The sequence below is a fragment of the Gopherus evgoodei genome, chromosome 9, assembly GCF_007399415.2.
Source record: "Gopherus evgoodei ecotype Sinaloan lineage chromosome 9, rGopEvg1_v1.p, whole genome shotgun sequence".
In the NCBI taxonomy this organism is placed as follows: Eukaryota; Metazoa; Chordata; order Testudines; family Testudinidae; genus Gopherus; species Gopherus evgoodei.
In genome coordinates, this window is record NC_044330.1 from 67,160,092 (window position 1) to 67,230,708 (window position 70,617).

Genomic DNA, 70,617 nt, shown 5'->3' on the forward strand with positions numbered 1-70,617 from the left:
TCTGAATTTAAATAATGGAATTATGATATTTTCTATCTTACTATCTATCCCTGCTAGCTTTATTGACTTCTGTTGCATATTGTGGATAGTTTTCTGAAAACATCTGCTCCATGACTCCAAGATCTCTTTCTTGAGTGGTAACAGCTAATTTAGACCCCATCATTTTGCATGTATCGTTTGGATTATGTTTTTCAATGTGCATTCCTTTGCATTTATCAACACTGAATTTCATCTGTGATTTGGTTGCCCAGTCACCCAGTTTTGTGGACCAACACAGCTGCAGGGGAATGAGCTGGGGTCAGGCGTGGCCTATGTATTTATATAGAATCCAATCACTATGCCAAGTGCTAGGTAGTTGAATAGCTGGAATTGTTATGCTGATCTTTGGAAAGCACTAGCCACTTGGGAAAACAGATCAGAAGAGAGGGGACGGGAATTATTCCCTCCCCAAATCAGTGTAGTTTTACATCCCTGCCAAACCTCCCCAATCAGCATGCAGTTTGAACTGTGTTCAAATTGGTTCATGGTTTTAGCTGCACAATAGCTAGTGCCTCAAGTTGAACAGAGCTGGCCAGAGCCACCTCCTGGGCTCACCTGCCTCTCCCTGCTCATTTTTGTTTTTCCTTTGCCTTCCCTGCAGCTTAAGATCTTTGAGGATGACTTCAGGAAGGAGCGGTCGGACAAGCAGCTGCTTCAGCGCCTCCTGAAGAGCAAGGCCAGCCCCAAGGAGCCCATCCTTGTTCATCGCTGCAACAGCCAAGAGAGGCCAGTGGTACCCACCTCACCTGCACACTCCACTTCCTCCACATCCAAGCGAGGCAACTGCAGCAAGCACTGTGAGAAGCACAGCCACAAGCAGGGGGAGTGTGCTAAGCACCACTCACGGGATGCTAAGGTGCACGCATCCCCATTCAGCAGAGACTACTAGAAAGGAGAGACATACATCTTCCAGGCAGCACTTCTTAAGCTAACACACATGGTCTCTCCAGCAGCCATCTGCTGCTGAGTGCATGTCTCCAGCCACAGGAACCAGCACTGCTCTTCTGCAGAGGCCATCAGGAGATGCTTTCAACACCATAGATGCTTTCAGCAGCCACGCCTTCCATTGGTTATAGCTCAGACCAATCGGGGCTTGAGGTTTCAGCAGCCCCGTAGAGCAGAAGCCTAAATTAATTTACTTGCTTCATCCCTATTTTTCTCCAAGCTACTGAAATAAGAATGGAAGGTTTGTACCTGGATTGGAGCTCATCTCTTAGAGCCATCCAAGCAGCTTCACCTTGCTCCCGGGCACCACCTGCTTAAATCGACCTTGCAAGTAATTCTGGGGCAGGGAAAGCTTGACAAGAAGTATGTGTGTTGCCCCCCACATCAAGAAGAGTGTTGAGAACAAAAGGCCCTTGGACACTGTAGGGGTGATGCTAGTGTCTAAAAAGGGCTCACCCCACCCCACCTTGAGTCCTTAGCTGTAAGTCATCCTATATTCTAGCAGTGTCTCCCAGTGTAGCTGCTGCTCCAGCAAAGTTTCTCAGTGCTTTATTCAATTTCTCACGGGATTGCAGCAGCTCCCCACTGCAGCCTTAAACTCAGCCAGCAAGGACTGGGGACAACTGTTACCTTTATTTATTTTAACCAGTCTCCTAGATCCCATAGAGTTGGTGCTTTATATAAGTGATTTAAAATAAATACAAATGCCTTCATTTCTTCTGCTTTCTATGTGCTTGTAAGATACAAGAGCAAAGACATGTTCTTCCCTTCATTAACAAACAGTTGTGGATTTAGGAACCAGCTCCACAGCACTGGAGATAGATGCTATTTACCTACAATGGAAGCAAAGCATGGTCAGCAGCAGGGCAAACTTCCCCAAGCCTGCCCCAAACAGTACCCTGCTAGGGGAGAATTCTGGCTGCATGGCCTCTCTCTGCCTCCTAAAGAAGTGGTCAGCAGGCAGCTAGTTGTGGCCACACTAGTCTGTTTGTGAGGTAGACTGTTGTCCATTAGGAACTGGACTGAGAACAACTAGTTACAGACTCAGGTTGGCTAGATCCAGACCACAGGCCTATGGCTAAAAGCCCCAAATTCCACTAAGGGATTTAAAATCCTGTTTAAGGGAGATCAGGCTCTCATGATCCTAAGTACTGCTAACGGCTGAACCAGTTAACTTTGAGGGTACGTCTTCACTACCGGCTGTATCAGCGGCTAGCAATAGATTTCTCGGGGATTGATATATCGCGTCTCATCTAGACGTGATATATCGATCCCCAAACGCACTCCTGTCGACTCCGGAACTCCACCAATGCGAATGGTGGCAGCGGAATCGACAGGGGAGCTGCGGACATCGCTCCTGTGCCATGAGGACGGTAGGTAACTTGATCTAAGATACGCAACTTCAGCTACATGAACAACATAGCTGAAGTCGAAGTATCTTAGATTGATTCCCCTCCCCTAGTGTAGACCAGCCCTGAGTGGCAGCCACTGACTGGGCCAGGTTACCTGCTTTCCAAAGCAACGCCAGGAGGATTTTATTCAATGTTATTTGTGACACACAAGATATGCATGTGCTTACAAGATGAATGGACATCTCTGCTCAGATACCACAGTGATAAAGGTAGTATAACTAGTTAGAGTGCAGATAACCAGGTCACAGCCATCAGATCAGGGAAACAAGCACTTGAAAAAATCCAGCCTGTGCTTCAAGAAGTTCTAGCTGTGTGGAAAACATCCAAATAGCGATGTCTGGGTCATCCTGGTTCAGCAAAGGGGGACGGTCCTATGAGCAAACCTTTGGGCTCGTGTAGGGAAGTTACCAAATAACAAAGCATCATTGCCCTTGGTGTCAAGTGTGAATCTCAACCTTGAGTTGCATCATAGCCCAGCACCTCCCATTAACGGTTGGAAAGGTTCAGTTTTCCTGAATGCCATCTTCCTGTGCTAGTCAGCAACATAAGAACGGCCATACTGGGTCAGACCAATGGTCCATCTAGCCCAGTATCCTGTTTCCCAACAGTGGCCAATGCCAGGTGCCCCAGAGCGAATGAACAGAACAGGTAATCATCAAACAATCCATCCTGTCACCCATTCCCAGCTTCTGGCAACAGAGACTAGGGACACTTCAGAGCATGGTTTTACATCCCTGCCAATCCTGGCTATTAGCCATTGATAGACCTAGCACCACTAAACTGGGCTGAGCTTGATTATTTTTTTTTTGTCCCAGAGCAGAGCCATCTATTCTCCAATGCCTGTTTCTGCAGAGCATACATCATTTTGCATTGATACTTCAATACTCTGCCCATCTGCCTTGGCAGTACAAAGGCAGTGTCAGCGTGGCTGCTTCCTAAGGCATTGGGTTTTTTAAAAATAATTAGATGAGTCTTTTCTAAATGATTTTTTGCCCCTGAACTTGTATCTTTGCAGTTGAATACCAGCATGACAAGTATCTCAGTATTGCTTATTAAGTAGAAACGCTTTACTAAGTAGAAAAGCATGAGTCCCCTTCTTCCCAGTCGTCACCCTGCCTCTTGGCATAACTCCTGTAGTATTTTAGAAAGATGCATTTTCCCAGATAAGTTTGTTCAAATGCCACACATGGTGGCAACACAAACCCAAAAGATTCAGTTACACAACTAAGCCTCTCCTTCAATGGCCATCTCAACCCATTTCCCTCACTCCATTTTATGCTAAACCCAACAACACTTTGTGATCCTCCTGCAGAAGGACGTAGAGGAGGGCAGAGTCCTTCACAGAAATTCATTCACACTCACAAAACCGCTGGGAGAAAGCTGTCCTTATCTGATGTTACAGATGGGGGAACTGAGGCATAAAGAGACAGTGTGACCCACCCAAGGTCACACAGAGAGGCAGCGTCCGAGCTGGGAATGGAACTCAGGTCTCCCAACTCCTAAACCAAAATGTCCAACTTTTACAACTGTGCTCCAGTGGACAAACTCCTTCCAGCAGCTCAGTCCTGACCACACACACCATTGCTGGGGAAAAGAGTGCATGGTTATATGAGGTAGTAACACTGGGTGGGTATTAAGAGTCCAGGCTGAAAAGACAGTGAAGGCACCATTGTGACCCTTTACAGTACACAGGCCAGAGAATTTCCACTAGTATTTGCTGCAGTGGAGAGCATTATTCCTCTTTGCTGTGTTAAGTGAATACAATCAAGTCACCCCACAATGGGTACACCAGCTTAATGGCTGCTCCCGTGGCACAGAGCTTCAGATTTACTAGGGCCAAACCTCCCTCATTACCTGCAGCCCTCACTGATCTAATCTCCCCCAGTCAAGTTAGTTCTAGCCTCGTGCATTTGCCATGCCTCCAGTTTCAACATCAACCACAGATCTGGTCATTACTGAACATACAGCAAAGGACAACGCAGCAAACCACGACACAGATCGCAGCAGGAGACCAGGCAAGGACCAGATGTGGGAGGGTAGGCACATTAGCCATAAATTACTCTTCCCTCCACACCACCACCAACCTCTGGATTGAAGTTGTGATTTGGCCACCACTTTTGGCCATTTGAATCTCAGTTTATGATACAGCCACTCAGCCGCTCCAACTGGATCATTCTGCAGGTCAGAGACCCTTCCAGCCCAGCCAAATGCAGCACGTTGCTAATAACTCTTGGTGTGCTGAGCATGTATGCAAGTCGTAAAATCAGCACAAATACAGTCTTCCTGATAACACTACTTACATGCCACCCTTCAGTTCTGTTGGAGACAGCACCCCACTATTTGCATAACCATCCCAGGTACAAAAGTCGCAGCCATATGCTCACTAGGATGCCCCACCTCCTGCCCTATTGTACTGAAAGCCTCTTACTTTCCTATGGGGTGGTTCCCTACATGAAAAACCTGATTTGACTATCAAGAAGTTTGTAAATTTCCTCCTTACACTAATTATACAAGATCTTTCAATCAAATGTGCTTCACAAACTTCATACATAGACAGAAATTCAGCCACCTCTGGGATAGAGCACTGTAACCCATCAATACAGAGCACACTGTACAACAGAGGGACACGGGAGGAATTTGGGGCAAGGATACTGCAGCAAACTGCCACAGAACCATGTGGAATAGATGAGTCCTTGATTAAAGTCACAAACCACGTAAAGCATGGAACTTCAGGAAGACAAAGGGCTGAATCAACACTGATGGCAGAATGATAAGGTGGTTCTTTATGTAGAGTACTTGCAGGTTCTTTGAGTCCTAGAATTTTCTACATCAAACATGTAAATAGTTCATTTGCCCTTCCACAGCATCACTGAATAGTAGCTTGTTCTTTTCTATACACCCAGAGTCTACTGCTTGTAATGCACTGAAATAAGATGTCTAACCAGGTACTAGTTTAGGCCTAACAGTTGCTGGTGAAAGCCTGAATGTGGTTTATTGTTATAATAGTGACCATTTGATAGTTCAGCAGAGAGCGTGTCCTGGGCCAGTAAGTCTTTGGATGCCCCACATCCACTCATCCAAAATGAGCAGCAAACTCGATGCCAGTTCTAATGGCACAGTGAGAGGCCAACCTATACAGGACTTGCTAATCTTCAAGTACACAGTGGGGAAGAGGAGGAGATACCAACTGTTCAATAAGACCATGGTAAGAGTGGCTTATATTAGGAAACAAGGCACTATCACCCAACCAGAGATGCTGCTTTCAGTATTTTGTACTTCTGATCATCACAGGAGGTAGGGAACAAGAACCAAGCTAGAATTTTAAGCACTCTACCTACTAATGAGAAAAAAATTGCAAACTATGTTTGCTGCATTTCAAGGACAATGACCAGCCTCTGACATCCATTAAATGCCCACAGCCTCATGCTACACAGGGACGAGGGGCTGCAGGAGCAGTTTTATAAAATAAAAGGGGTTTTCTGAGAACCACCATACACACCTTTGTGATCATCAGATCAGTTGATCTTGCAAAATTTTTATAGGAAGTGAAGACTCATTTTTATAAAGCCACATTTAAAGAAGGGTAAGAGTTCTACTTTGGATAATAAAAGTCTTCTCCTCAATGCTGTAGCCTAATTCAGAGTGCAGGGGGAAACAAGTGTTTACAGAACACAAAAAGTGATAGCTCTAAGACTTGTACCAAAAGACTATTATAACCTGTATTTTTAATTTAGAAGGGAACAGTGAGCCTACGATACTTGCCCCAGCCTCAGCCCTGGCAAAACAGTCTAGATTAAAGACAGGTTGCACAGGAGCATAGAACTGAGATAACGTGGGAAGAAAGGGTCAGGAGGAGCAGCTGAGAAGGAAAAAGTTATTAGCTATCCAGGTACATTGGGTTTTACAGCGAGGATTAAGAGTGTTTTTATATAGCCAGTATCTGAGTGGTTAATCCAATGCAGCATGGTATCTATCTTTAACCTGTTCCCTTAGCATGCAGGCATCACAGAGTAATGTTAAATCCTGCATATGCCTGAGACACAAAGGCAGCAGAGAGTAGGATGACCAGATAGCAAGGCTGAAAAATCAGGACAGGGAGTGGGGGAGTAGTAGGCACCTATATAAGACAAAGCCCCAAATATCGGGACTGACCCTATAAAATCGAGACATCTGGTCACCCTAGCAGAGAGCCCTGTAAAATTTAGTTCCTGCAACATGAGTTGCATTTACATCTTTCACCAAGACTTCTGTTCCATCCATGAGGTGGAGTCAGGCTAGCCACAGAGGTACTGAAATGGTGATTTAAATGCTGTTAGAACAGCTGTGTGAGAGGAGCTGATCTGGGTCTGCGAAACACTGCTTCTGTAACAGCTGCTGTTTTGGAATTTCAGCCATCATGTGGCAGGGCCTCACAGATGCCAAAGCTAAACACTGCCCCCTGCCAGCAGCACTCTAGCTCTGACTAAGAGTGCCAACAGATTTTAAACTAATGGCTGCTATTGGACTAAATGCAGAAATAAATACCATCCAACGTACTGACAGAGTAATCCAGTAGCAATTCAGCCTTTGGAGCCGCTGGGGGCTCCAAGAAAAGTAAGGAAAAACCAACACAGTTTAATCCACTTTCATCACAGTTTAGTGTGCAATTCGCACCTGTTAAACTGACATAAAAACCCTTCCAGCTGAAGGATCCATGTCCAGATGCTGCTGCTTTGGCATACTAGCATGAAAAGTGCATGTGTCAGTAGCCTGGCAGCCACAGAATAGCAGCCTGTTTGAAAGGCCCCTTACTAAGCACAAGTGCACCTCACATGACTTACAGTGCCCAGTTAACACCATGGTGAGTTTCTATCGTAACACCTGCCCTGAGGAGTTTACAGTGTGCAAAGCTGAGCACTGGACTTCATTTCAGGCTCACACTGATCTGTACAGTAAACACAGGTATGTGGAATGAGGAACAGAACTTATATCACAGGACCACTTTCAGGGTAGATAACATTTTCAGTATTGTTCTGCTTTCACATGCTAGCCACAGCCTCATTAAGCTTTCCTGCATGGGAACCAGAGATACATAGTTTTCAAACTCAGAACTACTTTTCCATTTTTTAGCATTCATTTTAGTAATCATGGAAAAGTAACTGTGGAACTTTCGACTCCCGCCACCATCTCATAATATTTCATCCTTAGAAGTCCAGCATTCAAACATTTTCCCCAACACACAGCTCCAACCTGCTCGAACCAGAAGAAAGTAATGTTTAGCTGCATCAGGGGATGGTGAGATTAAATCTAAGTCAGAATGACAGATGCCTCAGCCTTCAGAGGAGAATGTTCAGAATTTGTAGCTACAGGCCATTTTCTGCTTCCTCAGCAATGTTTGAAGTTTGCAGAAGGAAGGCTGTCAAGTACAGGGTCAGACTCCATCTTGCTAATTGTTTGGAGGTTTCATTAGTTGAAGTTCCCTGAACTAAGCCAGCATGTTAGCATAGCAAATAAGCACTGAGTCCATCTGCTTTATCAGAAGAGCACTGAGGATAGTTCTTGGGTGGGGGGAAAAAAAAAAAAAATCAGGAAGAACTCCATTGATTGAATTTATAACAGAGATAGTAGTCAATAAAGTGGAGGGAGGCATGGCAATTTCACTGCTTGCTGCTAGAAGTAGGGGCCAGATTGAGTTTGTAGTGGCTGGTATATGCCACACCAACACTTCACATTCCTCGTCCTGCCACTGTCCTCCATATCCCTCTTCCTAGAAGCATTACAGACAACTAAGAACCTTATTGTACTTTCATGTCCAGTCATAAGTCTCCCAGGTACTCAACTGCCTGACTCTTCAACATACACATGGGTAATACACAATTCCACTCTTGCTGGGATGCTGGCTTGACAGCTCTTTGGATTGAAGATAGCGCTAGTCACACAGGATCTCTATATAAACATGCCTGTTGAGTAGGCTGTTTGGGGCACTAGTATAAAATAATGCAAAGATTTAGAGATGATAAAAATTTTGTGGCATCCTATTAGCTTGTCTTAAGCGAAGATACGCACTTCACATTTTAGTGCTCACATAAAAAACTTACCATCTACTAGCTTGACTTTGAGGCAACATGATAGAGTGAGGGATTCTACAAAACAAGTGCTACACCTCTTTTAGACTCAATACGTCCTCTTTTTCCTAGAGTAACATCACTGTGCATGCAAAAATAATTGCTCAAAGGAACATCAGCCCATTCAACAACTCTTAGAGGTTATAGATTTTCCCAGATGACAGTGCTTCTGTTTTCCTATGTTTAATGGAGAATCAAGCACAAGTCCAGTAAAACAAATTAGACCATAATGTAGAGTCACAATAGCGTCTAATATTGTCAGACTGCCTTTGAGATCACGGATGACTAAGTGCAACATTTTCAGCAAGGATAATGAGATCCGTTATCTCATCTGACTTCTATACACTTGTCCCTTGCCCTTCTCAGCATCTCCCTGCTCAGGAGGAGGAAGATCTGAATGCAAGGATTATGATCTTGTTAAGTGGGAGTATTACTTTCAGCTACTTCCATATAATAAGGATGATCTTCATTCTCGCAAGCCTAAAATCATAGAGAAAAAAAAAAAAAGGATTAAGATGACTAATGAACGGTCATTCTCACTATGACTCTTCTGGATTAAATGAATTTGTACACAGCAGAAACTCTCTCTCAAATGAGTATCTGGTTAAAAAAGGCCCAGGTAATAAGAAAGGAGAAATGCAGCTATGTACCTGTTTGCCTGTTCAATGGCAAAGCTTCACAACACTTTAAAAGGAAAAAATAACCACTTCCAGAGCTCTGGGAATCAAAAGTCCCTGGTAGAAAAAATTTATTTTCATGACCGAAGACAAGGAGAAATTTATAAATGTATCCTAGCAACTTGCTGATAAAATAGTAATATTCCATCCGTGTGATTTATATTGATCATCTGGAATACAGGAAAACATCCACAAAGGCTTCAGTGTGCGTGACTATGGCAACTAGGCTTATCAGGCCAAGTGCAAATCACCTGCCCTTGCATCTTCCCCAACCCCTAGTGTGCCAGGAAGTCTCTCTTAAAGGTCCACTGTGTATCCAGACATCATCCCAGTGACTAGTGTCCAATGTTAAAAGGAGAAAAAAAATAAAGAAGATTGCGGTGGTAAGCAGCACACTCATTTTAAAGCCCACAAAGACACCCACATTGTTAGATTCTCCTAAAAAAACTGCAGTTCCAACTTTTCTCCCCCAAAGACCATGTGGTTTGGCCAGTGTTCAACGCATGAGCAGACTGTGCTTTGGTCCATCCACTCTCTCCAGCTTCTCAAAGTGTTTCCTAGCGTTGCGGATGTTGATCAATGTAGCTGCAGAAGCTAGTGGGAAGAAGGGGCAAGAGAGGAAAAAACAAAGGATGTGAGTAATTAGATCACCAGGAGTTAAAAGCTGCCTGGAAAGGTTCCCTGTAATGTAAAACGCAGGAGTTTTGGTTCACAGCAACAGGACTGAAGCCACAAAGCTCTCTGTGGTTTTGGTTCGCGTTTCTCCTAAAGCTCCACAGCTATAGGTTTCACCAGGAGTGAAACAAACAAGGCAAGTTGTCACCTTGTTTAGCACTGACAAGGGAATATTTTACATTGACCAATGTCAGATTTCACTGATCAAATTCTAGAAAGGAAAATATATGAAAACAGGGACCTTTCTTCCTAAAGGGTCTAGTGCTTATGAAAAAGTACCACCACTCTAAACAGTGAGCTACTCCCAGGCCACTGAGGATGTAATGTAAGGGGCACAGCTGGCAAGATTGGGTTGCTGTGCTGGATGATCCCAGAGTGGTGCTGTCTGAGACCCAAAGGGAGGTATACTGTACCGATGAAAGGTTTGTTAACAGGAATTGTGATTATGGAAGGAAGTTGCTTTAGCTTTTTCTTAGCTTCCCATCTGTGGGCTTCCAAAAGGATGTCATAGCTGGTAGCAAGCCCCTAGTCTGGTAGGATTGAACGCATGAGGCTAACCAAATACAGAAAAGTAGTTTTTAAAAGGTATTTTCTGCTCAGGGAAACCATGTGCCATATGGCTGTCTCACTTAAAATCCTCAAATAGTGTAATACAAAAAGCAGTTTCATAGCGAGCAAGAGGAAAACATGTTACCAAAGAAGATACAAGGGCCTGCACTCTTCAGCTGTAAGCAATGTAATTTTACCCATAAATTGCTTCTTGAATTAAAAAGGAAAATGCAGCCATAATTGGAGAACTAACAAAGCATAACAATCCACCTAGAAAATGCTCAAATTCAAAATTTAGGCCCAAAACTCACAGCCCAGCTGCCAGATTAGATCTGGCAAAGAATATTTACTGTGTTCAGCTCCACTAGAATAGACATGTTAACTGACATTGCCTGAAAAAACTCCCATCCGTACTAATTATCATGTTGAGAAACAGCAGAGAAGAACTTGATTTGCAAAGTCTGGTGCTGTTTGCACTACATGATCAAACCATCTTTTAACCCGTGTTCCCAAACCATAGTGCAGCACAGTTAACGTGTTAGTCCTATCCACAATTCCAGAATTAAACTGTTTCAACTGTCCTGGGGGCTTAGCTGATTATACAGTGTAGATGGGTGCTCATTTATTGTATCAAGAACCAAATGCAAGTTTAACTAGCTCTTGGTCCCCGTCAAAGCGACACAATAGATGCCTATGCTCTATTAAACTTACGTATGGAAGGATCAGACATGACCACCATCACATATGTATTTGATGTGAAGATGTCAATGAAAGCAGCAAAGTTAGAGTTCCTGACTTCCATGCTCTGGAAAGAAGCAGCCAGCTTACTGTAAGGAGGAAAGAAAAGTCAATTAACTCCTGTTATGTGACTATTTCAAAAGCAAGTGCTTTATTTACAAAGAACCTCATATCTAGAGATCACTTTAGTCACATCATGTGTACATAACTGCACAGCTTTGTTTGTAAAATAAGAACTAAGCCAGTATGTGACACTAAGTTGTTTGTTTTTGACAGATACAAAAATCTGTGGCTTTATTTTTGATTTACTTCATGGTTACAAAACTTAAATACACTTCAGGCAAGGCCCTCTGTTCAGTACTGACTAGCCATGGTAGGGTTAGTGTTCTCTTTTTACATTTAACTCAATTAAAAAGAAAAAAAAAGCTTTTTCACCTCACAATAGCGACTGCCACCTGTTTGTTTGAGTTTGCTACACCCTAACAGTCAGTGTCTCCTTACCAGTGCACACTGGAACCATTCAGCACAGACAAAGTCAACAGTAGCAGAATGACTCTGGGGACCAGCAACAGAAGAGAGTAGTAAACTGAAGACTCTGGAAACAGCCTACTAAAGCATGCATCTAGCTGTTCAGCTGCTCCTACCCTACAAGTGTTCTAAATCTTTTAAAGTCTTAGGGATGGAAGGGCAACAGCGGAGCAGTTGGGGGGGGGGGGGGAAGAAACTATTTCAAAGTTTAACTTTGTCTTAAGTCTTCTGCCTTCCTTTTGTGACTGTTGCTAAATTTGTTTGAGCAAGTCCTTCCTCTCTCAAACCAGCTTTTTGGTTCTCGTGCCCAAAACTAAGTGTTTATCTTAGATTTGCAGTGCCACAAAGTGTTGTCATTAACTGCCAGTAGGTCACAAGCTCAGTACTATAACTTCTCTGCAGAACTCAAAAGAAAACGGATAGGAGGAAAAATGTTTCAGAACAAACCTCTTCCAATGAACACCAGGGGAAAAAAAAAAAAAAAAAATAGATGAAGAAAGGCATGAAATACCGAGTCATGATTAAACAGGATATATTCTAATACCTCTTTGAATAAGAGAACTTCTCTGGTGGCCTATTGTCCATAGAACCATTACTCACTTCAAGGCCAGGATGCACTACAGAGAATTTACAAGGCATGTCTGGTTGACAGAGTTATTTATGTCTAGCCAGCGTAGATGGACATCAACACAGACAAGTCGGGCTGATGGCATTCATCCACAGTCTAAAGATTTCTATTTCTTAGTAACGTGACTACACAGATAATCCATCTCACCTGCAGCTCAGCTTGAACTGTTTAATAATATTGCTGATTTTCTCAAATCTGTGGATATCACGCTGTTCTTTGCACTGATAATGGGAAATAACCTGCAAGGAAAATCACTATAACTCAGCAATCAAAGCAGAAGTTCCCACCTACCACCACATCTCGTAATGAGCCCCGAGGATCTCCTCTTCCTCGCGTTGCAATTGCCCATGCTTCAACATGCCCCCACAAGAATAGACAGAATGTTTTTAGAAAGTTGTCAAGAACGCAATTTAAATAGTTTAAATTATTAAATTTAAAAAAAATCTGATTGCATATTCAAACAAACATGCATGTATCTGGACTCAGCAAACCCTCACACTGTATGCATGTGCAGTATGATTGCACAATGATGTTTTTGAACAGTTTCTTCAAATATTTCAAAAGAATTTCTCCTTGAGGAGGACTAAGTCCACGGGGAAGTTATAAAGATATGAGTGCAGAAAAGAGAATCTAAAAATCCAGAAATTTATATTTTTTTGTAAAAATGTCACTTTTAAGCTGTGAGCATGAGAAGCTTCTGTCCCAAAAATAGCTGTTTTCAAGAGTCATGTGAAAATAGGGGCGTATTACAATGCTGTCAATCACGTCGATCATTAATGCCACACATTTACAAAACTCCTCAGAAACTAGTAGAGCATGTTGGAAGATGGGAAGTATTTACTAAGAAAATTTGAGACATATGTGGTTCCTTAAATTTTCCATTACAAACCCCCCCCAAAAACCCCACAACAACCCCCCTCCAAACAACAACTTTGTTTGTCGAAAAGTTTCAAACAAAACCTTTTGCTGACATCTTCCTTTAAAAGTAAGACATTGTGTCAAGAAGAAAGTTTTGAGGAAAGTTTTCACCCAGCTCTCAGGATTAGGCTTACATTGGATCAGGTACTCAGCAAGACAGGGACCCTGAATGGTTAAAGTACCACCTGGGAGGAAGTGAAAATCTGCAGATTTTTCAAACCAGAATAAGGTTTTACCCTTGCGTGGTACAGAAGGAAATTCTCTGAAAATTCCAAGAACGGACCAGGCATTGGGGATGTGAAACTTCCTTACAGACTGGAGGAGGTAAAGGTGAATCATGCATTTAACAATGCTCACAGCCTAATTGCTCTTAGAGGGTGTTTCAGGAATGTCACAGGAGTACCTGGTTCATGTCAAAAACAACAGAATTAGGCCCTGTCTACACAGGGAATTTGCCCTGAATAGCTATTCCACCGTAACTCTCCATGGGGACACAGGTTTCAGAGTGGTAGCTGTGATTGTTTTTGATGATACAAACTTTGTCCTTGTGGCACCTTAGAGACTGACAAATGTATTTAGGCATAAGCTTTTGTGGGCTAAAACATACTTCACCGTGGGTTTTAGCCCACAAAAGCTTTGGCCCAAATAAATTTGTTAGTCTCTAAGGTGTCACAAGGACGCCTCATTTTTTCACGTGGACACATTTATTCCACACTGAGTGCACCTTTGTTTGGTTTAGCTTAATCCACATAAATAGCTATTGTGCTTTAAATTCATATCCTACCTTATTTCAGAATAGCTTCCCTGTGTAAGCAAGCCCTCACTCCCTTTGTCATAAAGGCACTGAATGAAAAGTTCTGCAACCTGGAACTTCCACCTAGCATGCGTTATGGTCATCAACCCCTCCTGAATGCTTTGCACTCTACAGTGCTTTTCACACAAGGAACCCTAAGCAATTTAGAATCATGAATCTGCCCCCTTAAGGGACAGGGCAGAGGAGCAAATGGACCCAGCAAAGAGCAGGGATGGCAGTTCTCACCAGGAAAGTGGCTCTCTCAAACAGAAGAACTTCATCTGCTTCTATAATCTGAGCAAAGTTCCTCAGGTTCATTTCTAGTTGCTGGACATTAGGAATCAGCTGATAGACTATACTGGACCAAGCCTGTCAGAAAACAAAATGTACAGTTAGTGCTATGAAGATTGCATAAGGGCATCCCCATCCTCCCTCTCTTGTTATGCAAAGTGCTTGTAAGAGTCAGCAAATTCAGGCTACAGTCAATGAAAGCAGAGACATGAGTTATGCAAGCTTCTCCCATCTCTCTGTGCCCACACACTTCAATTATGGTTATGGCCCTCACTCGTGTTCCAGTCTCACACTTTTTCTTGAACACTCTACCAGCCATGTCAAATTATGACACGGGCAAAAATCTTGCCGAGACTAGTCTGATACCATCTAATTGCCAGGTGATCTCTCAGCTAAATTTGGACCCATGCTCCCAGCTAAAGACTCACAGTTTTCCATGTTCTTGCTTGTAAATAAGCAGATCTCTTCTGCTGTTACTTCTGTGGGTACACAGAAGACTCTGAACCACTGCCTTAACTCAGGGACTGATCCCAAGAGGTGCCAAGCACTCAATTACAGCTGGCTCCAGTTAAGTTCAGCACATCTCAGGATCAGGCCCTCAGTCTGTAGGGGCTTCACCTCACTGCCTATGCCAAGCACAGTATACAAATAGTGATTTGCTTGTGTATTAGAATTCCAACATACAAGCAAACTGGGCAAAACCAAAGCTTTCATACGTTTAATAGGCATTTCTCTGGTGCTCAAGGGAACAGTTGAGGTTTCACTTTGTCTGAAGGCAGAAGGGCCAAAATATTCATGGTCAATACAAGCTCTTATGGGACTATATCTAGAATGATGCAGTCCTGCCTCTGGGCATGTCAATATGAAGCATAAACAAGAGTATCCACAATGACTGACTGGCTGCAGGGATCCATTTAAGAAGAAAGGTTAGCCAATCTGTACCTAGTTGGCTTTCAAATGGGAAATGTGCTAACTGCCTACAGCATGGGACCAGTGTACACACTAAAGACACAGAAAAATTATTTTCAGGAGGGTGTAGCCTGGACCAGCTTCATTCAGGCTGAAGCCAAATACTGTATCCTGGGATATTCTCTGTACTCATGAAAAGATTTTAAAAGGTGCCCAGCTTCACCTCCCATTGAAGTCAAAGGGATTGCCAGAAAATCAATGCCTATGAATGTCAGTCTAACAAGAAGGCTAATGGGCTCTTGCCACCTTTGCCCATTGAGATGGTTGTGGCACATTTGTGACACTTAGAACCGCAATTTGCTCTCAGTTTGACCCATTTAACATCCATCACCCCAATATCTGGAGAGAGATCTTAATAGGTAACTGGGAGCCATGAAGGTAAGGAAAGTTTAGGCTAGATATCAAGACAAACTTCCAGAGTATGAAGTAGTCTCCCAGGCAGATGTGGAAGCCCAATCACTTGAGTCACTGAATACTTGACAATGTCCTAGAAAATATAACATGGAAACAATTCTGCACTTGGCTGAACACATTACTGTGGTAAGTGAGGTGGAGGTTCCTTCTAAATGAATTGGGCAGAGAGTGTGGGCAATGTTAACAGGAAGATATAGGACTATGAACCATAATATTGATGGAAGAAGCCAGCAATTTAACTGCCATCAGCACCAGCCCTTGAACAGCCAGAATGGAACCACCTGTTTCAGAAAACATTTTGAAGTTAAAGCTGTGGAACTCTGTAGCGACTGACAATGCAGTTTACACAACGGTAGAGCAGGAGGAAGACAAATGGAAATGCCATACATGAAGAAAAGCAACCATTCAAACCTTATAAAGTGTTTCATCCCAGATGGATGTTCTAAAGCACGCACACTCCAGGGGACGGGACAGTCGCCTCAGGTCTTCCTCCCTCTCTTTAAAAATCTGGAAGACAGAAGTTTGATATTTTTAGATCAACGATACTCAGACCTCAGTGGTTCAGGAGCCAAATCAGCGATTAACATTACCCAAAAGAGCAACAGTAGCGTGAATTCATTGTTTCATTTACTATTTTTATGTAAATAATTTTTTTCTTGGTTATTCTGACCAAGTATTATTTTATCAACAATTGGTTAACAACACAGAGAAAGCATCCTGGCTAGTTAATAGCTTAGATTGGTTAATCATTAAAATCACTCAGTGTTTTAATATCATGCGTTGCAAAGAGCCACAAGAGAGACATTGAAGAGCCACTTGCAGCTCCCGAATCTCAGTCTGAGTACCACTGTCCTAGATGAACACACGTTTCTGTTTTTGGTGAATGCTTCTGCTGTGGTTATTTTACCGCATTTATAGTAAGAATTTTGCATTTCAAAACAGAACAAGGGCACACAATGTTTTCCAATGCCAAAGCAGCTGAGGATGCTGCAGGCCAGGATGAAAGTGCACTAGCAGAGCTGCCTGAGGGACCCACTGCAAGAACAAGGGGCTGCAGATCAAGACAGAGTTACATCAGCAGACCTGGGTGAGATCTCAGGACTGAAATTGTGGGTGCTACAGGTTAGGAACCAGGTGAATTGGCAGGTCTGTGCAGGAGAAGTGTGCACAATTGCTGCTTGTACATGACTAATGATCATTGCCAGAGCCAGGCATGTTATATTTCATGAATTCTAAATACACTCTTAGGCCTGGTCTACACTACGAGTTTCTCGAATTTAGCAGCATTAAACCGAATTAACCCTGTACCCGTCCACACAACGAAGCCCTCTATTTCAATATAAAGGGCTCTTAATATTGATATCTTTACTCCTCCTCGACAAGGGGAGTAGCGCTCAAATCAGTATTGCCATTTCAAATTAGGGTTAGTGTGGCCGCAATTCAACAGTATTGGCCTCCAGAAGCTATCCCACAGTGCACCATTGTGACCGCTCTGGACAGCAATCTGAACTCGGATGCACTGGCCAGGTAGGCAGGAAAAGCCCTGCAAACTTTTGAATTTCATTTCCTGTTTGCCCAGCGTGGAGAGCTGATCAGCACGGGTGATCATGCAGTCCCAGATTAAAAAAAAAAAGCTCCAGCATGGACCGTATGGGAGTTACTGAATCTGTTCTATCAGAACTCCGTTCCAATAGACGAAATACCAAAACATTTGAAAAAATCTCCAAGGCCATAATGGACAGAAGCCACAACAGGGACTCAACACAGTGCTGCATGAAACTAAAGAGCTGAGACAAGCATACCAGAAAGCAAAGAATCAAATGGAGGAAGGGGTGACTGACGACTGTAGCTATCCCACAGTTCTCGCACTCTCTGTAAACCATTTGAATTCTTGGCTGAGCTCCCAAAGCCTGAAGGGTCAAAAACATTGTCGCAGGTGGTTCAGGGTATGTGTCATTGCCCCTTCCCCATCCCCCATGAAAGCAAAGGGAAAAAAATCCTCTCTCGCCTTTTTTCAACATCACCATATGTCTACTGGATGCTGCTGGCAGAAGCAGTGCTGCAGCGCTACACAGCAGCATCCCCTTCTCTTCCCTTGCCCTGTAGACGCAGATGGCACAGTAGGACTGATATCTGTCATTGCCGTCCTGTGAGCGCTCCTGGCTGGCCTCGGTAAGGTCAGCCGGGGGTGCCTGGGCAAAAATGGGAATGACTCCAAGTCATTCTCTTCTCTAAGTTTTGTCTAATGGAGATTCACTCCTGCCCAGAATATCATGGCAGCTGGAGGCTGCCCTCCCCCCACCTTTGATCTCTGCTTGCAGAAGCAATAAAGTCAGTGTTGTTTCTTATTCATGCACTCCTTATTACTTCACTACACAAATGGGGGGGAAACTGCCACGGTAGCCCATGAGGGGTGGGGGAGGACGGAAGCAACGGGTGGCGTTGTTGCAGGGACACCCCCTAGAATGGCATGCAGCTCATCATTCCTGTGGGATGTCTGGGGCTCTGACCCAGAACGGCCGTTTGCCTCTCTGGTTCTTTAGTAGCCTTACCTGATATTCTAGGCAGGACTGACTCTCCATTAGACAAAACTTAAAGAAGAGAATGACCTGGGGAGTCATTCCCATTTTTGTCCATGCGCCCTCGGCCGACCTCACCGAGGCCGGCCAGAAGCACCCATGCCAGCAGCAGTTGGTACAGCATGACTGGTAACCGTCATTGTCAACTTGCAAAGCAGCAGATGGTACAGTATGGCTGGTAACCATCTTTGCTAACTTGCAAAAGGCAAGGGGATGCTGCTGTGTAGCGCTGCAGTACCGCGTCTGTTAGCAACATCCAGCAGACATATGGTGATAGTGAAAAAAGGCTGAACAGGCTCCATGACTGCTGTCCTATGGCATCTGCCCGGGTAATCCAGGGAAAAAGGCGCAAAATGACTGTCTGCCATTGCTCTCACAGAGGGAGGATTGACTGATGACATTTACCCATAACCACCCGTGTCATAAACAGATAGTTAAGGGTTAATGTCTTTCTTACCTGTAAAGGATTAACAAACAGGGACCCAAACACCTGACCAGAGGACCAATCAGAAGACAAGATACTTTCAAATCTCATGGGAGGGAAGCCTTTGTTTGTGGGTTTTGGGTTTGGCTTTGTTCTCTCTGGGTCCTGGACGGGACTAGAGATGCAACAAGGTTTCTGCCAATCTCCCTGCTACAGTCTCTTATCTATTCAGAACTGTGAGTAAGAAAAGGCGGTCATAGTCTTTTAAGTTGTTTTTTTCTTTATTTACATATGTGTACTTGCTGGAAGTAGCTTAAATTGTGTTTCTGCTGGAGAAAGCTTCTTTCTATTGTTTATAAGTTGAAAGACCCTGTAACTGTTTACCATCTAAAGTGCAGACATAAACCTCTTACTTTTTCTTTCTTTCTTATTAAAAGTTTTGCTTTTAAGACCTGTTTAATTTTTTTTCTCCTACTTAAGGTTCAAGGGAATTGGTGGGGAGAAGGGAAGGATAAATTTTCTCTTTGTGTTATACTCACGCAGCTTATACTGCCTCTGGGTGAGGGGGAAGGTAACACTCCTCTCGGTGTGGTGACTCAAAAAGTTGAATCAGGCAATCTCCTAGTGTTCCCAGGGCAGGAAGGAGCTGGGAGGAAGAAGGGAGTGGGGAGGGAATGGCTTATTTCCCTTTGTTGTGAGACTCAAGGAATCTGGGTCTTGGGGTCCCCTGGGAAGGTTTTGGGGAGACCAGAGGGCATCAGGCCCTAAAAATTCCTGATTGGTGGTAGCCTATCAGATTTAAGCTGGTAATTAAGCTTAGGGGAATTCATGCTAGTACCCATATTTTGGACGCTAAGGTCCAGAATTGGGAATTATACTTGACAACCCGAGACAAATTTTTGACCCCATCAGGCATTGGGATCTCAACTCAGAATTCCAATGGGCAGGGGAGACTGCGGGAACTATGGGATAGCTACCCACAGTTCAACGCTCCCGAAGTCGACACTAGCCTTGGTACATGGACGCACACCGCTGAATTAGTGTGCTTAGTGTGGCTGCATGCACTCAACTTTATACAATCTGTTTCCAAAAATCGGTTTCTGTGAAATCGGAATAATCCTGTAGTGTAGACATACCCATAGATAGGGCCCTACCCTATTGTGAAAACACATCATGGACCATGAAATCTATGGTCCCTCGTGAAATCTGTTTTTTGTACACTTTTACACTATACTATATAGATTTCACAGGGGAAGACCGGCATTTCTCAAACTGAGGGTCCTGACCCAAAAAGGGGTCTCAAGCCTATCGTAGGAGGGTCACATAATTGCCACCCTTACTTCTTCACTGCTTTCAGAGCTGGGTGGCTGCAGGCTGGGCACCCAGCTCTGAAAGCAGATCCACTTTTTCCCTGTGGCTGGCAGCAGTGCTGCCTTCAGAGCTGGGCGCCCAGCCTGTAGCCACCACTCTACAGCCACCTAGCTCTGAAGGCAGCACAGAAGTAAGGGTGGCAATGCTGCGACCTCCCCACAAAAGCCATGCGACTCTTCCCCCCGCAACCCCTTTTTGGATCAGGCCCCCCAGTTTAAGAAATGCTGACTTAAGGACTTTATATATTTATCTTTTGCTGTTTTTAAATACATATTCATGCTTTGTTCCAACACTGAAATTTAAGATTTAAATATCTGAAACCGTGAAATTCAAGGTTTTTAAAATGCTATGATGGTGAAATTTGTGAAAATGGACCGTGAATTTGGAAAGGCCCTGCTCATAGACTTATCAATGTGAACAAGGACTTAATAGGCGTTCAGGTTAAAAGAGGATGAGAAAAAACCCTACAATCAGAGGCGGATTAATGATTTTGCCACCCCAGGCCCTGAAATAATTGCCGCCCTGCCCGCCCCTAGCCCCTCCCCGACTCCACCCTTTCCACACCCCCATTCCAACCCCTTCCCAAAGTCCCCGCCCCAACTCCGCCCCCTCCCTGCCCCTATTGGATTCCTTTCCCAAATTCCCGCCCTGGCCCCGTCTCTTCCCTCAGCGCATTGTGTTCCCCCTCCTCCCCGCCCCGTGAAACAGCAAGTGTTGGGAGGGAGGGGAGAGAAACAGGACGCAGAGGCGTGCTCGCGGAGGAGGCAGGAGCAAGCTGGAGTGGGGAGGCGGGGCAGGGAGGGGAGCTTCTCCATGGGTGCTCAAATTTGCCATCCCTTCAAATTTGCTGCCCTAGGCCTGGGCCTTGGCCTTGTTGGCCTAGGCGACAATACGCCGCTGCCTACAATGAAGTGTGCTGCATTAACTAAGATGCTATGGATTAAGCAGTCACTGCATAACTGCACAGTCCCACTCCTTACTCTGCTCTTATAGGTATTGGTTTAAAAATAGCCGAGATGGGTCAAAATAAGACTTCCCAAGACATCAGAACTTAAGAAATCATTACAAAAGTAAGGTAAACAGCTAGCAGTGAGCCCTTGGTGTGGAAAAAGTAAATTATTCATAGTAAATTCACTAGCAAAATCCAGACTGTCTGTTCCACCCACATCTATGAGGCAGGAAGTCTCAGAAGTGGACATTAGGAATGAACAGGGATAGGGAAAAATAATTTCTGTCCCAGGCCACTGTGTTAACATGCTGAAGATTAACAGCATTTTGATTTCTTTGAGGTTTTTCCTCTCTTTCTCTGATATTCCAATCCATAAGAGACCCCAACCTTAAGAAGATATCTGAGATTCGTATGCTTAAAAAGGGCCCCAACATGAAAGCTGATCCATGTCACAGAGTTTATCTTCCTGATTTCCACAAGCTATTTTTAGTCTGTTTTCAGGAGCATGAAAGCAGGGAACATCCAGAAACCTCCTGACTGACTACGTAACCCAATACACACAAAAGATGCCAAGGTCCACAATTTGGCACTACTTTCAAGTCAGGTCAACAGTTAGGCCCAAGCAAGCAGACAGAACCCCTGACTCAAAGGAGATTAGCAGATACTTCAAAGCAGTTCCTGCTAGAGGGGGTTGCAATGCTTTCAAGTTGTGTCACTGCATGATTGCACTCCCCCATGCCCTTCCTCATTTCAGGGAATGCTTAGAATTTACACCCACCAACTGCATATGGATACTGATGTTAATAGTTACTGGATAGCAAACTGAAATACCAAGCATCATAGCCCTATGGAACTAGCTTTCATTTAACTTCTGCAGAGACCAGGACATTCCTGACCCCTTCCTGGGGAGGATGGAAGGTAATATTCAAACAAGCTCCAGAAGGAAAATGCTTTAAGTTACAGCCAGATCGAGCCAGAGTGACAAAATGAGGCTCAGAACACTAGCCAGTATCTGCTGAGTTATGAGCCCATTTGTTTCACTGAAGTTTGTCTACCCAGGAAAGACCAGCCTGTGGCTTCACCCACGTGACTTTCCTGCTCTTTTCTGAGTCCTTCGTTGCACATCTGGATACGGATGTATCAAGCTGGAAGTGACAAGAAAGAGTTCAGTGTATTGAGTAGGCTAGACCAGCGTTTCTCAAACTGGGGTCCATGGGCCCTGCTGATCAACTCCTCCTCCTCCCCTCCCAGTGTCTCCTGCATGCTGGGGAACAACTGTTCCCGATGTGCAGGCGGCACTGGGAGGGAGGGGGAGGAATCATGCCCGGGGCCACCGACCCCACTGATCAACTCCTCCCTCCCAGTGTACAGGAGGTGCTGGGAGGGAGGATGGCACTTGGAGGGGGCAGAAAGAGGCAGGGAAGAGGAGGGGCAAGGGTGGAATGGGAGCAGGAAGAGGTAGGGTGGGGCTTTGGGGGATGGGGTCTGGGATTGAGCAGCAGGCTTGGGAGTCTGTGGCAAAAATTTTAAATCAAAACGGGGGTCCTCGAGTTACTAAAGTTTGAGAACCACTGCACTAGACCAAAGAAGTAATCTCCAGGTCTGAACCAGGTTGATGATCAACCGCAGAGCTATGGGTGTGCATGTGTCATAAAGAAAAGTATCTAACCCACAAAGTTAATTTCTCATCTAACACCAGGAGCTGGGTATAGCTTTCTGGCTGAAAGATTACCATGGCCCAGACTGAAGAGCGAGCTCAGCAGCCAGCAGCTCCCACTGAGGACATTGGGGAATCTCACTCATCCTAGGAACAACAGGAGCTCCTGAGCACTCTGGAACTCGAAACTTAAGTGTCGCTGCAGGTTTTGCACTGAGCGTTGGAAATACTTGGCTGTACTTAAGCCAGCCGATAAAGAGACTCCATCTGAGCAAGAAAGTAGGTCAGACTTCATAGTCCATGGCCCCTTTGCTTACAACTGTCAGTCTCTGTGTTGGCTAGTGCTAACTGTGATGTGGACATCTGTGCACTAGGATTGGAATTGAGATTTCTCCAATTTAAAACACAGGCTAAACAGCTGACACATGGTAACTATTTTTATTCAATTCAGCTGAGCTGGATTTGAGCCAGCAGTATAGTAGTGACAGAGTCTATCACCTAATCCTTTGAAGTACAACAGGGAGGTTAAACCTTTTGGGTTTTTCTTTGTCTCTCGTATCCCAAAAATTGGTAACGATGCTAAAACTGACACCATAAAGGAGAAGATTACAGGTAATTTGGCATAGTGAGTCTCTCTTCTATGAAGGCCATTAGACAGGCATTATACAAAATGGGCCAGGAGTAGCATGGGGACTATAGGTTTGGAGGTTGGGAACAACTCAACTTTTCAGAGATTTTCCCCACATACAAACCTGAAAAAAAGCTTTCTGGAGAACGTGCTGGTGTAGCTATGTTTAAAGTGAAAGATGGCAACATCATTATGCATGCTCTTACAGAGTCCACACTGATAAGGCAATGCTCAGCTCCTTACCAGATCACGCTGGTCCTCCTGCACTAGATCCATCTTGTGCACTAGGCAGAAGATCTTGGCATCAGGAGAGTTCTGCAGGATAGCCTCCAGACAAGACTGGTAGTAGTGCATGTCCTTCTCCAACTCGCGACTCTCCACGTCGAAAACGTAGATCAGGACTTCCACATTACGGAAGATGTTGTCCCGCTGGCTGGTGAAGTAGTTCTCCATGAAGGTGTCTTGTCTGAAAAGGGGCATAGCAGCAAGGCAAAGGGACTCCAGTTAGATCAATCAGACCAGCATGGTTTACCCATATGTCTGCATTGCTAAGAAAGTCTATTAGGCATGAGGACTGAGTTATTAATACGGCAACTGTAGAGACTGAAGTCCTCTCCTCAGCCACAGAACACGTACAGCATGGACGGTGTAAGCTTACTCTTCCAAATGAGCCTGATCTCTGCTCCACTTGAGTATATCAACTTTTTATATGAAAGCAAGTCCATTCATCAAAAGGCTGTTCAGCCTTTATGCCTTTCCTATCTCTGCTGAGTGTCAACGAGAGGGCTTCTTCTACAGACAACTACCCACCAGGAATGATAGTACCACCCCCAACTCACTTAACAAAAACTAAATGGTCCAACACCACCACTTTGGTCCAATCTGAAGCAATGACCCAAAACAAAAGGTTCTGTAATCCATTTCCAATAATAATTTATGCAGCCCTAGAGGTAGCTCATCCATGCTGCAAGGCTCAGAGACATTGTCTTGACAGGAGAAAGTGGCAGTGAGGGAAAGTAGAGGCAGTCTACTCCCCCGTCCCATGGAGAGGTAACTTTGGGCACTATGATTATCAAGTCAGCCCCCTTCACCCCACCCCCATGTCTGAGTTTATGATGTGGGGTTTATTAATTATATGGTACCATCTACAGTTCTATAAGCCCTCATCAACAGTTCACTTGATGCACAGAAAGCATTCTTACCCCACTGTAGATAAAGGGCAGCCTCCTAATGTATCACACCACCATCCTAGTTGCCACAGCCACCTCCATGGGTTTCACAAGCAAAAGAACAGAGAACACCTACCCTCCACAGTCCCACAGGTTCAGCACCAGGTTTCCCAAAAATCGAACATGGGAGTGCTCCACATCAACTGGAAAGAGACAAGAGAAGTCTACTAACTGTACCACGTGTACATGAAACACAGAATAACTGATAAGGGAGACTACTGGGAAGTTACCATCCAACACGGCTGAAAACATGATTTGTGGTGACTCTTTAAAGCCCAGAGCTGTAAGTGTGGAATTCCAGCTACTCAGCTTTACTAGGTATATTCTGCCATGGATGAATATAGAATCATAGAAACATAGGGCTGGAAGGGACCTCATGATGTCATCAAGTCCAGCTCCCTGTGCTGTAGCAGGACTAAGTAAACGTAGACCATCTCTGACAGGTGTTTGTCCAACATGTTTTTAAAAACTTCCACTTACGGAGTCTCCTTTGGAAACCTATTCCAGAGCTTAAATAGCCTTATATTTAGAAAACGTTTCCTAATATCTAACCTAAATCTCCCTTGCTGCAGATTAAGACTCCATGTCCTACCTTCAATGGATATGGAGTATTGCATATTGCAGAATTATCAATGCAGAGGTCTTTCTGCTAAGACCAGTGAGCCCCACTCTCTAGCAAGCAGTTTATTACTGCCCCAAGTCATCTTGTTGGCATAGAGAAGTCAGGTCTTCTCTGGAGGGTTCATCAGCCATTCTGAACACCTTGTGAGCAGGCAAGGTCAGTGGAAAAGCATTAGCTTGCAAACTCTATTTGCATCAACATTTAGTCACCTTCTGGCCTACAGCTTAAAGGGAGAGGATCATTCCACCTCACCCACATCTGAGGTACTTTGGCACAGATTTTCAGCCAGACTCCTCATGGAGGGGCCCAGCAGACATAGGAGACACTCTATTACTCCATCCACAGAGGAAAGGTGAGAGTCTCAGTGGGTAACTGCCTTGCATCTCTGTGCAGATCGTCTTAAATGTTAACCCGAGTTCCAGAGCAGATGCTTTAGGAGTCAATAAGAGACCAAGCTCTTACTTGTGGCACCAAGGCGCCGTGTGTCTCTGGCAATGTAGTTTGCAAAGATAATGGATCTCATGCTGGTCTTTCCAGACCCACTTTTACCCATCAACAGCACCTGGTAAGAAAAGGCATGAGAAAAGAGTTAAACCACAATGAATACTGGCTTCTCCATGGCTCTTTAATGGCTAAATACTAATGGTGTAAAGACAAAAGGCTTCAGTAGCCCCATGCACAGAGGACGTGAGCATATTGTTATCTAGCCCTCTCAGAAAAGGCTATCAAACAAAAGCCTGAATGACTGGAAGACATGTGTTCTTAATTCCTTGATATTCATGGTCAATGAACCAGCATTACACACTATAAAACTCTGCCACTTTACATGCTTTCCACACAAATGGACCACTCCTCTTTTCCTTGGCTTTTGCTTTTTTCCTTTCCCCCAGTCAGATCACACCATGGGAACTGCATATCCTGTCCCTAGTATTGACTGTATAGTTGCCTAAAAATCCAGAAGAAAAGTAACTGCGCCTCTTGAAGCTTATTCATTCTCATCTTGACCTCCATGCCAATAAAAACCAATCACAACACATGAATGTGATACAGAGGAAGTCAACCTGAGCTCATTTCTGCTAGATACATTGAGAAGGCACTCTGCAGAGTTCACAGCTGGATTTCAGACATCCAGTGAAGAGCTATATTTATTTTTGATCGTAATTTTTAATCTTTCACTTCCCCAGCCTCCATACATGTTCTCCAAACACACTGGCACTTCAAGATGAAAGCTTGCTCTTCCTGATTCATCAGAAGTACAAAGATTTGATGAGCCAAAAACATTTAGATCATAAACATTAAAAAAAACACAAATACAAAAAAACCCACTTCACCAGACCATTCAATGTCCCCTGTCCTCCCCTCACCACTCATCTTAGGTTTTGTACTGTCCACCTCACAATACAAGAATCAGATTCTCCTTCCTGACTGTGAAATAAAATCCAAGTCCGGCTTTTACACGTGAACATGCTGGAAGGCAGAAAAGTTTAAAAGCAGCCAGGCCAGTATAATTTGACTACCCAATACTGCTATGCAGGAGGCACAGATGCAATCCCAATCTCTTGCTTCCCAGGTCAGCAGGCCATGAAAGAGCAGGAGAAACTGTAATTAGGTTTTTGTTTTTTGGGGGGCAGGGTGGGCAAATCATTTGAATGGCTCAATAGCAACCGTAAATGATTTGACAGCAGCAGGGATTGGCTCACACTATCAAAAGAATTGTTAGCCAAGTTCCAGTCCCAAGACAAAGTTCTGCCTTTGGCAACACCTCTAAATCCTATTATAGACAACAGGGTTTAAAAACAAAAACAAACAGATGCAACTCTAGACTGAAGCTGTCCTACAGAATCTTTGACAGGCAATGGAGTATAAGTCAGCAAGACACCCGCTTGACTCTCAGATCCCAGAGTTTACAGATCTCAGAGCATGCTTTACAACTAGAAAACAAATCTCAGACAACCAATTGACATGGAATCCCACTTTTAGTCACTTTTTATAGGCTAAAAAGTTCCCTTCCAAAAGCAGCTCACCACATGGTTAAGGCACAAACTAGCTGAAATGCTCCCACAGCATAACCCAGTCCAGGATAACAGGCTTTGGTGGACTTTGCAGTAGAAGAATGGCAACATACTCTTCTTCAAACAAAGAAGCAGACAGGCCCTGTAATGTGTCTCAGAATGTGTCTCTTTGAAGCTAACCTCTAAGTATAGTGTTTTCTGATGACTGCATATAAGAGGCCAAAAGGAGAGATACCTGATCTCGTTTCACAACAAAATTGGTGAAGAAATGTCTGTATAAGCCGTCAGCCTGTTGTAATAATTGAAAATAGACTCTAAATTCAAAGGTGTGAGATTCCACCACCAATCCCCCTGGTGGCTTTTCAAAGGGACTAGACCCCAATATGTTCGGGAAGAAGAGAAATCTGATCCAAGTAAAACATACAAGAGTAGTCAAGTTCTTTAGTTAACAACCTTAGGCATTTCTAATACAGTTATTACTGTAATATCTACACTCCTAATTCTGAGTAGAGGAGCTATATTTCCACCATTGGCTCCCAATCACTATCCAAGACAACCAAACTTTCCTCTCCAGGTAAGATATCACTTGAACCCTTCAATGCAAATATAACTTCCCAAAGCACATTTCTCTGATAGAGATCAGGAGTGTTTCATTACATACATATGAACTAGAGTATAACACATTTTTTCCCCCTAACATTAAATTTTTACCTGAGTATTTGCCATGAGTGAGGTGTTTCAAATTAGTGATTACTGTGGAGGGTTCCACTTTGCCCAAGCCCAGCTGCACTGATTATCAAAATATTTGAGAAATACTCATTTTCAAGTTCTATCATGTCAACTGAAGGACAGAGCAACTATCACTACCACACGATGCAAAAGGGTCTTTGAATATTAATAGTCACTTGACAATCATGAAGATCATATCATGAGACTAGCGCAAGCACTCACACCAGAAGGTATCTGATGAGCACTTTGGGATCTCAAAGGTATTTTTATAGTTCAAAGGGGAACTTGATCAGCATTTGTCAACGCAGGCAGCAAAGAAGTAGAGGGTGTGTAATCCAATTCTTACCTTTTTCTTCATGGCTGTGCTTGGCATCACCCACCTACAGATTTAAGACAAAGACAAGCATCCCTGTTACACTGATGTACTTTCCTCTGTCCAGTTAACAACTTCATCCCAACGCAGATAACAGGGCCAGCTACAGAAGGCACTTTACAACTTTTGTCCCAGGCAAAAGAGCTGAAGGGATCTTTAGGAAAAAACATCCTATCGTAAAGAGATCTTTAAAACATCCATGCTTACAAGTCTCTTAGTTAAGTATTAAAATAAAAGTGAAAATAGACATAAGCAAGATAAATTCAGTGTGTGGTGGAAAGTAGCCCCACAACACTGCCGGACACCCTCCACAAGCACATCAAACTCGTAATACACGCACACACATTGTCTTTCCATTCCCCTGCAGCACTGTCAATTAGCAACACTTCTATTCCCACATATAAATTAACCCCCACATTACTCTTCCATATATTACCCATTCTCTAAACCCCAATAGTTAGTAGTTCCAGCCAAACACACAAACCACCATGACCCTTCCCATTCACCATTAGCCACTCATATACATACAAACCCCAAGACAAACTGGTCACATGCTCCCACATACTCTAACATCCCCCATTATCCTCTAACCACTCCACAAACTCTGACATTACATCCTAAGCAAATTAATCTTTAGCCCTATACCACCCCTGTTACACCCTAAACAATGTTCCCCCCACCCCAAGCTGTTACACAGCCACACACTGAACCCTGCTAACTCCCCCTTAATGTCAGTGAACCTGCTCTACCTCATGTCTTTTAAACCGTTACTCATACCCCAGTGAGATCACATGACCCCAGCCACACTGACCCCCCCTCCTAGTCACTGCATCCCCACAGCAATCCCATACTCTACTCCCTTGCTCCCACTCCTCCTACGTCTGCATCCTCATACTTTACTCTCCCCCACCCCTTCCTCCCCCTCCACCCTGCTGCCCCCACACCTTGCCCCTCCTCCCCCTAGACCCTGCTGCCCCCCACGCCTTGCTCCCCCTCTCCCTCAACCCTGCTGCCCCCCATGCCTTGCCCCCCTCGACCCCACTGCCCCCACACCTCGCTCTTCCCACAGGCCTTGCCTCCTTCAACCCCACTGCCCCCACGCCTGTCCCCCCATACCTCGCTCTCCCCCCACGCCTTGCCCCCTCGACCCACTGCCCCCACACCTCGCTCCCCCCTCCCCCACTGCCCCCAAGCCTTGCCCCCTCCCCCCGACCCCACCTTGCTCCTCCATGCCTCGCTCTCCCCCCACGCCTTGCCCCCCTCCCCCTCGACCCCACTGCCCCCCACACCTTGCTCCCCCACACGCCTGTCTCCTTCATACCTCGCTCTCCCCCCACACCTTGCTCCCTCTACCCCGCTGCCCCCCAGCCCCTCGCCCCCGTTACCTCTGGCTCTGAGCGCGGCGCCTCCCGGGCCGACCCCGCGGTGGAGCGGGGGGTCCCTGCTCTGCGCCCCAGGCCGCGTTCCTGCCGAGCGGGGGCTGTGCGAGCGCAGCGGGGCGGGGGGGTCTCTCCCAGCCCGCGCCCAGCGGGGGGTTCTGGGGGCAGGGCTCGGCGCGCAGACAGAGCCAATCCCCCCGCTAGTCCCCTAGGCCTCGGCCTTGCCTGAGCCAGCCGCCCGGCGGGGTCTCCCCTCCTTCGGATGCGGCCCCGGGACACCCCCTGCGCCCCTGACTCACGAGACTCGGGACTAGGCTGCCTCAGCCGGTCACGTGAACAACCACCCAGCCCTCTCCGCCCCCGCCCGTCAGGTGACTGAAGGCGGAAGGGCGAGAACTGCCGCAGGGCTGCCAAGGGTGGGGGAAGCCATAGCGGCCATCTTGCGTGGGGGCAAATTGCCCATAAGTGAGGCATTGCTTCAGTACTAGCCATGGTCGCCGGGGGGCAGCACCGAGCCCTCTGAGTGTCATGGGTACTCAGCATCTTGCAAAACTGGGCTGAAGTGTAGGACTGCAGAGAGCCTGGTGTGCATGTAGGGTACAGGCTTGGGCCTCGGCTGCATGACTGGGGCACTTGTGGTATACAGTGTGTAGGATGTCAAGTATCAGAGGGGAGCCGTGTTAGTCTGGATCTGTAAAAGCAGCAAAGAATCCTGTGGCACCTTATAGACTAACAGACGTTTTGGAGCATGAGCTTTCATGGATGCAGCAGACTCAAGCCCCATCTATATGACTGTGTATGCGGTGCAGGATTGGGCCCCATATATTTGATTGGAGCATATCTGGGGTGTGGCATATGCAGTGCATATCGTGTCCTGTGTGTATGATGGATGCATGTATGGGGTGCAGTATCAGGTCACACATATGATTAGCATGTATCGGTTGTAGCTGATGGGGTACAAGATTGGGCCCCATGGGAATGATTGGAACATGCATGAAATAAATAGTGCATGGAGTGAAGGACTGGACACTGTGTGTATGATTGGTGCATGTACCAAGTGCTGTATGATCAGTTCTCAGGGGTATGATTGGTGCATTTGTGTGGGCATAGTGTGTGATGTGCAAGATCCAGTTCCATCTTCATGACTGACACCTGCTTAGGGTGTAGTAGAAACAAGTCCCACGTGTATGATTGGCACATGTACAAAGTGCAGAATTAGGCTCAGAGGGTAGGATTTACACATACATGGGACATCAGGCCTCAGATCATTGCAGGGAGGGGGGAACAATTGCAGAATCAGGCCCCAAGTATACATATTAGAAATGAGCCTTAGCTGAAAAGTTTGGATCCAGATTTTCCCAAGATTTTGTTTGGATACAGAATTTGTCTCAGCCATTAAAAAGACATTTCCAAACATCAGCACCATTTGGGGGTGTTTGGCTCCAAGATTTTGATTCGGCCCAAGATAGAGACTGGACCAGTCCAGTTGCAAAATTTGGATCCAGGTGTATGGGTGACTCAATCCAGGGATTTAGTTCACGCCCAGCCTGGGAGCATATTTATTATTCCATCCAGTACCACAGATAATACAATGTAATTTATGTTTGGGGTGAGTACAGGTGTATGTAAGATATGCTTGTTATAATCCCATGTGGGCATGTCTAGATGGTGTGCATTAGGGCAAATCAAGCTGTTTAGACATGGCTTGTGCATACACATTGCAGGAACGTTGCAGGTTTGCATTTACCAAAGACTCAGTATTATTCAAGAATCATCAATTTTTCCCCATATGATCACTTTTCTTCAGTTTAGACACAGAGGACAATTTTACCTCGGGTGATATGATTAGCCCTAATGCCTATTGCCACTATAAGGGAGTGCTACAGTATTTCATAGGCTTCAGAGTAGCAGCTGCGTTAGTCTGTACTTGTGGCACCTTAGAGACTAACAAATTTCTTTCAGCATAAGCTTTTGTGGGCTACAGCTCACTTCTTCGGATGCATAGGCTTGTTTGCTAGAGCCGAAAGCAAGTAGAAATGGACTTAACAGATCAATTACAGTATGAGAAAAACAGATGAAAGAGCAAAGTACAACTAATTATAAGAAAGGCAGATACAATAACTTTTCAACGCCTCCCATATGGTCTAGCGGTTAGGATTCCTGGTTTTCACCCAGGCGGCCCGGGTTCGACTCCCGGTATGGGAAGTTTCACTTTTTTACCCATATAATTACATAGATTCCAAAATTATATTTAATCAGGCACACTAACCCCCCAAACAAATACTCTGCTTTTTAAAGGGCGAACCACAATGCTTTAAGCAGGTAAAACGCGCGCAACATGGACTTGGAAACAAGGCGCAAAGCCGAGACGCTGGCGGCACGTGGCCACTAGATGGCGATGATGCGTCGGTCCATGCAAGGGTGCATAGCCCGAGCCACGCAAGGGACCTTCTGGAGCCCAGCTGGGCACAGGATATGTTACAGATCCCTGCTCTCTCTTATTTGCTGGAATAGGAAGGGACTCTTCAGAGCTCTGACTTTGCAACCTGAGATGCAGGTAATACCAAATACCTTCGCTGATTTCCTCTTAGTATCGGTGGGTTTGGGATAAATGATTTTAGTTTATTTGGCAAACTGCCCATACTGGATTTAAGGAATCCTGCTCAGGTAGATCTGAGGTGCTTTCACCCTTCTTGGTACAGCTCCCCCAGGAGGGATATTGGAAGAGATCAGGACACCAGTTCCTAACTTCCCCGGCTGCAAAAATCCATCCCAGGTCCAGGTGCTGCATCTGGAAATGCTGGCTGCTTTCACCTGACCTCAGGCACAGATCATGTTTGAAAGCAAAAACAGTTTATCAGCCCTGTCTTCTTTGGATCCATGCAGAACCTGCATTATAGGTTTTTGCAGTGGTGCCCAGGAGGAGCCAAGGTCATGGAAGAGAACCTAGTTGTGCTAGGTGCTGTACAGATACAGAACCAAAAGGCACCTTCCCCTCCCCGGGGCTTAAAATCTACATACATGAAAAAGAATTCATTGTAAAATAGGGGCTTAAAATCTACATACATGAAAAAGAATTCATAGTAAAATACATACATTAAAAAAAGGAAGAATAATCTTGGCCATCCCCAGGGCAGATGTTCTTCTGAGATGTGAACACTGCTCTACTGCCTGAGCTCCTGCGTCACTGACAATGGAGAGAGAGCATTTCGGCCCTTTGTATTTCTTGACTTTTAAATGCAACAATACTAAGCACTTCTTTACATTTTCTGAGTGCTTCACTAACACTTAGGTCTGGTCTATACACAGTTTTTGTACTGATTTATCTGCATAGGCTGAGTGTGTGTGATTTTATACCAGGAGAGTTATATTAGTACAACCCCTAGGGTAGATACAGTTAGACTGATAGAAAGTTGTGTGTTACTGTAAATATATGGTAACGAGCCCTGGTCCATATATGGTTTTTGTACCTACTTAATTATTTCGGTTAAGGGTGTGATTTTCTACCCAAACAGTTAATCATTATAACCTGTAGACTAGGTCTACCCTAGGAGAGTTTTGCCACCATAGCTATGCTGCTTTGCCACACCAGCAGAGGGGTCCTTGTGTGGACACAACTTGTACTAGCAAAACTGCACTTTTGGTCATATAGCTTATTCCAGACCCCTCTAGCAAAATGAATAATACCAGTAAAAGTGCCATTTTACCAGTATAACTGCTTCTCCACTAGGGCTGCTGCTGACACAGCTACATTGGGCACAAATCACACCTCTGACTGACAGAGCTATGCTAAGTATCAGAGGGGTAGCCATGTTAGTCTGGATCTGTAAAGCAGCAAAGAATCCTGTGGCACCTTATAGACTAACAGACGTTTTGGAGCATGAGCTTTCATGGGTGAATACCCACATGCATCCGACGAAATGGGTATTCACTCACGAAAGCTCATGCTCCAAAACATCTGTTAGTCTATAAGGTGCCACAGGATTCTTTGCTGCTTTTACAGAGCTATGCTAGCAAAGCTAGTAATGTAAGTCAGGCCCTAGTGTGGCTGGTAGTATAAAGGTATTTAATACAAATTTATGGAAAAAAGCTAGTCTGGCATTAGCATCTTTATACTGGTATAACTGTGTCTACACTACATGGTTGTACCACTTTAACTATACTGGTGCCACTTTTGAGTGTAGCCATGTATCACAGATCCACAGGATCAGTGCTCAGACTCAGAGGCTGTAAAGCTACAGTAGGGACCATCATGATCAGTCTGACCTCCTGCAATTGTAGGCCATAGAACTTCACCCACATACTCCTGTAATAGATCCATACCCACTGGCTGAGTTACTGAAGTCTGAAAATCATGATTTAAAGACTTCAAAGTTACAGAGAATCCCCCATTTACATTAGTTTAAACTTGCAACTGACCCATGCTGAATGCTGCAGAGCAATGCTAAAAACCCCTAGCTGCCAATCTGACCTGAAGGAAAATTTCTTCTCAACTCCAAATGGGCCAGTCAGTTAGACCCTGAACATGTGGGCAAGATCCACTAGACAGCCAGCCACCTGGGAAAGAATTCTCTATAGTAACTCAGAGCCATCGCCATCTAGTGTCCCATCATCAAGGTCATTGGTGCTATGGCATCGGTTTTGGAACAGTCTCTAGGACAGAGGTGGGCAAACTTTTTGGCCCGAGGGCCACATCTGGCTGGGGAAATTGCATGCAGAGCCATCAATGTAGGGCTGGGACAGGGGGTTGGGATGCAGGAGGGAGTGCAGGGTGTGGGAGGGGATGCGGTGTGCAGGAAGGGACTCAGGGCATGGGGTTGGGGCACAGGAAGAGTGCTAGATGTATAAGGGGGCCCAGGGCAGGGGGTTGGCGTGCAGAAGGGTGTGGCAGGGGGTTGAGGTGCAGGAGGGGTGCAGCAGGAAGATTAGGACAGGGGGTTGGGGTGCAGGAGGGGTGGGGGGTGCAGGAGGGGTGCAGGGTGTGGGCTCTGCCCCAGCACTGATTACCTGGAGCGGCTCCGGGGTAGCAGCAGCATGCAGTGGGGCTAAGACAGGCTTCCCGTGGGCCCTGGCCCCATGCCACACCACTCCTGGAAGCAGCCAGCACCACGTCCCTGTGGCCTCTGGTGGTGGGGGGTGGGCAGAGGGCTCCACGTACTGCCCTTCCCTACGGGTACTTCCTCTGAAGATCCATTGGCCACGGTTCCCCATTCCCAGCCAATGGGAGCTGTGGGGGGTGGTGCCTGGAGGTGAGGGCAGCGCACGGACCCCTCTTCCCCCGCTCCCCCAGGGGCCGCAGGGACATGCAGGGCCAGCCCACAACATTTTGGCACCTGAGGCAGAGGACTCAAATGACACCCCCATGCCCCCTCGCTTGGGCCAAAACTTTTAAAGGTCTCAGTTCTGCCTTCTTCCTGTTCTACTTCTCTCTTGGCACTGCTCTGCTACCTACCCCAATAAAGGAGAACTAACTTAAAATGCCTTATTCAAAAATTTTAAGTAACACTTAACTTTCAAACACCTGAACAGTAAATGTAACTTTTCTTGTCTGCATAGTAAACACTGGTATTTTTATCTGTTTGACTAATTAAAGAGGTGCTTTCTGTGCCTTCTTGGTTGCAAAGATTTGAACTGCTTCCTGAGGGTCCACAGCCTGGGCCAGCTCATGCTCTGTTGAGATGGTTGCAAGGCCGACCAGCCTCTCCTGTGTCATTATGGAGCATAGATGTGTTTTTATTAACTTCAGCGTGGAGAAGCTGTGTACTCGACTAGCGACTGTTAAAGGAAGTGTTAGAAGTATGCACCAGAGCAACAAAAGCATTTGGAAAGAGGGTGGGTCATCTTATTTGTGCACCTATATTCCAGAACAGCCTTTGGAGTTGATCCTGCTGAAATGTATCTTGAAAGGGCTTTCAGTTCATCACCTAAATCACTCGCATCAATATCGCTCATGTCATCATGTATCAACACTGTCTCTAGTGCCCTGCATTGCTGGTGTAGGTCTTCTTCAGGTATAGTGAGGAGTTTTGGAATGTCATACAACATCCCAAATATACTGCTGTGTTCCTTGAGCTGCATGAAATGTTCTTCAACTGACTGTATTGCACAATCTAGCACCTGGTTAAAGAATTCAACTTTGAATTGTTGTTTGGGATTTCTTATGAGATTATCCTGTGCCTCGTAATCAAAATGTCTTCTTCTTCGGTGACTCTTGTATTCTTGAATGGATAGGAACCAGCTTTAGTGTGAAGTTCCTCTGCAACTTCTGGCACTCTTCAGTATATTTTGAATCCCTCATCTGACTGGTAAGACTGTAGGTATGACTTTGCTTTGTCCAGTTGTTCCATTGCTCCAGATATATCAAGGTCAACACCTTGGAGTCTCTTGCTTAAACATTTATTTCTAACAGTGTGTCGGCCACAACACTAAGCCACACAGAAATTTGAAGTATGTATGTTTCTGGTGATTCCATTCCCTCTTCCACTGTTCTCCCATGAACAGTTCCTGTCATAGCATTATCCTCCATAATGGCAACTATGGCATCATCTATCTTCCCAATTTGGTGTTTGATAGGCTTTATTGCCTCCACTCAACTTTCCCATTGTGTGGCACTCAGTGACTTCAGTGTCAGAGAGGATGTTCCCAGATGTGCTTCAAAAATTCCCACCGATGAGTTTATGCAGAGAAAAATACAAATGTTTTGAATTACATTAAAAAATTCAGCAGTCTCACTAGAAGTTGACGCTGCATCACTGACCACCAAGTTCAATGAATGAGAACTCTATGGGACAAAAAAAGCTCAAGTGTTTAACTCTCAGATCTGTGTCTGCACTCCGCTGTTCTTTCCTCTCATGTTGACACCATTATTGTAGCCCTGACTTCTAAAGTCAGCCACAGGTGCCAACTTTCCTTGGCTCCGGAGGGTGCTTGCACCCTCCCGCCCACAGCCCCACACCACCTCTGCCCCCTCCCTGCCCCTATTGGACCCCTCCCCAAATCTCCAGCCCCACCTCTTCCCCGAGCACTCCGTGTGCCCATGTTCCTCCTCCACCCCCTCCCTCCCAGGGCTTGCCATGCGAAACAGCTGTTTTGCGGTGCAGGCGCTGGGAGAGAGGGGGGAGAAGCAGGATGCAACGATGCGCTCGGGGAGGAGGCGAAGGCAGAGCGGAAGTGGAGGTGAGCTGGGGCGGGGAGCTGCCAGTGGATGCAGAGCACCCACTCATTTTTCCCCATGGGTGCTCCAGCACCAGAGCACCTATGGAGTCGGCACCTATCATGTCAGCTATCGCAATTCCCATACCTTTCAGCTTCTTAAGAAGCACATTTGTCATAACAGCTCCTGTAGTATCATCAATGTCAATTAATTCTAGAAAATGCTCTCTGACAGTCATGATTGCAGGGACATTTTCACTCAGTTCTGTTGTTGTTACAAAATGCACCATTAAAGTCATTTGTTCCGTATGGCTGATGTCAGGTGTGCAGAATAACAGATTAATATCTGTTTGATTTTTGTTGCCAGTAAATGCATGATCTCATTTTGAATTGTTTTTCCAAGGTAGTGGTGTGTGTACATTTCTTGGGTGGTGACTCTTCTTAGATGCTCCTGGAGTACAGCATCAAACTCAGCCATCAGCTCCACAATTTTAAGGAAGTTTCCATTGTTTGGTACACACATCTGATCTGAAGTGCCATGCAGTGCTAGGTTTTGGGTAGCAAGCATTCTCACAATGGCAATGAGCCTTTTCAGAACATTTTGCCAGTAAAGAGACTCTGATGCAATCTTCTCTTGATGCTGATTATCTATGGTGGCCTTTAATCTTAGTCTCATCTCAAGCTCTTTCCACCTATGGAATGCTCTCTGGTGATTTGCTGCCTTCTCATGGCATGCCATGATTTCTAGCCAGATTTTTCCAGTCTTTGTTCCTGTAGACCCACCGTGGCTGGAACATTAGAATGGAAGAGTGGCAACGAAAACAGTATGCAACATTCTGGGTTTTGAGTACATAAGCCATTGGCCTCTCCACTTTGTCACCATTGGGAATTTCACGCCAGTAATGTGTTGGATGGAAACTTCTGTTTTCATTGTCTTTGGGGAACATGAAGTTTTTCACTTGCTGTGCCCCATGCAGCACAAGGAAGTCCCTCAGTCTACTGCTCAAGTGGGTCCACAGTCCTGGATCATCTTGACTTAAGGAACTAACCTCAGCAGCAGCAGTTTCTTGCACTTCCACCACACTCTTCTCTGATCTACACTATTCTTCAGGAATGTGCATGGTTACATCCATTTGAGATGGAGATATGGATGCTGCAGTAGCTGCCAGGTCATCTGTACTCTAACTGGAAGATCAGGCATCTCCTCACCACTCACATCCTAACTGGGGCTGGAAGGCTCACCGTGAACATTTGTGTCTACGTATTTCGGGAGAGCTCCTATTTGCTTAGATAGAAAAGCTTCTTTTGCTTTCTTTCTTTTTCTGAATGCTGCCCCAGAGGGGCATTTTCTTCTTTCACTCCCGACTGCCGTTCTGTGCCAGCTATAGTGGCTCTCAACACATAATTAAAGGGCACAAATAAGCAGGCTGGTAGCAGGGCCTGAATGAGGGACGATATCAGTGTCTTGAGGGCCTAACTGGCTCCTACTACTTCAGTTGACTGCCTGTTCTCCTCAGGTGGGTTCAGGGAAGGAGAAAGCTCCCTGAGAAGTTGGTGTTAATCAGTCCAGGCTCCTGGGGGTGCTAGAGAGGTAAATAAGAGGCTCCTCCTCCTCTCTCTCCCTGCAGCTCCTGCGGCTTTCTGTTATTCCCTCTCACCTTTTCTCCTGCCTGCCTGTTATGTCTCTTGTGCCCAGGACCGGCTCTAGGCACCAGCCCTCCAAGCATATGAGTCTATGAATCTATGTGCTTGGGGCGGCACTTTCTAAGGGGCGGCACTCCACCCCCTTTTTTTTTTTATTTATTTTTTGCTTGGGGTGGCATTGCCAGGAGCCAGCCCTGGCGCAGCCACTCGCCCCTGTCAGCGCATGAGCCAGGGTCCCCGGCCCCAGCTCAGCCTGGCAGTGCCCTGCACAGCCCACTCAGGGAAAAACCACGCCGCCCTGGGGAGACTCGGAGTGGCAGCGGCAGCAGGACCCCTCCTCCCTCCCTGCAACCTGGGCCCCACCCCCCTCCCTCCCTGGCTCCTCACACATTCCGGGAGCCCCTCTCACCGCTGCCGCAGAGTGGGTGAGGAGCCGGGAGGGAGGAAGGGCCCCTGGAGCCGAGCCCAGGCTGCGGCAGCGGCGAGAAGCACTTCCAGAGTCAGGGCTGCCCCGGGGGGTGGGGGGGGAGCAAGTGGGGCAATTTTCCCCGGGCCTCACAGGGGCCCCTATGAGTATGTTGGAGGCTCCCCCCACCTACGTCTTTCCCCATCTCCCGGTGTCCCAGCTGGTAAGGGGGCGGGACTGCGAGCTGCAGCCGAGCGGCGGGAACTCAGACCCCGCTGGAGACACCACGCTGCTGCAGCGCTGTCCGGGAGAGGGGGTAAGCGGCATGGTAAGGGACAGAGGCCAGAGCTGGGCACCCCCCCAAGCCCATCCCCCCCCAGCCTTGACGCCCATCTCCGAGCCCAGCCCCTCTGAGCCAGCATCCCCTGACCCCATCCCCATCGCTCCCCCCAGCCCTGACTCTCAGCTCTAAGCCCAGCCCCTCTGACCTGGGCAACCCCCCCGACCCCATCCCCCCCCAGTCCGACCCCCAGCTCCAAGCCCGCCCCTCTGAGCCAACAGCCCCTGACCCCTCCCCATCACCCCCCCCAGCCCTGACCTCAGCTTGCGCCCAGCCCCTCTGAGCCAGCACCCCCTGACCCCATCCCCATCGCCCCCCCCCAGCCCTGACTCTCAGCTCTAAGCCCAGCCCCTCGACCTGGGCACCCCCCCGACCCATCTCCTCCAGCCTGACCCCCAGCTCAAGCCAGCCCCTCTGAGCCAACAGCCCCTAACCCCATCCCCATCGCCAACCAGCCCTGACTCTCAGCTCTGAGCCAGCCCCTCTGAGCCAGCATCCCCTGACCCCATCCCCATCTGTCATAAACAGATAGCTAGGGTTAATGTCCTCTTACACCTGGAAAGAAGTAATCTGAAACACCTGACCAGAGGACCAATCAGGAACAAGGCTTTTCAAATCTGGGTGGAGGGTTTTTGTTGGTGTAAATCCTTTGTTCTTGTATTCTGCATGTCCCTCTCAGTAAGGAAAGGATTTTTCTATTTCTGCTTTCTAATCTTCTGTTTCCAAGTTGTGAGTACAAGATGGTTTGTTGTTTTGTATTTACATGTCATATAGGGTGGTAGTGCTTTGAATTGTATTCTTTTGATAAGGCTGTTTATTCGATATCTTTAAGCAAAGACCCTGTATTGTCACCTTAATACAGAGAGACCATTTTATGTATTTTCTTTCTTTTTATATAAGCTTCTTTTAAGACCTGTTGGAGTTTCTTTAGTGGGGAACTCCAGGGAATTGAGTCTGCAGCTCACAGGGAATTGGTGGGAGGAAGAAGTCAGGGGGAAATCTGTGAGTGTCAGATTTACTAGCCTTACTTTGCATTCCCTCTGGGTGAAGAGGGAAGTGCTTGGTTTCCAGGACTGGAAATAGAGAGGGTGGACTCCCTCTGTTTAGATTCACGGAGTTTGCTTCTGTGTATCTCTCCAGGAACACCTGGAGGGGGAAGGGAAAAGGTTTATTTCCCTTTGTTGTGAGACTCAAGGGATTTGGGTCTTGGGGTCCCCAGGGAAGGTTTTTGGGGGGACCTGAGTGCCCCAAAACACTCTAATTTTTTGGGGTGGTGGCAGCTTTACCAGGTCCAAGCTGGTAACTAAGCTTGGAGGTTTGTATGCTAACCCCCCTATATTTGGACGCTAAGGTCCAAATCTGGGACTAGGTTATGATACCATCCCCGACTCCAGCTCCGAGTCCAGCCCCTCTGAGCTGGGTTACCCTCGGGCCCCATCCGCCCCAACAGCCCTGACCCCCAGTCATGAGACCATCTCCTCTGAGCCGGACACTCCCTAGCCCCATCTCCTCACAGCATGACCCCCAGCTCTGAACCCAGCCCCTCTGAGCTGGCCACCCCCCAGCACCATCCCCCATGCAGCCCTGACTCCCAGCTCTGAGTCCAGCCCCTGTGAGCCAGACACCCCCCAACCCCATCTCCCCACTGCCCTGAGTCCAGCCCCTGTGAGCCAGGCACCTCCCAACCCAGAGCCCAGCTCCCCACCCAGCCCTGGGCAACAGCAGCCCATTGGCACCAACCATCACCATCACCCAGCAACAGTCCATAACGTAATTGCAAATGTATACATACCAGTAAAGCATTTAATGTTTTTAAATAATATTTAGTGTATTTTCAAATTATTACAAATTAATTTTTGAATGTATTTCACTAGTTATTTTTTACATTTCCAAATACATGTTACTATATATTGCAACTTTTATTTATGGAAGGGACCCACAAAATTGCTTTGCCCCAGGCCCCCTGCATCTTCTGGGCGGCCCTGCCCAGAGTGTGTGAGGAGCCGGGGAGGGAGGGAAGTGGGGTCCCCTGGAGCTGAGCCCGGGCTGCGGTGGCGGTGAGAGGGGCTCCCGGATTGTGTGAGGAGGTGAGCGCTGGCTGGGCTCGTCGGTGCTGAGCAGGTAGCCCTGCAGCCGGAGATCCTCGCCTTCCCTCCTGCCAGGGCTGGGCCAGGGCACCATGAGGCTGAAGAGCAGCAGGTCCGGGGGGCTCGCTAGGTCCACAGCCGCCAGCATGTTGGGGGTGAGGGTGATGAGCATGAACTGATCCACCTCGGCCACCAGCAGCGCCGCAAAGCCCAGGAAGGGGGCTATGTTCTCCGTAGCCACCCGCAGCCGCACCGCCACCTGAAGTACTCCCGCTCTGCACCACCCAGCAGCTCCACCCACATGGGGACAGAGTCGCAGCTAGGCCAGGGCTCGGCTGCCGTGTGCTGGTAGCAGATTACATGTTTGTGGGGGAGCCCAGTGCTGGGGTGGCAGGGGATGGGAGGGGGGAAGAGAGCCCAGTGCTGGGGTGGCAGGGGGTGCAGGTGGGGGGCACTGGTGGGCTGGGGGGAGCTCAGGGCTGAGGGGGCAGCCAAAAAATTTTTTTGCTTGAGGTGGCATAAAACCTAGAGTGGCCCTGCTTCTGCTCTCCTTCCTCCAACACAGCATTCTACCATCTCTGTGCATCTAGAGCAGGGAGAATACACATGACCAGCAGCAGACACAATTTTCTACACCAGGGGTCGGCAAACCAAACACAGCACGCAAGCTGATTTTGAGTGGCACGCTCCCTGCCGCAAGTCCTGGCCCCCGCCCCCATTACACCACTCTCCCCTGCAGGGGCAGGAGGCAGAAGTCGGTCCTGCGGCAGCCAAGCTCCCCCTTCCCCACTTCTTCCACCAGCGTGGTGCTTCCTGCCCCTCCCCCTCTCCTTCCCTGCGCCATAAGCTGATGGCCCTAGCGAGGGGAGGGGGGAGGAGCAGCAGCATGCACGCGGCTCCTTAGAGGATGCAGAGAGAGGTAGGGATGGGGCATGGGAAAGGGGGTGGAACAGGGCATATCCCTTCCAGCCCCCTGCCATGAGCCGTGCAGGCAGGGGCTGGGAGCATCCCTATGAGCTGAGCACCCAGCCCTCTGCCCTGATCCCCCACACACACTCAGTCTTCTGCCCTGCACCCCCCCACACCTCCAGCCCTCTGCCCTGACCCCCCACACCCGCATTGCCCGCTGCCCTGAACCCTGCCACACTCCGAGCTCTCTGCCCTGCACCCCCCACACACCCTCAGACCTCTGCTCTGACCCTTGAAACCTCTCCACTCCCGGCCCTCTGCCCTGCACCCCCTACACCCCTACTGCCCTCTGCCCTGCACCCCCACTGCCCTGACCCCCCATCCCCATCCCTCTGCTCTGCACCCCCCACACTCCCACTGCTCTCTTCCCTGACCCCCCCTCCAGCCTTCTGCACTGCACACTCCCGCTGCCCTGACCCTTGAACCCCCCCACACCCAGCCTTCTGCCCTGAACCCTCCCCCCCAGGTCTGGGGTCCCAGCCACAGGCCCCCCTCAGCAGGCTAGCAGTGTAAGATCAGCATTTTAATTTAATTTTAAATGAAGCTTCTTAAACATTTTGAAAACCTTGTTTACTTTACATACAACAATAGTTTAGTTCTATAATATAGACTTACGGAAAGAGACCTTCTAAAAATGTTAAAAATGTATTATTGGCACGCAAAACCTTAAATTAGAGTGAATAAATGAAGACGCAGCACACCTCTTTTGAAAGGTTGCTGACCCTATTCTGCACTCTGGGTCCTAGTGGTACCCCCCTGCACCCTCAACCCCCTCCAGTCTGGCACCTGAAGCGGCCGCCTCAGTTCACCTCATGGTAAGGCCAGCCCTGCGGACGTGGTGCTGGCCACTTCCAGCAGCGGCATGGGGCCCTCAGTACCATGAGGGTGGCAATCCTGTGGGCCGGATCCAAAGCCCTGATGGCCCGCAGGCTGTAGTTTGCTCACCCCTGCTCTAGGAGGAACCCCTTCCATGTGCCAGATCCCCAGTGGGGTCTCACACTTCCTCCAAGATAAGCCATGCATCTTCACTGCCTCCTTCAACTGGAGCTCTGGGTCTGCAGCACTCTTGCTTCACACTGTGAGCACTAGTCAGCAAGTCCAACTGAGACAGACCCCCGATGGAGACTTGTTAACTCTCAAGGGACTATTGCATCTCACCAAGCATTTGCAGTGAGACTTACTGTCATAAACATACAGCTAAGGGTAGCATAAAATCCTTTCTTTACCTGTAGAGGGTTAAGAAGCTCAGATAACATGGTTGGCACCTGACCAGAAGGACCAATGGGGAAAGAAGATACTTTCGAATTCGGTGGGGTAGGGGCTTTGTTTGTGTTTCTGTGGGTGTTCTCTTGGGAGACAGAGAGAAACCAACAAGTAATCCAGCTCCTAATGAAATGATATGTCTAATATTACAGAAATAGTAAGTAATAGCAAGGAAATGTGTTAGAGTATCTTTTGTTTTAGCTTGTGAATTTTCCCTGTGCTAAGAGGGAAGTTTATCCCTGTTTTTGGAACTTTAAAGTTTTGCCTAGAGGGGAAATCCTCTGTGTTTTGAATCTTTTTGTTACCCTGTAAAGTTATCTTCCATCCTGATTTTACAGAGGTGATTCTTTTATCTTTTTTTTTTTTTTTTAAAATAAACTTCTTTTAAGAAACCTGATTGTTTTTCAGTGTCCTAAAGACCCAGGGGGTTTGATCTGTGCTCCCTTGTAGCCAATTGGTTAGGATATTATTCTCAAGCCTCCCCAGGAAAGGGGGTGTAGGGACTTGAGGGGATATTTTGGGGGAGGTAGGGCTCAAAGTGGCCCTCCCTGAATGTTTGTTTAAATCACTTGGTGGTGGCAGCGATACTAAGGGGAAGGAAGTAATTTGTGTCTTGGGGAAGTTTTAAACCTAAGCTGGGAGAAATAAGCTTAGGGATTTTTTCATGCGAGTCCCCACATCTGTAACCAGAGTTCAGAGTGAGGAGGGAACCCTGACACTCACACAGCCCAGTTGGGTTTATTAGTCATCTGGAACACAGCATAGGAAGTCCTTAGGTTAGCACAGAGGAATGTAGGTTAAAGCAAAGTCCATCCTGGGGAACCCAGCGCCCAGCCAAGCTGTACGCCATTGTGCAAGCTCTGTGTGTCTATCAGTTTGATCTCTTTGGGCCGAACCCCAGGTCAGAGATTCCCAACTGTCTCCAGCAGCCAGCACTTATCCCCCACCTCACCTCTCTCCAGTCCTTTGTTCCTGAGCTGGGGAGATGTGGCTCAGCCCCTCCACCCCAGGTGGGGAAGTCTATATCTCTCTGGGTCATCGGTTGCTAGGTATCAGTGTTTGGGCAATTGGATTTGCCATTGTCTTCTCAGATGCTCCAGTGATATGGGGATTAAGGCCCAGATAGCTAGGCAACACCCGTATCTACGTCTCTTAGGCCTGGTGTACACTATGTGTTTAAACCGAATTTAGCAGCGTTAAACCGATTTAACCCTGCACCTGTCCACACAACGAGGCCCTTTATATCGATATAAAGGGCTCTTTAAACCGGTTTCTGTACTCCTCCCTGACGAGAGGAGTAGCGCTGAAAACGGTATTGCCATGTCAGATTAGGTTTAGTGTGGCCGCAAATCAATGGTATTGGCCTCCGGGCGGTATCCCACAGTGCACCATTGTGACCGCTCTGGAAAGCACTCTGAACTCGGATGCACTGGCCAGGTAGACAGGAAAAGCCCCGCAAACTTTTGAATTTCATTTCCTGTTTGCCCAGCATGGACCTTTGATCAGCACGGGTGGCCGTGCAGTCCCAAATCCAAAAAGAGCTCCAGCATGGACCATACGGGAGATACTCGATCTGATCGCTGTATGGGGAGACAGAGCTGTTCTATCAGAGCTCTGTTAAAGAAAACGAAATGCCAAAGCATTTGAAAAAATCTCCAGGCTATGATAGACAGAGGCCACAGCAGGGACTCAGCACAGTGCTGTGTGACAAGCATAATGGAAAGCCAAAGAATCAAATGGACGCTCATGGAGGGAGGGAGGGAGGGGGGACTGAGGACTCCAGCTATCCCACAGTCCCCGCAGTCTCCGAAAAGTATTTGCATTCTTGGCTGAGCTCCCAATGTAGGGTCAAAAACCCCTGTAGGGTCAAAAACATTGTCCGGGGTGGTTCAGAGTATATCTCATCAATGTACCCCCCCTCCCCTCCCATGAAAGAAAAGGGAAAAAATCGTTTCTTGCCATTTTTCAATATCACCGTATGTCTACTGCATGCTGCTGGTAGCCGCGGTGTTGCGGCTCTGAACAGCAGCATCCCCTCCCCTTCCTTTCCTGATGGCAGATGGTACAAAATGGTGGAAAACCATCATCATCCCGTGAGTGCTCCTGGCTGGCCTCGGTGAGGTCGGCCAGGGGCGCCTGGGTAAAAATGGGAATGACTCCCTGTCATTCCTGGCAGATGGTATAAAATGCTTGGTAACCATTCTCATCATAGCAGCTGGAGCTTGAGCTCCATCAACCCCCCCCCCCTTTAGTATCTAAAGAAAGGATTCTGTATTCCCTGGACTATCATAGCAGCGGGAGGCTGCGCTCCCCCCCCTTTAATTTCCTGCCTGGACTATCATAGCAGCTGGAGGCTGCCCCCCCTCACTTTATCTCGCTAAAAAGTCAGTTTCTTATTCCTGCATTCTTTATTACTTCATCACACAAATGGGGGGCACTGCCATGGTAGCCCAGGAGGGTTGGGGGAGGAGGAAAGCAACGGGTGGGGTTGTTGCAGGGGTACCCTCTAGAATGGCATGCAGCTCATCATTTCTGCAGGATCTCTGGGACTCTGACCCAGAGCGGCTGTGTTCTCTAGCTCTCTAGTAGACTTGCTCTATATTCTAGGCAGGACTGACTCTATTTTTAGACAAAACATAAAGAAGGGAATGACCCAGTGAGTCATTCCCATTTTTGTCCACGCACCCCTGGCCAACCTCAGCTAGGCCAGCCAGGAGCACCCATGACAGCAGCAGATGGTACAAAATGATTGATAAACATCATTGCCAATTTCCAATTGCAAATGGTGCAAAATGACTGATAACCATCATCTCATTGCCAATTTACAATGGCAGATGGTGCAATAGGGATGGTAACCATCTCTGCTATCTTGCAAAGGCAACTGAATGCTGCTGTGTAGCACTGCAGTACTGCCTCTGCATCTAGTACACATACAGTGACAGTGACAAAAGGCAAAACAGGCTCCATGGTTGCCATGCTATGGCGTCTGCCAGGGCAATCCAGGGAAAAAGGGTGCGAAATGATTGTCTGCCGTTGCTTTCACGGAGGAAGGAATGAGTGATGACATTTACCCAGAATCACCCGCGACACTGTTTTTGCACCATCAAATAAATAAATTTGTTAGTCTCTAAGGTGCCACAAGGACTCCTCAATTTTTTTGTTTTTTGTTTTTTTGGCTGATACAGACTAACACGGCTACCACTGAAACCTAAAACAAGTGTCTAAGTCAAAAAGAAAATATCAAAAGTGTCAAAAGGACTGAAGAGAAGAATGAGAGAGGATTTGATAGCTGCTTTGAACTACCTGAAAGGGGGTTCCAAAGAGGATAGATCTAGACTGTTCTCAGTGGTAGCAGATGACAGAACAAGGAGTAATGGTCTCAAGTTGCAGTGGGGGAAGTTTAGGTTGGATATTAGGAAAATCTTTTTCACTAGGAGGGTGGTGAAGCACTGGAATGGGTTACCTAGAGAGGTGGTGGAATCTCCTTCCTTAGAGGTATTTAAGGTCAGGCTTGACAAAGCCCTGGCTGGGATGATTTAGTTGGGAATTGGTCCTGCTTTGAGCAGGGGGCTGGACTAGATGACCTCCTGAGTCCCTTCCAACCCTGATATTCTATGATTCTAAGTTGGAATCACAGGCATTTTCATTGTTCAAAAGCATTGAAGTCAGCAGTGTGGCACCTAGGAAGTCCTCGTGATAAACTAGCCTGACCACCACACCTCTAAAATGGTTGAGCTTGCACCAGAGGTAGGGTGGCAGCTCAAAGCCAGGCAGTCTCTCATCACATTGAGTGATAAGGAAGGAATTTCTTACAGAGAGAGCTGCTGGTTCCCATCTGCTTGTCGCAATGTGGCCGCATCCACTGTGGAGATGGTTGATAACATAGTGCAGATTGGTCTTCTGCTGGTCAGTCAATGGCAAGGTGCCTCCTATATATCTTTGAAAAGTGACAGTTACATCTTAATATCCATACAGCTGTACCTACGCTGGGGGGTTGTACTCGGTGTCTTCAAGCATTACAGAAGCACAAAGTATATTAGAAAGAAAGAAATAGAAGAGAAGGTTGTTAATTTGACTTCTGGCATTGTGAATTATGGCTGAAGAGCCCTCATAAATTTCGCCTTCTGGCTAGATCTGAATTAGAGGAGTCACTGTTATTTTCTTCCCTCCTTCCTGCTGCTGGACATGGGGCTGTCACAACTTCTTTCAAGCAGGATGTTTAGCCTGGGACCACATCCAGACAAAATTTCTCTGTTTACAACTCCCATTGTGAACAGGTGAGTTCCATGTCTGGAAGGTTTGAGGGACTGGGCCTGTAGGCCTATTCTAGGTTAAGATTTAAAGGAGTGATGTCAGAACATGTTCTAACATTTGAAAAGTCTAACGTAGACAAAGCAGTGTAGACTTTAACACATGTTAAACTGATCCAGTGAAAGCCTAGGCTCCTTTCTAGGCTTCAATCTGACCAGTTTAGCACATGTTAAAGGCAATCTACACCAGATCTTTCAAATGTGTTAGCTAAGGTTCTACCATCATACCTTCAAACCCTAACCTAAACAAGTCCTTTCTAAAGACTAAACTCTATTAGATTTGAAATATTTGGATGGTCACTGCATCTGTGTTCTCTTATATGCAACAAAGTTTGTGTTTTGTTTGACGGATGTAGGGTTGTGTGAAATAGTCACCTCGAAATCTGAACCCCTCTGAACTGGAGGTGTTGGCATTTCATTGCCATTTCATCAGAATGATCTGATTTCATCCCCAGAAAGTCAGCGTTTGAGGGAGTGTATCAGAATGGTCTGCCCCTTTAAGGGCCAGGGAGCTTGGGGCCAGCCAGCCTTGTTCAATGATGAGACTCATCTGGGAAGGGATCAGCTGATGCCTATAAAGGGAGCTCAGCTGGAAGGGAGGCTTTGTTCTGTGATTCACTGCTGGAGCAGAGAGCATTCCAAAAGGCCTCTGGGTCCTGGGGTCCAGTAAACCGTGCCCTGAGGGAAGAGTCTGAAAGAAACCTGAACATGGAGTTGGTCCTTCCTGGGCTGGAGGAGACAAACCAACAGCGTTAGATGGGAGTTTACTCAAAATTCAGGTTATCTGGGAATGAAAAGCTCAGTATTCTTAAAACACCCAAAATCTCCTTCAGACTAATGTCAGTTTCTGCCTGAAGACATACAAACACATTTGTGAGGAGAGTGTTAGCTGGAGGCTGGGCAGTTACATCTTCCCTGAGGCACATCCAGTCTGGGGCAGTTCTTGTTCTGGCCTGCAGCTCGCAATCCACTAAAGCAGGGGTGGCCAAACTGAGCCTGAGAAGGAGCCAGAATTTACCAATGTACATTTCCAAAGAGCCACAGTAATATGTCAGCAACCCCGCCCACCCCCCACTCCCAGGACCTCCCACCCACCAGCAGCTCCGCTGATCAGCGCCTCCCTCTCCCTCCCCGCACCTCCTGATCAGCTGTTTTATGGTGTACAGGAGACCCTGGGTTGGGGAGGGGAAGGAGTGAGGGCACGGTGGCTCAGGGGAGGGGGTGAGAAAGGGTGGAGTAGGGGGCAGGGCCTGGGGCAGAGTCAGGGGTTAAGCAGTGAGCAGCCCCTGGCACACTGGAAAGTTGGTGCTTGTAGCTCCAGCACCGGAGTCGGTGCCTATACAAGGAGACTCATATGGCTCCGGAGCCACAGGTTGGCCACCCCTGCACTAAAGTAAGGGGGTAGGAATAATGACACTCCATTCACCTGTACTCCGCATTGTCCCAGGGCTCTTCAAAACTTACCAGGATGTATTGGGGAAACCCTCACTCCCCTCTACCTCCCAGCAACATGATTTTTCAGACCCCTGGCTGTAAATGGAGTCTACATGTATGTAGATTTCTAATATAGCATCAGTCAACAAGCTAAGAGTAAGGATGTGCTTGGAGCAGAGAGGTTAGAGACCTTTGCTTGCAGTGGGAAAGGTTACCCCTGAAAATGTTAGGGTGCAGCCTCATACAGTTTCATGTATAGACCCTGAAGCAGTCCACTAAAAATGAAACCATCCTAAGGATAGATTGTGTGGTGCTAAACTCTGGAAGGCACTGGGAGCCTTTCTTTCATACACTGATTCTGTATTAAAGAACAAGTTAGTATATAGATCACACCAAGCATAGCCAATTACCTATGTGAAATTAACCAATCCCTTCCAAAGTGCCCTGTCTCAGAATGCACTGGATCTGGTGTAAAACCCAGGCTGGATTCTTCATTCTTCTTTGGTTATTTTAAAGTCCTAGTCTGTGGCGTGGAAGGGAGATCATTGTGGTCCCATAATCCCCTGGGACAGCTGATACAAAAGCGGGTTAAGGGCATGTGGTTTGAGCATCTAGAACTGATTTCATAGTCTGTCTCTGAGTCTGTGCTAATCCCATTTCTTAATGGGAGTTCTTTGTTTGGCTCCTGTAATAGGTTTTGTGTTTCATACCCATGGTCTCCCAAAAGCTCTTAATTCAGTAATGAGCTACATGCTGAGAGCGCAATCATTGTTCAGGCAAACGTGGCCACCAGCCCACGCTCAGCCATGGCTCCCACGTGGCCTTAGACCTTGAATCCTTGTTAGTGAGAGAGTCCGAGACACTAAGGTTAACTCCTGCTCTCTTCTCAGAGCCCTGGGGACTTTAATTGACACCATAAAGGACTGTGATGCAATGTCTGCTCTGAGAGATGGTGCCTCTAAGAGTCCATTACATAGACTTTTAGCAGTGATGAATTAATCCTTTTTGTCACTAAAAATATCCCCTGTACACTCCAGCCTACACCAGCCGTATGAAAACCAAATAAATGGACATCTTTTCCGCTCTTTCCCCCTTCATTTCTGTTTGTCTTTAGCCTTGGCCCATCCAGCCCATAGTTAAATCAACCAATCCAGCTCAAAATATGGGTTGGAAGTGAGATGAACAACTCTCCCCTAAACATAGGGGGCCAAATCCTCTGCTAAACTCCATTGAGATCAATGGAGCTGTCTCCACTTAGGGCAACAGAGAATTTAGCTAAGTGGTTCTATTGTAGTGCTTTAATATCCCAACCCACAGAGGTGAAATGTGGATCCTTCAGGCAACACTGGATGAGACAGGAGTTGTTTAGTGACACTTCACACTGAGCTGGAAACTCTTGTGTTTGCAGGAGAACGGCACCTGCTCTCTTGATATTTCTCAACCACAGGCTGCTTTAGAGCCCCAGAAGAAACTCAGTCACAAAGAGCAGTAATACACTCCTCCTGCCACAGGGTGTCAAAGTTGGACAGAGTTGGGGTAGGCAGCTCAGGAGTCAGGGATTTAAGAGTTTCATTTAAAAGGAAAGAGATATTGTCACTTTGTCACTTTGTGTTAGGGCCTCAGTGGTGTCAGGTCACGCTGCAGGTAGGGGATTTTCCACAATCCAACCTACATTCAGGATGTTTTGTTTTTGCCTCTGGCACAGGAGAGAGCAGCGAGCATCTGGAGCATCCAGCAATACTTAGGATGGGTGTGAACCAAAGGATTTAATGAAGCAATCTGTGTACACAGGCCTTGCTTCTGAACATGCTAATGCTCTGGACAGCTTGTCCTGCCTTGAGGGAAAGGTTGCTTCCTTCAGAAATAACAGCTGAGCTGCTAGTATTCCAAGGCATAGCTCCAACTGGCAAAAGAGTGATAATTCACGTGTCTTTCAGATGAGATATAAAACCAAGGCTCTGACCTTGTGAAAGTTAAAAAGCCCAGGATCATTTAAAGGGGGCATCAACCCCAATTCTGTCTGTGGAACATGTCTGTGTGGACATCCCCATGTCATTTCAATCAGAGATCTAATCATAGAACTGAAAGGGACCTTGAGAGGTCATTTAGTCCAAGCCCCTGCACTCAAGGCAGGACTAAGTATTATCTAGACTATCCCTAACAGGTGTTTGTCCAACCTGCTTTTAAAAATCCACAATGATGGAGATTCCACAACCTCCCTAGGTCATTTATTCCAGTGCTTAACCATCCTGACAGTTAGGAAGTTTTTCCTAGTGTCCAAATTCGTCCCCTCCCTTCCTGAAAACTGTTGCATAGTGCTTTTGGCAAATCACTGCAGCTGAAAACACTGCCAGTGGTACTGCATGGAAAGTAATGGAGTTATGTCAGCTGCTGCCCTGCATCCCAGAGGGTGCTGCACTTAAGAGCTGAGTGAGTGATCCCTACATATACAGCCAGGGACGGCTCCACAGTTTTTTGCTGCCTCAAGCAACACACCGAATTGCTGCCGCAGATGGCAGGGGCAATCCATGTGCCCTTAGGGTGGCAGGTGCGTTTCTGAGGTGGCAGCAATTCGGCTGGAGGTTCTATGTTTAGCTGAAGCCGCCCCGGACAGCTAAACACAGAAGCAGCTGCTGAATTGCCCTCACCGCGGAAATGCTCCTGCCACCCTAACGGCGCACGGACTGTCCCTGCCGTCCACGGCGGCAGTTTGGCTCGCTGCTTGGGGGCAAAACAACAGGGATGCCACCCCTTCCAGACTGCCGCCCCAAGCACCAGCTTGGAATGCTTGTGTCTGGAGCTGGCCCTGTATACAGCATGTAAATCACTTTGGGATCCTTCCAAATGAAAGGTGCTCTATAAATATTACAATTAATAGGCTTGTAAAGGGTGCAAACAACCCCTTTCACTTCTTTCCTGGGTCTTTATAAAACTCAGTCTCTACAGTCAGGATTTTATGCGCCAAATATCCAATGAGGGGGGACCAGGGCCAGCGCTTCCATTAGGCGACCCTAGGTGGTCGCCTAGGGCGCCAGAATTCGGGGGGTGGCATTTTGTGTGTTCCCTACAGGGCGCGCGGGAGCTTCCAGTTCCGCTCCTGTCGCGTCGCTGAAGAAGGACCTTCTGCCGACATGCCGCGGAAAACAGCGGTAGGCAATTGAGCAGCTCAGTGACTGCCACTGTTGCCTGCGGCATTTTGGCGGAGAGTCCTTCTTCAGCAGCATGACGGGAGTGGAACTGGAAGCTCCCGTGCGCCCCACGAGGAGCGCACAAAATGCCACCCCCAAATTCTGCCTAGGGTGGCAGAAACTCTGGCGCCGCTCCTGGGGGGAACAGGCCCCAGACCTTTGTGCCAGTCACCATTTGTGTCATTCAGCTGGTCCCAGGCCCCTGTGCCAGTCACCACACATGCCCCTTGGCTGGCCTCAGGCCGCTATGCGAGTCACTTGTCATGCCAATTATCCCCCCGAACCTCTTCTATTTGTTATATCTCAATCCCACCTCCTTCATCTCTTCCCACTGTAAAGTTGGTGGGCAGGGGCTCCGCCCAGCACATTATAGACACTGCTGCAGTTTAAACACCAAACAGGGTCAGCAGACAGACAAGCTTCCCCCACACCAATGTGCCTCAGCAGCAATGTGGGGCCTGTTGATTTGAGACAAGAGTTCAGTGGTCTCCATGGCCCATTCTGTCCTTGGTTTCTCTGCTGAGGCTGCCAATCTGGGTGCACTCTATATTGTCAATGTCCCATGATCCACTAGGACCAGCACACAATCTGGAGGGGATTGAATTGCTACAATGGCTCTTCTGACTGAGCCTAGGACTAACTCGAGCTCATCTTCTTCCTCTCCCAGTGAGGTCAGCATGGGCTTGTCTCTCTGGATGGGAGCCAAAGAGCTGTGTGAAGGCAGCTGTGAGGCTGCACAGCAAAATTACAGATAGCCAGGAACTACAAAAGCCCGAAGCCAGCAGCACCTGGTGCTCACCTGCATTGCACATGCTCTGTGCATTCTGCAGCAGCAAGAGTAACCAGCAGGAATAGAAAAGAGCATATGTGAAACATCCGCATGTTGGGAGCTTGCATTTTCCATCTCTTGGCATCTCATCATGCTGCTCTACATTACACCAGAGCAGGAAGGCCAACCCCAAATATTCAAAAAATGAAGAGTCAGCCTCCCTCCAATAATAAAACGGGCTTAAAAATCACAAGATTTCTTTTTTAGAAAATTAACTTTTTGGTTCTTTTTCTTTGCTTTCTGGCTTCTGAGTCTTCAGAGTGCATTCAGGTCACATTTTCAAGCTTTTCTCCACAACTACAGCTTTTTAAATGGAAGCTGAGATTCTTCTGCCATCACATGACTCCAGCTGCTGGGGTGTGAAGCAAAACACTAGGTATCACGAGAGTTGAGATCAAATCATCGCAGCTGGCAACATTGCCAGTGGTACTGCATTGAAAGTAACAGAGTTATGTCAGCATAAAAGTGAAGCAATGGAGAATCAGGTGCCTTCATTGTGTGATTTTAACTCTGTAACCCAGTGCTGCATAAACACTAGCTTGTTTTATTAGGTTTTTTTGTTTCTTTAAAGAAGAAAAACATGGAGCTCCCAGTCTTGCGGACATACATACATACATACAGACTCCCATCTCTGTAGCTGTTCAGCTCACAGAGCTAACAAATTCTCTGGTTTCATCAGCACAACTTTAGGGCTCTATTTGACTTGCAGAGCTTACAGGCTTTCTCCACTTTGCCAACAGAGTTTTTAAGTTTTTTGAACCAGCCGGTGTGTTCTTAGGACTAAGTTCTGCTCAGTACTGAGCACTGGGAGTGTTGAGGTCACTCACTCAACACGCATATGGTTAAGACCTCGATCCTGAATTCAGATCTGTGTTGCAATCGCGCATACATAGAGCTCTGTGTGGGCACAAACATCTACTCATGTGTAACTGATTGCAGGAGCAGGGTAGATTTCAGGACATGTTCCACCATTTATGTTAAGGGCTTGTCTACACAGGGAAATAGCATGGAATAGCTAATGTGGAAAAGTTATTGCTCTTTAAATTCATACCCTTGCTTATTTTGCAATAGCTTCCCCATGTAGACAAGCCCATCGTGTGTGGGTTTCAGACTTTCTTGTCTTTGCTAAATACAAACCAGGGTCTATATTTTCAAAAATCACTAGTGATTTTTGGGTTCCCAATTGGAGGGACTTTAAAGACCCTGATTTGCAGAGAGAGCTGGGCACTCATCTTCTGAAAATCCAAGTGCTGAGACGGGCCATCTTAAAACCAGGGCACACTGAGCATTAGTCATTTTAAAATGCAGGCTCCTTTTTTGCCAGACCCTTAGTCCTCAGTGACATTAATGGCAAGTTTCCACTTAGAAACTGAGTGATTTTGTTTTTCTTTGCACCTCCTCCCACTCCCATTTGTCCTGAATTTTTGAGTTTGATTTAATTAGAAGAAATACATAGCATTGTACCAGCAGTAGTTACAGCTCATGTAATCAGATTATTAATTTATCCTAAATACTCTGATCTGTGTCTTGTGAACTAACACCCTCAAGGAACAGACATGGAAGGAAGCAGGGCCAGCTCCAGGCATCAGCCGACCAAGCATGTGCTTGGGGCAGCACCTTGTAAGGGGTGGCCAATCTTGGGGTGGCGGGGGGTGCTCAGGTTTTTGTTTGGTTGGTTTGGCAGGGCGGTGCTCGAGGGGTTTTGTTGTTGTTTTTGTTTCAGCAGTGTGGCATGGACTCTTGGGGGGGGGGGTGTTTCAGCAGGACAGCACTCTGGGGGGGGGTGTTTCGGCAGGGTGGTGCTCCGGGGGGCGGTGTGTGTGTGTTTCGGCAGGGCAGTGCTCTGGAGGGGGGGTGTTTTGGCAGGGCGGTGCTTGGGGGCGGTATTGCAGTGGGGAGTCAGGGTGGTGCAGTGCTCAGGGGAGGTGTCACGGCGAGGCGATGCTCTTTTTTTTTTTGCTTGGGGCAGCAAAAAAGTTAGAGCCGACCCTGGAAGGAAGCCAGTGTTTTCAAACAGAACAATTTGGGATTTACTGGTAGAAATAAGAGCTATGGGAAACATGAAACCTACTGAAGTAAGCTTTTTAGCAGGTGGTTTTGCTTTTTAGTTTGTTTTTGACATTATGAACTGGAGTCTTGGGAAGGAAGAAGGCACTGAGAAAAGAGTATTTTACTGACTGGTGAAGTCCCCCACCTCCTCACCTCTCTGAATAGCGTGAAATCATTTCTGCCCAGAACACTTTAAGCCCTCTTTATAAGGGCTGTCAACTGTAGGAGGACGTAACACATTTTGGATACTTTTCAAGACTTGTCCACGCTATGTAATGCTGACAAGGGCCCATCCCCCAGCTCCTGCCCTCAGATGCCTCCACATACTATTAAGCGGTGTATCAATTCCCTCTGCTAGCACCCCGACCAAGCACTCTCTCTCTTGCGTGCACACCTGCATGCACACATTTTATTCTCCTATCCCTTGCAAACACTCCTGAACACCTTCCTCTCTCCCTCCCTTAAATGCTTCATCCTCGCTCTGTCTAGACTCCCTGCGAATCACCGCTAACAATGGCTCTGCCTTTTCCTAATACCCCACCAGACACAGTACCGCCTCACCAAGGTATTATTACACCCAGGTTCGGATCCAGGCCCCAGCGCGCCAAGCGCGTGCTTGGGGCGGCATGCCGCGAGGGGCGCTCTGCCGGTTGCCGGTAGGCGGCTCCGGTGGACCTCCCGCAGGAGCCTCGGGACCAGCGGACCCTCCGCAGGGACGTCTGCGGGAGGTCCAGGACCGGCGAGCGGCAGAGCGCCCCCCCCCGCGGCGTGCCGCCGTGCTTGGGGCAGCGAAATCGCTGGAGCCCGCCCTGATTACACCCAGACACCTGCCCTGATTTTAGCCCTTTCTGCAACCCCCACTATCGAGTCACCAAGGTTTTCATCATTTCTGCCACGCCCTCCTGGACTTTATTCTCTTCTGCAGATTCCTCCACACACATCCCCGGGTTAAATACTCCTAGGCCTCCGATTTATAACGCCCACGGTGCAGTATGCAGGATCCTAAGCGATCGTTCGGTGCCGCGGAGTGTATCGTTTTTCAGCCGGACGTACGGCGTTCTTTCCGGGAAGCACGTTCCACTCCATTCACAGAAACCCCCTTTCTTTCAGCCGCCGCTTCTTGACAGCTTGCTGGGCCTTGCTAGGCGTGCCCCGCGAGCGGCCCCCTGATTGGCTTAGAGCGAAGGAGGGGGCGAGGCCGAAAGAACAAAACTTGCCGCGCCCGTGTGAAAATAGCTTTTAGAATTTAGTCAGTTTCATATTGCGATCTATTGTCTTTCTGAGCAAAGCAGAGCGGTTTTTCAGCTGATCATGGAGAACATGAACAATGCAGGTTAGTACCGCCTTCTTCTGTATTAACTTCCCCCTTCTACTGTGAGTTATTACAATTATATTTGATCACTGAAATGCAAATGTTTCTATTCATTAATGTATTTGAAAACTCTTATTGACCTTTTCTGGCTGTTTGTTAAAAACTTCGTAGCGCTTTATATGTTTAACCTTGCACGTCATCCTTAGAAAATCCGATTTTTAAAAAGGGATCATATCGAAGTGGTTGGTGCATCGGTTTGAATGCTATAGTATGAATTGGCGGCATCACTACCTCTGATCTTAGTGGGAGAAATAATTGTTTAGTGTATTTGTATTTGTAAAAGATCTCCCTTCATCCTCATTTGTAGAACTTCTCTCTATTCAATATAATTTGTTGCTATAGATTTTTTTAAAAAAATCACAATAAAGCATCATAAATAGTGTTAAATAACTGAAAAAAGGTTTTCTTGAAAACAATTCATATCACAAAATTATTTGCACATGCTATATTAAAAAATCCAACATGCTGTGTGTATTTTTGATTATTTGCCCTTAATCTAAAACCTGATCAGAGATAAAATGCCAGAAACTTGCTGCTTTATTTTTAAACCAATTACAGTGAGCTTGTTTTTTCAGCTCTTCATTCATACTAAAGAGGGAAAGATGTTATCTTAGATATACATATTGTATGTGTATTTACTTTTAGTTTTTGTGCACAGTCAATGAAAAAGGAGTGCCTACCCTTTGCCTTAAGTAATCCTTGACATATTTTAAAAATGAAGTTACACAAATAGACTCTTCTCCCAATAATTCATGTAAATCATCACACAGCAACTAAAATCTCTCTGATCTTTATGATCTTGCAACAGTATCCTCCCAGCATCTCTCAGCCCCAGAAAACAAATGTACTTCAGACCAAATTTCAAAAGAAAAGAAGAAAGAAATAGATGTGTTCCTAAATGTCCAGGTCACAGTTTGTCATGAAGAGACATTCCTTTTCTCTTATTGAAATAGTAACAATGTGAACAAAAAATCAACTGAAATAATTAGGAGTCCTTGTGGCACCTTAGACTAACATTTATTTGGGCATGAGCTTTCATGGTCTAAAACCCACTTCATCAGATGCATGGAGTGGAAAATACAGTAGGCAGGTTGTATTTTCCACTCCATGCATCTGATGAAGTGGGTTTTAGACCACAAAAGCTTATGCCCAAATAAATGTTAGTCTCTAAGGTGCCACAAGGATTCCTCGTTGTTATGCTGTTCCACGAAGCTAGTGTGAGCTATTTTCTGGATTATAACTCACTGTAGCTTAATGTTTCATAAGAGTAAACTTCTATGTGGAACTGTTTTCACCCTTTGGATAGAATTTTGTGGCCTGATCCTCAGCTTATTGACTGGCTTCAATGGATTAAGGGTTTCAGGATTGGACTGTGTTACACTTCTTTCTTCTCCTTCTCATGAATGTAAAAGGATGGGTAGTAGCTCTTGTGGATTTGTGTCTCTGCATGCAGGGAGCAGTATCCATACACAGCCACGTTTTGATAAAAATCCCCCCTCCCCCAATCTTTTTTTTTTCTTGATAGTGTACTGATAGTGAGGGGCAGCTCCAGCTCCCAGACTTAAAGGGTACAGAGCAGCGGCTGCAGCATTGAACCACAAAGCCTGTAGTTCCTCTCTCATGGGCAGGCAAGTCAGCTGTTAACCCTGATTCCTTCCACGACTGTGTGGGGGGAAAACCCCATCTTGGGATCACACTCCTGTAAACTGTTTACTAGCCATTAATTATTCCAAGCAGCAACTTCTCTTTGGCAGCTTTCTCCCCATGAAGCCTATCTGCATTGCATTTCTGCCCAGAAGAGTGAATACATGTTGTACAATGGAAGGGGAAAAAAGTAGACTGCTTTACTGAAGACTAGGAAAATATTCTAAAGGTTCCCCCCTCTAAACCTTGGGGGGAACCACAAAACAAGTTATTTATTAGGGACTCTCAGAGAGCCAAGGTCTGTCACTCAGCAGGCACTCTTGCAGCACAATTCTACCTCCTCTTGCCATACTCTAACTAAAAACAGTTGCTGGTCTATAGAAGTTGCATTGTGTATGTTTCCTGCCATCTGCAGATAACCTGTGTACCGTTAGCCTCATTCTTGAAATGGCTCGAGGATCAGGGCAGTAACTGTTATCTCTTACTCATGTGCATACACGCGCACATGCCCGAGCACACCCACACACAAGTCAGGCTTCATTACATTCTCGATTATCTTGTCTGTGCTTGTGTGTTTTGTAAGTGGTTTTAATTTTAAGCTGTAAATGCAGGAGGAGAATTTTTTGATCTTTCTGAAAACTGTTATTTGTGGGTGACTGCTGAGAGCTTCTTCTGAGAGTGGTACTCTAAATAAATAGCCATGAATTTACAAAGATTGGTCTGGATCCCAGCTAAACTAAATCCAGAGTAGCTCAGTGGAATTAAAGCTAATTTACCCCAGCATAGATGAAATCAGAACCCAGCTTGTGGATCTCAGTAGCTCACCAGGATCCATTTCAGTTGAGAATGTCTGTCAGTTCTCATGCAGTTCAGAAGGGTGTCTATATTTATATATATATTTAAAAAAAAAAAAGTCTGTCAAGAAAACCTCAGAGGAAGTGAGCACACAGACAATAGGCTCTTGTATGTGATGCTAAGGATGTGACTGAACTTGAAGCAGCGGCGGCTCCAAGCACCAGCGCTCCAAGCACATGCCTGGGGCGGCCAGTCACCGGGGGGCACTCTGCCAGTCTCTGTGAGGGCGGCAGTCAAGCAGCCTTCGGTGGCTTGCCTGTGGGAGGTCCACCAGTCCTGAAGGCAGCCTGCTTGCTGTGCTTGCGGGGGCAAAAAAAAGCTGGAACCGCCCCTGACTTGAAGCCAGCAAAGCAAGAAGGTTGATGGATAAAGGAGCAGGATGGCTTTCCATCTTAAACTTGCCCTAACCTTCTTGAGTATTGCAGAGGGTCTCCAGCTCACACAGGAGAGTGTATTCCATACAAAACCTAATCAGGACAAGCTTTTCCCTGCTCAAGTTGGCTTGCATCAAAACCTTTGGGTCCCATAAACACATTCTATTGTGAGTTGAGGAGGGAGGGTGTGTGAACAGAAGAAGCTTTCAACAGCCTTTCAGAGATCAGAGCAAATGTTTATAATATAAACTCTTTGAAGCTAAGATCTTATTTTAAGCTCTCTCTGCAAAGTGCCCAGTGAGCTGTTAGCTACATAGGTTTCCAGCAGTTGAGGATCTGGCCTCTTAATGTTTGTGAGCCAGTCAGCTACTACGGGGATGGGCCTATATATAGGTGGCTAGAGAGACCCAGCTGACAGGCCTGTTTCTGCTCACGCACCAGCTTCTCAGTGGAGGGACTCCTGACTTACCCCACTCTCAGGGAAAGCAGAATCTGCCTCTGTGTAGTGTAGAGTGGTGGTTTGTAAATGCACTGAAGCGTGGCTTCTCTTGCAATCCTGCGGTGCATCCGCTCAGCTCTTCTTTCTGCAAGTCTGTAATGTTGCTTCTTTATTACACTCCAAGGCTACTCTAAGTTTTTCTTCAAGGCCAGCTGCACTGGGGAAAAATGGCGGTGGGTTAGTGTCCTCTCTGTTGTAACTCTCCTGAAGGCAATAGAGTTAAACCAGGGAGAACTTTGGCTCAGTGGGTCAAAGTCAGTGGTGATGTGACTGGTTGTGACAATTAGTTTGGCTACAAGACACAAAGTGCTGATGCACCAGCTGGTGGGATGTCCACTGAAGTCTGTGGAAGTAGCTCTTATTTGCTCCCCGCTGCACTTGGCACATGGTTGCTGGTGGAGCTGCAGAAGCAACATGCTCACTCCTCAAGGGGGAAGAAGAATCTTGCACCATGCATCAGCGACCCTGCTTCTGCTCAGCTGGCTAGAATTGCTGGTTCTCTTACAGCCCTCCTTAGCCAGAAGGCTGGTACCCATAGCAGTTGGGTGGAGTGAGGCTGAAAAAGTTCTGAGGGGGGTGGGGAAGAGTTGTCTGTCCTGTTCCTGAAGCTGGTGGCCTGGGGTCTGCTCAGACACATCCTGGAGTACATCTGTTGCTCTGCCCCTAGGCTGGGATGACCATACAGCTTTCCAAGCACTCCCTGCTGCTTTTCATATGTTGGTTTTTCTCCTACAGAATTGCCAAAGTTTACAGTCCCAGCTCTTAGCTTTGCAACAAGGAAGTCAAATTATAGAGGAGACTCTGCCAATTGTATTTATCTTGCTTGATTTACATGTTGATGGAGGGCTGGTCCTGGAAACTCACTCAGCTCCCCAGGAATAAATACAGGGATCCTTTAAAATCCTGACAAAGTTTACTCTACAAATTTACATCCCTTGGTTTTTTCCCCCTCCCTTCTCCCATGCCCATTAAAAACCACTCAGAGGAATCCAATGAACTGGTGTGATCTAATTCCAATCTCACATTGGTGTAAACTGGAAGTAACTGTTGAAATTGGTGACACTACACTGGAGTAAAGCAGTAAGTGAGATCAGAATCAGGCCCAGGGTCTATCTCAGACTTTCTGCTGCACAACTGCATCTGCACTGTTGCTGACATAGTTTCAACTATTCTGTAGACAGAGCCCTTGTGTCCTCAGGTCACACTCATGAGCACTATTGCAAATGAGTGGCTGCACAGCCACTGGCTGATCAGGACATGTTGGCCAGTCAATCACAGGGATAATTGAGAGCAAGGGGTTGATGGTCTTATCTGACTCACGATGCTGAGATTATAACTGGGATTGGCTGCTGGGGTGTCCATGGTGGGGAATGCTGGTGATGGATAAAGGCACACCCAGGCAGCAGCTCCTCCTGTGTTCCATTATGTATGTGGCTAAAGGTGGCCATCCTATGGGAACACTCTTCTGCTCCATGACTCAGTTCAAAGTTGCTTTTCTAGTCCCTCCCCCTTATTCAGATCTAGGGCCTGACTCTCTTCACTTTCACATGGGCTCTACACTAGGATAATGTCACTGACTTTAGGCTCCTAGTCTATCTGCTCTGCTCAGTGCACTGAATTCCCAGTTCTTCCCCAAAATCTGGCCACTGTTGGTGCAAGAGCCTTCTCCCATGCAGCTCCTACCACCCAGGACATCTGTCTTCTCCCCATGTCATCTGATTTCCAAGCTTCACAGCAAACCTCTTTCCTCCTTTACCCCATAATTTCTCTCTTTCTGATATCCTGATCCTCCTTCCCACCCTGCCCAGAAGCACTCCAGAGGGTGGGTGGGTGGGTGTGTGTGTGTATGTTGCCTCTGAATGATTCACTGGGCTGATCTGTTGAATCTTCAGTGCTACCAGATGACCTCAATGACCTCCTGAGGGAGTTCGACGAGGTGATTGAAGACTTTGACAAAGGTGAAGTTTGTCAGTATGAGCAGCACCTGGAGGAGCTGAAGAGAAGGACCCTCCCCAGTGTCTACGACAGCGGCATCGATGAGCTAGAAAGTGAGTTTTGAGGGTTGTTGGTGCAGAATAAAAGGAGTCATGGTGTTCACCCAGGGTGGGGTGTTGCATCACTAGGGAAAACCCACTGGGAGGGACGAGGGGAACTTGTCTGCCTCCTCCATTCCCCACCCAACCGCTGGCTGTCTTGCTGGAGATTCCTTGAATGTGGCTGCAGGGCTCCTGCAGTTTTACCTCCCCAACTGTCTGTGGCTGCACCTCTCTTTTGTTCAGTGATTCAACTTCCAGGTCATTCCATCTTTGAGCATCCCCATGTTGGCCACACATTCATGGGTCTCTTCCCTCTAAGGCTTTATTACAGGCCTGCACAACTCGTAAAGTGGTGAGGGCCACATTACTCCAAAGAGAACAGCTGAGGGCTGAAACCTCCTGGCTCTGCAGAAACACCCCTGCCCCAGGGCCGCCCAGCCCTGTGGAAACAAACCCTCCTTCCCCAGTGCCACCTCACCAAAACAGCTGTGGGCCAAAAAGGAAGGTTGGGGGTGGGGAGGTGATTCTTGATTTTAAATCAAACGGGCTCCCAGGTGAAGAGGTGGCTGGGAGCCATCAGGGGCACATTAAAGGGCCCGGGGCTTCGGCGGCTGGGGGAACCCGGCAGGGCTGGCTCTAGGTTTTCTGCTGCCCCAAGCAAAAAAAAATTTGGCTGCCCCTTGTCCCAGCCCTGGGCTCCCCCCGTACCTCTCTGCTGCCACAGTCCTGGGCTCTCCCCCCACCCACACACACCCCCTGCTGCCCCAGTGCTGGGCTTCCCCTTTTCCTCCCCACAAGTGCCCTTCTCCAACCCTGCTGCTGCCCCAGCCCTGGGCTCCCCCACACCTCCTGCCACCCCAGCCCTAGGTCACTGGTAACTCGCTCCCAGGGCGGGTCATTCAGCAGGAATTTTGGATGTGCACAAAACACAGACAGGATTGGTTCCCATATGATTACAGAACTGCAGTAAAGTGGAACAATTTTCAGCTTGTGTGATTGGAGGATATCTGGATGCATATTATAAGACTGTCCTCCATAAATGAGAAAAAGTTGAGGTGCCTTTATTATTCTTCTGTTCCACTCTTTCTTTCTATGGGGAATATGCCAATGCAGTATCATTGCCTTTCTTTTAAACAAGCAAACAAACAAAAAGGCAATGGCTATTGAAAATAGCAATTCCAGCCCTAATAACCACTGGGAAGCATTTCTTGCTCAATTTTATCCTACTTTTTCTACAGCAAGTTACAGTGGATCAGTATATTTGTTTTGGGAGAAATGAAGTAACAGCTGCCCAAACTGAGCCTGAGCACTCCTGAATTTTGAGGTGTTCAAATCTGGAAGGCAGGTGCTGGGGGGAGGGGTGGGGAGGCTGTGGGCTCCACAAGGGAGCATGGCAGCAATGTGTCTGGAGCTGCACAGAGCCAGACACGCTGGTCTGAGTGGCATGGTAAGGGGGCTGGGGGTTGGAGAAGGGGTAGGGGGTCCAGGGGGCAGTCAAGGGACAGGGAGCAGGGTGGTTTGGATGAGGCAGAGGTTCGGGGGGCAGTCAAGGGACAGGCAGCAGTTGGATAGGCACAGGAGTCCCAGGGGTTTATCAGGGGACAGGTAGGGGGTGGGGTTGGAGGGAGTCTCAAGAGGGGGCAGTTGGGGACAAGGAGAAGGGAGGCTTAGATAGGGGCTAGGGTCTCAAGGGGCAGTTAGAGGCAGGGGTCTCAGGAAGGGCAATCGGGGGACAAGGAGCCGCGGCATTTAGATAGGGGCAGGGGTCCCGAGAGAGGGGTATCGGGGGACAAGGACCAGCAGTGTTTAGATAGGGGGTGGGGGTCCTGGGGGGCAGTTGGGGCAGGGGCCCAGGAAGGGGACAATCAGCGGTCGCGGGCTGGGATTTAAAGGGCTCAGGGCCTGAGCCGTGGCCGGGATTCAAAGGGCTCTGGGCTGCCAGTCGCTGCGGGGAGCCTTGAGCCCTTTAAATCCCAGCCGCGGCTGGGAATCTCTGTGGGCAGCCCAGAGCCCTCTGACTCCCGGCTGCGGCTGGGATTTAAAGGGCTCTGGGCTCACCACAGAGCACCCTGTGCAGGGGATTTAGAATCCGCCCGCGGGCTGCACAGTGAGGCTCTGCGGGCTGCATGCGGCCCGTGGGCCATATGTTGTGCAAGCCTGCTTTATTAGGTAGCATCTGTGCTTACTCTGAGGGGCTGTGATATCTGTGTGCCTGACAGGTGCATCTTTAATGTCAAGGGTTTGTCAGCCTCTGCATGGTATCCCTCTTGCGAGGGGATTTAATGGCTTTTCTGCTGCATAACATGCCAGGGTCTTGGGCCAAAACCCATCTCTCTGATCTTTCTCTGCCCCCATATGCCTGTGATAATCCCAGTGAAGTTCCAGATCACTGTGTTTCACCATCACACCCAGACTGCAGAGGATCTCATTAGATTGAATGTGGACCCTGCTGGGCTGGTAAAAGAGCATTGTTCACTTTTGCAGCTGGGACTTGTAGCAAGAGTGATGCAGGTCAGCAGCTCAGCTGGCAGAAAGTGGGACCCAGAAGCTAGATTTGAGAATCCATGTTTCACTATGTTGGCCCCTGTCCCCTGCTGGCATATTTATAATGCTCCTGTGGCCCTTGGAGCTAGATGATGCCTTGGTGCGGTGACTGATCTCGTTCTGTCTGCAGGTACCAGCACGTCTCCGGGGAGCAGTTTAAACTCCAGTGAGGAAGATCTCAACACGTCGGCCAGCATTGCTAACTCCAAAGGTAAGACCAGGACAGATCTCCATCACAAAGTTCTATTTAAAGAGCCCTCAGGGTAGAAGTATCCAGGATCTGAGCCCATTTCCTCAGCAGTGGCCCTAGAAAAATTGAATGCATTAAAGGTAAGGTGCATTCAGATCAGTAACTGCAGAGCATCCATGTTTTTATGTGGGAATCCTGGCTAGCGGGGTATGTTCTGTGAGGAATGAAGAGTAGAGTTGACTCCCTCTGAATTGCAGAACATGCATGAAGTTACTGAGCTATGTTTCTGATCCAGGCTGGAATCGGATCTGATGGGTCCATTCGGCACTCATGGATCCCAGCCCAGAACGTTGTTACTGAAAGGATCACCCAGCCTGGCACTGACAGAGGGTGATCTCAGAAGCTGTGCCTTGCATGGCACAGGAATGAGAGCAATACTTGGGTCTGTAGCCTTAATTTTCCTTCTACATCAGAACACCACTGACTTTCACTGGAGTGAGTAAGGAGTGACTCCATGCAAGTGAGAGGAGAAGGGGGCCCTTGCCTCCAAGCTGTCAGTTCCTCCTACTATTCACCCTGAATTTTCCTTTGCTTAAGTTCAGCCCATCAGTCCAGGTGACACCCCTTTGGGCCACCCTAAACCCAAGAAGCTTGTTAGTTGGGTTCAGTGGCAGAACTGGTTGTGCTAATGGGGATACAGGCTGGTGGTTGCGCAAGGACCTCTAAGAAGATTTGTTCTGGGGTGACATCCTGTGTCCCCTGTAGAAATGAGACCAGAATCTGTATGAGGATTCAGAGATTAGGGGGAGTCGCCTACACACACTTCCACTCCACAATAAAAGGACCATGGCTTGGGTGGCTGATGCTCTCCCAGGTGTCTCTGGGGATACCACCATCATTCCTCAGGCTCTTCAATTCCTAGTCAGGACTTTGGAAAGACTATCCCCAGAAAAATCCATCCCACATTTTGCCCTAAAACAAGTGTGTACAGTGCAGGGCCTTGAGAGATTAATAAGTGCTCATACAGGGCTAATGTGATCAGTAAAGATCACAGTATATGCACCTTACTGTGAAGTCTCGGTGCTTTGGCTTAAGGCATTCCAAAGGACCTGGGCAATAATGCCAGGCAGAACAATCATTTGTACTCCAGATCGGCCATCAGAAGTACCCCACAACCCAGTTAGATTTCACATTAAGGCTATGCCTACACTACTAGCTAGGGATGCGATTTCCCCGGCTCATGTACACATGCTCACTCTAGCTCAGTGAGCACTGGCATGAGTATAAAGAGCAGGGTAGTTGGGTTGCCCAGGTAGTAACAGAGGAGGCACGCCTGAGCCATGCTGAGTGCAACCCACCTTAAAACAGCAGGTATGTTCTTGGCAGGGCTCAGCCACCTCTGCTGCAGCTACCCATGCTACCGGGCCTCCGCTGTTGCAGCTTCATGGAGTGAGCACCAGTATTTGTACACAAGCCAGGGAATCACACCCCTAGTTCATAGTGTAGACCTAGTCTCAGGCTAATCTATAAACTACATCCCAGATGTTCCAAATCTTTGTGACAAGACGTGCCAATGGATGATGTTCTGAAAGCAGTAAAAGAGCATGGCCTGAGCAGCCATGGGCAGAAGAAGCCTAGGAGAATCCCTTTTGTGACCTGCACTGGGATGAATGTGGCATGCCAAGCATCTGACCACAGATCTTTTTCCTCTGTTAGCTAAGCTTGGGGACACACAGGAGCTGGAGGAGTTCATTGCGGATCTGGATAAAGTGCTAGAGGGTATGTATGGAGCCTTGATCTCTGCCCCGTTTTGGTGACCACTGAAAGCTAGATCCTTCGCTGCTGGGCATCAGTGCAGCTCCCCTGAAGTCAATAGAACTATGACTGATCCTGGCTGACGATTTGTCCCTAGGCATGACTGTATCTGACCATGCCTCTCCTCGTTCTCCACACTGTGCTGTCTGTTGCAGGAGTACCACCTGTCCTGTGGCGGCTGCATCCTTCTCTCTTCTAACGTTAGGAATTGTACCTTGACAGAGAGCATGGAAACCTGGCAGGTGTAAATTCTGGCCTGCTGCCTCCAGGGTTGCAGAGCCCCTGGGCTGGAATGTGGTGTCTAGGCTACAGTGTATCCTCCTGGGTTTGTCTGGCACAAGGCAGCCATGGCAGGGAATGTAATCTAGTGTTTAAGGGTGGGATTTCAATGGGAGTTAGGTGCCTGAATCCCCTAGAACAGTAGTTCTCAAACCTTTGTACTGGTGACTCCTTTCACACAGCAAGCCTGAGTGTGACACTCCTGTAAATTAAAAACACGTTTTTATGTATTTAACACCATTGTAAATGCTGGAGACAAAGCTGGATTTGGGGTGGAGGCTGACAGCTCACAATCCCCCTGACCCCCTAAAGAGTCCTGACCCCCAGTTTGAGAACCCTTGTCTTAAAGCACCACTCAGCTCCCATGGAATCAATAAACCTGGGCACCTAACTCCCTTAGGCTTGTTAGAAACACCAGCATTAAACACTAGTGGAATCTGGAGATCTCAGGTGAAATCCCGGCCCCACTGGAGTCAGGGGGAGTTTTGCCACTGACTTCAATGGAGCCAGGATTTCACCCTGGGATTCCATTCTAGTCTCTTCCACTCAACTGCTTGGGTGACCTTGGGTGAGTCTCTCCTCTCCCCTCTCTGCACTACCCTTTCCCATCTGTCAGGTGGCGGTGATGATACAGTCCTGTCCTGAGGGAGGTGGCTGTGGGGCCTGACAGATATTGGTGAAGTGCTGGGCGTGCCACAGGTGATAAATTCTAGTCTCCATCATTCAGGGCTACATTGGCCTGGTGTGTTCAGGGCAGCCCTGGCAAGCTGCCACCCAAGCTCTGCACCCCTGCTGCTTCCGTGCAGCCCCCCTCTAGCCTGAGAGGAGACGGGAAACGACAGCACTTCCTGATTACATTTGTCTGGCGCTGTGCTGGTGCTGGGGCTGGCAGGAAACCCCCCAGAGAGAGCTGGCCCAGGCTGGATTTCCCCTCACTGCAGCAGACGGCTGTGCTTAAAACAAATCAGACCAGTGTGGATGTCCAGCATCTAGGATAATCTGTGGTGATAGGAGGAGCACAGGACAGCAAGCTGAGCTGCTATTGAACAAACACTGACCTCTGGGCCTGTAACACTGGCCTTTACTGCGCAGAGTGAGAGATCTTTCCTGCAACTCTTTGCCTGCTGCATTGCTCCCTGCTAATGAAAGCTAGTTGGGGAGGGGTTACATATGCAGGTGGGAGAGGGTTTCTATCTTCAGTTTTGTCTCAGGGAAATTCTTGCCCTTTTCTGCCCTCTGTATGCAGGGATACTGACTGCAACCTCTGGCCCACTTCTCCTAGAATGAGTAAAAAGCTGCAAATCAAATCCTCTCCCATTCATAACAGCTCACTTGGGAGAGAAGCAGTCATAACAAAATGCTGCTCTCCTCCAGCACCTGGCACCCAGGCATCTCCACGCACTTTACAGGATGGCTGGTTTCCATCTTTACAAATGGAGAGATTGAGACATAATTAAGGCCCAAACTTTCTAAAGTCATTTTTTGGTGCCCAGCTTAAGGCAGTTAGGGTCTGACTATTTTTTCAGATGTGCTGAGCAGCTCCCCTGGAATTCCTTTGCTGCTCAGCACCCCTGAATGTGACTTCTGGGGGGGTGGGGGGGAAACACAAGTTGGCACCCAAAATCAGTTTGTCAATGTTGAAATGTTGGCTGTTAACCCCAAGCAGAGCCAGGAACTGGATCCAGGAGGTCTGATTCCCAGTGTCCTGCTTTAACCACTACACGCACAGCCTGGCAAAACAGAGATTTGGGTTTCGTTTGCATTGGCTGAGTTCAGTGGCCTAACAATACACTTGCTTTGCCCTGCAGAGATGTGAGATGCTGTCTCTGGCCTGGAGTTCTGAGAAGAGGTTATGGCAGATCTGAGATGTTTCTCATTGTTCCACTCCATGCTTTCATGGCCTACTCTGGAAGAACAGGGTCTCAAATTCATACCCCACGAGGCAAGGATAATACAGGCACGCTTCTCATCTGCAGAGCAACTGTCCAGCAACAACAACTGACCTGAAGTGCAAATCCATCACGCCTCAGAGTCCTGGCTGGTTTCCTTCTGCCTCATTTGATTGCTGATTGTCTGAAGAGGGACATAAATAGCAAATACTGATTCATCTCAGGGTGGGGCACCTGTGGGTTGGGATTTTTTTTTAGGTACTGGCCTTGGCATGTTTCCTTCTGCATTTGGTGGGCTACTAACCACAAAAACTTTCCATTTTCAAGGCAAAATTTCTCCAGCTGTTACACATAGCACTGCTCCTCCCTCCTCTTCCAAATATATTGTCTCCCTGTCTCTGAGGGGAAGGGGTGAGGTGGAGTGTTCTGAGGAGATATCTTTACTCTAAGACAAATTCCAGCACCTGGAATTCTGAAGTCATGGTAAGCTACCCCTGGAGTCCAGAGTCCCATCAGTGATGAGAAGGAAAGCAGGGTGAAGCCTTTTATTTCCCAACTCCATAAGGGTCCTCTCTGAGAAATTGTACAGTATTTCCTGGGCCTGTGGACAACAGTTTTTCTCTTAATGAACCTCCTGAAGTACTTTAACACTGCAGGGCTCTCTTTGGCATCAGTGGTAGCTCTGCTGGCAAATACCACCTGCAGCAATTGGGGGGCATCTCCATTTTAAAGTTGGCTAAGTGTCTGCTCATGCTCTAAGCACCTTCCCTAAAGGTTTAAGATGGGCTAGGCTAGCAATTGATTGCCATTTATTGTAGTTTAAGAGTAGAGGGAGAATCATACTAACCCTTTGGATCTCCACTAGAAGGTATAATGGGACTGCAAACCACCAGAGCTTAACATCCCTCAGCTTTGGATTTGGGTCACAGTTTTACAGTTGACCACATTTAATCTTGTGTTGATCTATACTGACCAAAGGAGGCTGTTGAATCCTAGTAAATAACCTTTAAAAATGACGCCAAGCCAGATCTTCAGCTGCCATAAATTGACATCTCTCCATTGACTTCCATGAAGCAATGTCAGAGTACCTCCAGCTGAGGATCTGTGCAATAAGGTGTCTCTTCAGGTTCAAGAAGATAGTTATTGCCTAATCAGTGGCTTTCAACCAGTAGTCCATGAACCCTTGAGAGTCCATGAACTATGATTTCCAAAGGGGTCCACACCTCCATTTGAAATCTTTTAGGGGTCTGCAAATGGAAAAAAGGTTGCAAACCCCTGGCCTAAATAAGCAGACAATGGTTCTTACTTTCTCATAAATTCCCAGCTGTTTGCTGGATGTCTTCAGACCCTAAGTGCCTCTGCCTTGAATGCTTGTATTCTGTTGTAAATATTGTAAAATAAGGATGATTCTAAAATTTTTATACAGACGTGCATGTATTTTATGAATAAAAGGATTTTGTGAAGCCTTAACTCAGTGTGGATTTGCTCTGTGAATGCTACCTCCAGGGCTTTCCCATTCCTGGAGTCGCAGAGCTGTGCACTCAAGTAATCTTGTAAGTTATAGGATTGCACCTAACCCCATGGACAAAGGATCTGTGATGGAAGCTGGGGCTAAGTGATTCTCCCACATGGGCTATGTTTGACCCTTGGGTCACCCTGAGAAATATCGCAGCATTCAGACAGAAGTAGCCAAGCAACGAGGATGCTTGAAACAGTCTTCAATGGGCATGGTGTCTCATATGCAACCACTGCATCCTTTGACCCCTGGATTCTTTATTACAGCGGAGCGGTGACTCTGTGATAGTTGAGGCTGAGAC

General features: G+C 47.2%; 3 protein-coding genes and 1 non-coding gene across 6 annotated transcripts in view; 3 read left to right on the forward strand and 1 right to left on the reverse strand.

The window, feature by feature from the left end:
• The window catches only part of LOC115657116 (TNFAIP3-interacting protein 3-like), a 25,459-nt gene extending 23,226 nt beyond the window's left edge, over window positions 1-2,233 (forward strand). For both annotated transcript variants that reach the window (XM_030574436.1, XM_030574435.1), the window contains one exon: window positions 641-2,233. In XM_030574436.1, coding sequence (XP_030430296.1) covers window positions 641-928 — 288 coding nt within the window. In that variant the 3' untranslated portion in view covers window positions 929-2,233. The remainder of the gene's footprint in view (window positions 1-640) is intronic.
• Window positions 2,234-8,498: 6,265 nt separating this feature from the next.
• LOC115657117 (ras-related GTP-binding protein A) lies at window positions 8,499-29,816 on the reverse strand. Of its 2 annotated transcripts, none has more exons than XM_030574437.1 (10): window positions 29,639-29,717; window positions 28,227-28,260; window positions 25,602-25,701; window positions 24,594-24,660; window positions 23,532-23,754; window positions 16,092-16,187; window positions 14,253-14,375; window positions 12,443-12,534; window positions 11,113-11,228; window positions 8,499-8,980 (listed from the first exon to the last, which is right to left on the reverse strand). In XM_030574437.1, the coding sequence occupies exons 2-10, from the start codon at window positions 28,251-28,253 to the stop codon at window positions 8,967-8,969; spliced, it is 858 nt and encodes a 285-aa protein (XP_030430297.1). In that variant the 5' UTR covers window positions 28,254-28,260; window positions 29,639-29,717; the 3' UTR covers window positions 8,499-8,966. The 2 variants fall into 2 exon arrangements, with proteins under 2 accessions (XP_030430297.1, XP_030430299.1); XM_030574439.1 differs by lacking the exon at window positions 8,499-8,980 and adding an exon at window positions 9,217-9,771 and having other exon boundaries at window positions 29,639-29,816.
• Window positions 29,817-31,765: 1,949 nt separating this feature from the next.
• TRNAE-UUC lies at window positions 31,766-31,837 on the forward strand. Its single transcript has one exon. It is a non-coding gene; the product is annotated as a tRNA-Glu (tRNA).
• Window positions 31,838-56,543: 24,706 nt separating this feature from the next.
• Window positions 56,544-70,270, forward strand: LOC115657844 (regulator of cell cycle RGCC-like). Its single transcript, XM_030576132.1, has 5 exons — window positions 56,544-56,636; window positions 61,940-62,095; window positions 64,758-64,838; window positions 66,534-66,596; window positions 68,720-70,270. The coding sequence occupies exons 1-5, from the start codon at window positions 56,615-56,617 to the stop codon at window positions 68,725-68,727; spliced, it is 330 nt and encodes a 109-aa protein (XP_030431992.1). The 5' UTR covers window positions 56,544-56,614; the 3' UTR covers window positions 68,728-70,270.
• The last annotated feature ends 347 nt before the right edge of the window (window positions 70,271-70,617 follow it).

What these genes read in the sequence shown, in the direction of transcription:
- LOC115657117 (XM_030574439.1), bottom strand. Translation starts at nt 28,253, where the DNA reads ATGCCAAGCACAGCCATGAAGAAAAAG. An exon ending in ACGGCGCCTTGGTGCCACAA is followed by an intron (nt 24,661 to 25,601) that starts GTAAGAGCTTGG and finishes GTCTCTTTCCAG; the next exon opens with TTGATGTGGAGCACTCCCAT. An exon ending in AACCTGTGGGACTGTGGAGG is followed by an intron (nt 23,755 to 24,593) that starts GTAGGTGTTCTC and finishes GCCCCTTTTCAG; the next exon opens with ACAAGACACCTTCATGGAGA.
- LOC115657844 (XM_030576132.1), top strand. Translation starts at nt 56,615, where the DNA reads ATGGAGAACATGAACAATGCAG. An exon ending in CGGCATCGATGAGCTAGAAA is followed by an intron (nt 62,096 to 64,757) that starts GTGAGTTTTGAG and finishes TTCTGTCTGCAG; the next exon opens with GTACCAGCACGTCTCCGGGG. An exon ending in CAGCATTGCTAACTCCAAAG is followed by an intron (nt 64,839 to 66,533) that starts GTAAGACCAGGA and finishes TTCCTCTGTTAG; the next exon opens with CTAAGCTTGGGGACACACAG.